The sequence below is a fragment of the Gobius niger genome (assembly GCF_951799975.1).
Source record: "Gobius niger genome assembly, chromosome: 6".
NCBI classification, from domain to species: domain Eukaryota; kingdom Metazoa; phylum Chordata; class Actinopteri; order Gobiiformes; family Gobiidae; genus Gobius; species Gobius niger.
Window position 1 is genome coordinate 33,374,439 of NC_136857.1, and position 71,031 is coordinate 33,445,469.

Here is a 71,031-nt window from a genome sequence, read left to right on the forward strand (position 1 = left end):
AATAGTCCGTATACAGGGTGAGAAGGGTCAGCAGTGATCCGACCCACAGGCCTCCGGGTCCTGGAGGTGAACAGGTCTTGGAGAGATGGAGCTCACAGCCAATAACCTTCTCAGCAGTAATGAAACAATGGTGAAACAAACAGAAACTAAGCTATTTGTGAGCAATGAAATAAATGCTGGTAACTTAGCTATAACTTCTGCCTCTGCCTCAATCAACGAACCTGTGTGCTTTTGGTCCTAAGTTGGCGTTGTCTGGCTTTCATTTGAAGATATAATTTATCAGAACCTCAATACCCCACTTGGTTATAAAGTTGAGTTTTCACATTTTCTCCCTAATCTCATGTTAGTGGCAGTTTATTCCCCATTGACTCCCAATATAAACTCACTTTTTCATCCCCCAACGCCCCATATAAGCTCCTCCCCCATGAGCCTCATAACTCCACAGAAACAGCCTCACTGTGATATTAAGTTTTTCCCATAGAAAAGCATTGAAAATGCATTTTCAGGGTAAATGCTCGAAATTCAGTTTGAACTGTAAAAATCACAAATGTTTTCTCCTCTGATCAGAAGAAACCACAAATAACCAAAAATAATGTTTTAAAGTGTGACGGCAAAGCCATGAAAAAGTGAGTTAATAATGAGAGTCAATGGGGCAGAAAATGTGAAAACTCAACTTTACATCAAAATCAGTTTATCAAAACTGTTACCACTGACTTTTTAACTTTTCTTTTTTATTATTTTTTTTTCTTGGCTATGAAATAGTAAAATATTTTATATATATAAATATATTATATTTTTCAAACTTTGTTAGTTTTGTGCAGAATAAAAAAATGTTCATCTACAATATTTTCACAGCCGTCAAAAAAGTGGCACAAAAGCCACTGACATGAGGTCAAGTAAGTTTGTACAACTGCATCAATGGCCAGAATAACATTTTAAAGTTACATTTTGAAAATGTTGGTCAAAATACGTTGTACGTTGTAACAAAAAATTATTAAAATATCTCAAATATAGAAAAAAGCTATGGCCAAATTAAGAGCAAAAAATTGCAAAACAAAATTGTCACGAAATGCCCAACAGGACACACGGGTTATTTTAACAACATGCTGTTCTCGGACCAATTGGCTTGTTGTTGCACGGTTTGGCTATGCTCGTTCCTCTGACCTGAAGTTGTGAGCGCCAGTACTTCCTGTCTGTATTCTTTTCCTGGAAAAATAATCATATTGTCTAAAGATTATGTTCCTGGTAGATTGACTGTGTGTTCAAATCTGGATGTAACAACTTCAGAGGAGACACGTGTGATCATGAAGGATTGATCGTTTGTCTTGAAGCTACAGGCTTCTATACTATACGATCATGCTATACGAAAAAATGAATAAAAGGCACTATTTCAAATAATATAATGCATGAAATGAATGTTAGCCTTTAGCTTCAAGACAAACTGATCCTTGTAAACATAGACGTCTCCTCTGCGGAAATATTTACACTGTACAGCAACTCGTTCATCTGCAGGAAGTGATCATCTACCAGGAACTCACTGTCCACCACAGAACCTTTAGGAAATACCATGGCTCAATCCGAAACCATCAAATTGTAGCCTCTAAGCACTAACACTAGCAACTAACTCCTTAACCTTTCATGGGGTCAACTGTTAGACCTCTATGCAGTTAGTGAACTAGACCTTCAGCAACATTTGAACAATCCGTCCATCCTTAAACAGGGGGAAGGGAAGTGACATCACCAACAGCTGCTTTTCTTCTTCTTTAAAGTTATTGGTGGAGTGCAGGCCAAACAAAAGTGCATGTCGCCCCCTACAGTGTCCAACAACAACATAGTGTCCAAACAAAGACATTTAATAGTAGAGCGGTTAAGCTTCATAAAAACGCACAATTGTGCGTTTTTATGAAGAAAGCATGAAAGTTTTATCACAGTTAGCCCATACCATAAGGCTTATTTTTAGGTGCGGAGGTAAGCTGTATTTGACCTCTGATGACCCAGAGAGGTCATTGACCTCAAAATGCCAAAATGCAGACTTTTTCAGCCTGTATGTAACACAATCATATTCACAGTGTGTAAAATAGTGTACTTCTATGCATTTAACATATCTAACACATGTGGCTATATTATTTTGCATTGTCCAGTGTCAAAAATATGCTGTGTCCCCTGGTGAGTGTTAGAATTTGCCCATGTTGCTATGGAAACGTGTACATGAGTAAACCACATGGCTGTAAATGGGATGGTCCAAAACACACGTTTAGCAGTTGTTCAGGTAATTACAAGAGCAATTATTCATTACATAATTAAATATCTCTCTCTCTCTCTCTCTCTCTCTCTCTCTCTCTCTCTCTCTCTCTCTCTCTCTCTCTCTCTCTCTCTCTCTCTCTCTCTCTCTCTCTCTCTCTATATATATATATATATATATATATATATATATATATATATATATATATATATATATATATTTAAATATGTATAGATATATACTGTATATATTACATAATAACAAAAAAAAGTTATTGCTTTTTTCTCCAAAACTGACATTAACTCACTGGAGAAATATAATCCCACTGATCAAATTTGCATTATTGCTTACTATAAATCCTCAGTTCAATAAAGAGAGGCAAAAACATTTAAATGAACAATACAATAGAGCCCGCCCCCATATGCTAGCGAGCTTCAAGGAGGACAAGCTAATAGTATGTGTTATTAAATTAGTGATGCACTGATTTTTTGCTTAAACGCATTATAAATATGTTATATCAGTGATTCTGTAACAGTATTTCTCAAACTAAAATGCAAACGCTAGTTGCCAATAATAGCCTATTTCACTAGGTGTGACTCAGTCAGAGTTTCTGTCGCAGCCTTGACTGATTGAAGCCAGCATTAGCATGCTGCTGCTAACTGCAGTATTTTTACTTTAAAAAACACATCTGTTTGAGTTGGCTTTCAATCAGAGTTGAGCTGGACTTTGCACTTAAACGTTTATCTGTTTATATCTGTTTATCTTGATGCCACAGAAATGAATAATTTTCGGTCTATACCTAATCTGTCATTCTTGGGAATGTTTTTGCCGTGTTTCAGTCGAGCTTTAGACCCTGTCACAGTACTGAGACAGCCTCTAATGACTAATTACATCAGGCTAAATACAGATGCAGACACGTTCACAGTTTTAGTTCTGCTGGACCGTTAGTGCTGCATTTGACACAGTGGACCATATGATCTTACTAGAGAGGTTAAAAACCTGTGTGGGAATCTCTGGAAAGGCTCGAGTGGTTTGCGTCCTACTTTAAAGACAGGACTTACTGTGTCGAGATTAATAGCTGTGTCTCGGACAGTATGGCACTGACCTGTGGGGTTCCCAAGGGTCGATTCTGGGGCCCCTCTTGTTCAATCTGTACATGCTTCCATTGGGTCAATTAATATCCAGTAACAATATGTTCTATCACAATTATGCAGATGATAGTCAGATCTATTTTTTAACTGACAGCGGGTGAAAATGGGCCTGTAGATTCACTGTGTCATTGTATTAAACAGATTAGTGTGTGGATGCAAAATAACTTTCTCCAGCTGAATACAGATAAAACTGAGATAATCGTCTTTGGCCACAAAAACACAGAGAGGTTGTCATTGGTCGTCTTGAAGCTCTTTCACTAGAACCTAAAAATCAAGTTAGAAATCTCGGGGTAATCATGGACTCAAACCTGAATTTGAACAGTCATATTAAGTCCATTACATCAGCGGCCTGTTACCACCTCAAAACATTGCTAAAATAAGAAACTAGTGTCTAAACCTGATTTGGAGAGAGTAATTCATGCTTTTGTCTCCAGTCGGTCAGACTATTGTAACGGCTGCTCACAGGCCTTTCCAAACGAGCTGTTAGACAACTGCAGTTCATCCAAAACGCTGCTGCTCGAGTCCTGACAAGAACCAGGAAATACGACCACATTAGTCCAGTGCTCCGGTCTCTGCACTGACTTCCTGTCACTCAGAGAATAGACTTTAAAACAGCTCTGCTTGTTACAAGTCTTTTCATGGTTTAGCTCTGAAATCCATCTCTGACATGTTACAGCCGTATGAACCATCTCAGGCTCTGAGATCCTCATGGAGGGGTCTCCTGGTGGTTCCAGAGTCAGGACTAAACACGCTGAGGCTGCGTTTCAAGTTCATGCAGCAAAGGTCTGGAACAGCCTCTGTGATGTGAGACAGGCCTCAACTCTGACTGTGTTTAAGTTCAGGCTGAAAACACACTTATTCACTGCTGCCTATGGCAATTGACTGTGTTTTAACTCATTTTAATATATAATTTCAAAAAATACACATTAGTATTTTTATATATATTTTTATTCGTTGTATTGATTTAGTTTTATTGTGTTTTTATTGTGTTTATGGTGTTGCTGTGAGGCACATTGAGTTGCCTTGTGCACGAAATGGGACGGCACGGTTAGCGCCTCCACTTCACAGCTGGAAGGTCCCGGGTTCAATTCCCACCAGGACGGAGTCTTTCTGTGGAGTTTGCATGTTCTCCCTGTGTCTGCGTAGGTTTCCTCCGGGTACTCCGGTTTCCCCTACTACTAAAAACATGTGCAATAGGTGAATCCTCCAGCCAGGTGATTCTGACCATCAGCCTGGCTCCACATCATGGAGATGGGTCCCCGGGCGTGGCACTGCCTGTCGACCACTGCTCCTTACAGGTCGCCCCAGTGGCATCGAAGGATGGGTTAAATGCAGAGGACAAATTTCCCTACGGGGACAATAAAGTAAACAAACAAATAAACAAACAAATGTGTTGTACAAATAAGTTTGCCTTGCCTTGCCTATAATTGTATTTTATGGCATTAATGTGTGCCATGATGCTTAGTTGAACATCAGTAAAGTTGTTATTAAAGAGTAAAACAGCATTGTGGTCAGGTCTAGCTTATTGAATTTGATTCCATTGGATTCATTGCCCCTCAAAATGTAGGTTTTGACACAAAGATCAAAACTATAGGTCAATTAGAAGTGAAAAAATTGAGAAAATAAGTTTTACGGCGGCCATTTTGAATAATCCAAGATGGCTGCCCTCAGAGGTCAAATCCAGCTTACCTCCACATCTGAAATTAATGCATATAATATGTAATAACACTGGGAGAAGTTTTATGCTTTCTTCACAAAGTGCACAATTTTTATGCTTAACCGCTCTACTATAAGGAGAAAAATAAATCCAAATGATCCAAACATTTCCCTTTAGTGTTATTTTATTTCAACAGCTGTTTCATAAAGCTACATTATGCAAATGATCCATGTGGCTTAAGTTTCTACTAAATGAAAACAAAAGCATTTAATCAGTTTCCTGAGTTTACTCTTTAACACTGACATGTGACTGAGCTGTGGGGACGACAACATGGATTTATCACTTTTATAAAGTTTGGCTTGTGCAGAATCTTAATTTTTAATTATTATTATTTTTATTATTAAATGTGCTCCTGTCAATGAACAGTTGTTGCGCATGAATCACTCGAGGGTGGGGCGAGGGGGGTGGGGGGATTTGGCGCAGTGGCTTGTGGGATGGCACATAGCTCCTAATCACTGGTTAGTTAGCATCAGAGGTCCCTATGCTAAAGTGGCCATGATAGTTAGCATCGAGGCTCCTTTTCCTAACTACTTCCTAACTGACAGACCAATTCGGAGGCAACTTGCCATGGTGGACGCTGACGCACATCCGGTTTGGCGTAAGAGCTCTTAGCAATCTGACCGTTTCGGAAGCAGCCCGAGATTCCAACGGGTCGAAGCTAATCTTAATGGAAATTAGTACGAACAGGAAATACTTGCGCCCACAACGTCAGCTCAGAGGAACTAGCGTAGCCACATTGTTCCTAAATGCATAAGTTGAAACATTTACCAAAACGTTTTAAATGCATTTCTGCCTCATATGTTTGTTATTAAAACAGTTGCAACAATGACACAAAACTTTCAAATAAAATGTGGTCATGCTTGAACAGGTCATTTTTATGTAAAATATTGCACTTGGGCCTGAATAGGAGGCACCAGCTGGTATTCCACCTGATTGTCTTTAGCTGGGGCCAGATAGCGCCCCCCAGAGGACATTAAGGAAAACTCCAGCCTTCGGATGAGATCAGAAGATCCTAAAATGCTCCGAGCTTTGCCAGAAACACTTGCTACACAAGGACTCTGGACACCAATTATTTGGGAGCATATCTTCACTGTTGTTGTTCAAGCTGTTTTGTTTCTTTTATCTTTGACTGATGAATTATCAAACCAACAAACAAAACATTAAGGCTCTCTAAGAAGGAACGATAAAAATGCCAAAGTTCCAAAAAGACTTGACTTGATTTTGGACTTGCTGTTTGTGACTTTAGACTTTTTGACATAGGGCCTCATTTCCTAGTTATCCAGAGTGTTGCTGATTTCTGGAGATATTTTTTTTTTGTAATTTTTGTTTTTATATTTGAAGAGTTTCGCGGTGCCAGGCTAGTGCAAGGCTAGTGCAAGGCTAGCACATTTCTATGGTATCAGCTAGCCTGCATTAAAAACAGTCTGACCCGCTCCACAGTGCACCTGAGGCAAATCACTTATAACGCCAGGCCCTATGTCAAAAATCCTGAAATAATGCCTTTAATTTGGACTTGAGGCCAATGACTCTCAATGACTTGCTGTGACTTTATTATTTTAGTGTAACTGTTGAAAGACATTATGTAAAAGCGTTTACAGATGTTTTTTCTGCTTCCTGACAATGATCAATACAGCACAGAAGGAAATATGTGTTTCATTGGATGTATTCAACGTTTTCTACAGTGAGCGAAGGAATGACGATGCGTAAGAGCTGATTAATGACAGAAATGTTGGGGTCTTTTTGGTGTTTTAAAGCGTTCACACAAAAGTTACTGCATTTAGAGGCTGTTTTCCGCAGCCATACAGAGCCCAGGGACAGCGGGACTGAAGGGACTTTGAGCAGGGGCGAGTCCCAGTATACAGGGGCTGGGGCATTACAGGGGAACCATTGACAGAAAAACTGCCAGAAACCTACAAAAATAAACATGTTATTTTATATTTATCTCTTAGACTGGGGGGGAAAGCAATGCTTGTTTCAAAGACTGTGGTTTAATTTTTTTCTGAAGTAGGCCCCCAGGCCACCTTCCTTAAAATGCTGTACCAGTAATTGTGTACAAAGACTGGAGCATTCAAAATATATATTATATATTTATAGTTTTGTGGCAATTAAATATTAATTACGTGCGTTCGCCGGTCTCTCGAGGGCGTTGCTTAGAGAAAAAAGGGGTCGGTTGAGGCGGGGTTCGCTACCAGCAACGTATCTTGCATCTCAGCCTGAAGATTCACATAGCGCCCCCTGACTGCCAAATGTCTACTCTACAGTTTGTGTTGAGAAATCGGGCCCTCAATGTTTTCAAATAGCTCTACAAAAATAAAGACAAGGCGGGTTGTCTTGACCAATATCATTTCCACCTGGTTTCAGCCATAGGACCTGGCAGCATCTGACTGAACAAAAAACAAAACATGTTTGTAATTATGGATAAACCAACATTAAAATTGTGACTAAATACAAAAGAAGGAACAATGTGAACTTGTTTCCTTCAGGCAGGTCGTGTTAATGAAATATGTATTCCAAATCCTCCACGCCATGCCTTTAACGGCGGAGCATAAAAGATGTGGGCCACAGCGGGCCGGTGCACAGTGCTCCCCAGTGCTCCCCAGTGCCCATGACTGATGGAGGGTCTCACACAGATGGATGGAGGTGTTTACCATCAGACACTGCTATAAAAGTGTGGGATGGTCTGTTTGAGCAGGGGCTGAGGCTAAAGCAGCCGTCTGTGGACCAGTGCATTAGCTGTGCAGTCGTCCATCAGGGAGTACATATATACTTTGAAAGGGTACATTTTACAAATTCTTACATATGTTAAACTTATAATACAGGAAAGACATTCACAAAAAGGGGACAATTACCTGTTCAACAACTAATGTCTACAGAAATGCCCCGGTGGACTTGGCTACACGAGCACGAAAAACTGGAAGAGCATAGCAAAGGTGTAGCATCCTGTCTCCTACGGGGACTGAGCAGGTGCACTTTCCAGAAGAGGAGAGAACATCAACTTCCATCTATACTTTTCAAACTGTAATAAAGATTATACAAAAATCTTTATGTATGAATTACAATCAATGGAACTTATTTGATTGTATTTTAATAAGCCCGAGTAGCCATCAGGGCGGGTGAAGGGGCTCTGACACTAACACTCCTCTTGTCATGTACGTTTCATGCACACACACATCTTCTTGTCGTGCACATACATATATAAAGAAAAAAAAAAAAAAATTGTACAGAGACCCAAAAGTCAATGGGCGACCATGAGGTAGGGGTCGCACCAAAAACTATATATGAGAATATATAATTTAAAACTACATATGAAATATAACTTATGGTGCCTGCAAAAGGAAACAACAAAAACCCACAGATTTTGGCCCACAATTCAAATCTGATCCCACACAACTTTTGGCTATTTCTATTTTTTGAATAGTGGAATATTTGACCAGAGCATGTTCCATCTGTGAGCTGTGGCAGCAGAGCAGAGTGAAAAAGTATTGTCATCAGTTTGTGTAGTTTCATATCACAGTGGTTCATGTTTGAAACTTTCAGAGTCAGTAATATTTGATCAGTGCCGTCTATTTAACACATCTTTCTGACATTTGTGAAGTTGCTTGGATTATATTTGTCCAGTTGGTAATTGTCATTAAATTTGTAGCAGAAGGATATTATTGCATATATTGCCAATGTCACTTCCTGGTTGTTCCGCTGCTGTGTTAGGAAGGTTCAGATTGTCCTGAAGGAGCAGTGGAAGGAGAAGGAGTCTTTAAGTATGAGGAACAGGAGGAAGGAGAAGGAGTCTTTAAGCATAAGGAACAGGAGGAAGGAGAGGGAGTCTTTAAGCATGAGGAACAGGAGGAAGGAGAAGGAGTCTTTAAGCATGAGGAACAGGAGGAAGGAGAAGGAGTCTTTAAGCATGAGGAACAGGAGGAAGGAGAAGGAGTCTTTAAGCATGAGGAACAGGAGGAAGGAGAAGGAGTCTTTAAGCATAAGGAACAGGAGGAAGGAGAAGGAGTCTTTAAGCATGAGGAACAGGAGGAAGGAGAAGGAGTTTTTAAGCATGAGGAACAGGAGGAAGGAGTCTTTAAGCATAAGGAACAGGAGGAAGGAGAAGGAGACTTTAAGCATAAGGAACAGGAGGAAGGAGAAGGAGTCTTTAAGCATGAGGAACAGGAGGAAGGAGAAGGAGTCTTTAAGCATAAGGAACAGGAGGAAGGAGAAGGAGTCTTTAAGCATGAGGAACAGGAGGAAGGAGTCTTTAAGCATAAGGAACAGGAGGAAGGAGAAGGAGACTTTAAGCATAAGGAACAGGAGGAAGGAGAAGGAGACTTTAAGCATGAGGAACAGGAGGAAGGAGTCTTTAAGCATAAGGAACAGGAGGAAGGAGAAGGAGTCTTTAAGCATGAGGAACAGGAGGAAGGAGTCTTTAAGCATAAGGAACAGGAGGAAGGAGAAGGAGTCTTTAAGCATGAGGAACAGGAGGAAGGAGAAGGAGTCTTTAAGCATAAGGAACAGGAGGAAGGAGAAGGAGTCTTTAAGCATGAGGAACAGGAGGAAGGAGAAGGTGACTTTAAGTATGAAGAACAGGAGGAAGGAGAAGGAGTCTTTAGGCAAAAAGAACAGGAGGAAGGAGAAGGAGACTTTAAGCATTAGGAACAGGAGGAAGGAGAAGGAGTCTTTAAGCATGAGGAACAGGAGGAAGGAGAAGGAGTCTTTAAGCATAAGGAACAGGGGGAAGGAGAAGGAGTCTTTAAGCATGAGGAACAGGAGGAAGGAGAAGGAGTCTTTAAGTATGAGGAACAGGAGGAAGGAGAAGGAGTCTTTAAGCATAAGGAACAGGAGGAAGGAGAAGGAGTCTTTAAGCATGAGGAACAGGAGGAAGGAGTCTTTAAGCATAAGGAACAGGAGGAAGGAGAAGGAGTCTTTAAGCATGAGGAACAGGAGGAAGGAGTCTTTAAGCATGAGGAACAGGAGGAAGGAGAAGGAGTCTTTAAGCATGAGGAACAGGAGGAAGGAGAAGGAGTCTTTAAGTATGAGGAACAGGAGGAAGGAGAAGGAGTCTTTAAGCATAAGGAACAGGAGGAAGGAGAAGGAGTCTTTAAGCATGAGGAACAGGAGGAAGGAGTCTTTAAGCATGAGGAACAGGAGGAAGGAGAAGGAGTCTTTAAGCATGAGGAACAGGAGGAAGGAGAAGGAGTCTTTAAGCATAAGGAACAGGGGGAAGGAGAAGGAGTCTTTAAGCATGAGGAACAGGAGGAAGGAGAAGGAGTCTTTAAGCATGAGGAACAGGGGGAAGGAGAAGGAGACTTTAAGCATGAGGAACAGGAGGAAGGAGAAGGAGTCTTTAAGCATGAGGAACAGGAGGAAGGAGAAGGAGTCTTTAAGCAAAAAGAACAGGAGGAAGGAGAAGGAGACTTTAAGCATAAGGAACAGGAGGAAGGAGAAGGAGACTTTAAGTATGAGGAACAGGAGGAAGGAGAAGGAGTCTTTAAGCAAAAGGAACAGGAGGAAGGAGAAGGAGTCTTTAAGCATAAGGAACAGGAGGAAGGAGAAGGAGACTTTAAGCATAAGGAACAGGAGGAAGGAGTCTTTAAGCATGAGGAACAGGAGGAAGGAGAAGGAGTCTTTAAGCATAAGGAACAGGAGGAAGGAGAAGGAGTCTTTAAGCATGAGGAACAGGAGGAAGGAGAAGGAGTCTTTAAGCATAAGGAACAGGAGGAAGGAGAAGGAGTCTTTAAGCATAAGGAACAGGAGGAAGGAGAAGGAGACTTTAAGCATAAGGAACAGGAGGAAGGAGAAGGAGTCTTTAAGCATGAGGAACAGGAGGAAGGAGAAGGAGACTTTAAGCATAAGGAACAGGAGGAAGGAGAAGGAGTCTTTAAGCATAAGGAACAGGAAGAAGGAGAAGGAGTCTTTAAGCATGAGGAACAGGAGGAAGGAGAAGGAGTCTTTAAGTATGAGGAACAGGAGGAAGGAGAAGGAGTCTTTAAGCATAAGGAACAGGAGGAAGGAGAAGGAGTCTTTAAGCATGAGGAACAGGAGGAAGGAGTCTTTAAGCATAAGGAACAGGAGGAAGGAGAAGGAGACTTTAAGCATAAGGAACAGGAGGAAGGAGAAGGAGACTTTAAGCATAAGGAACAGGAGGAAGGAGAAGGAGTCTTTAAGCATGAGGAACAGGAGGAAGGAGAAGGAGTCTTTAAGCATAAGGAACAGGAGGAAGGAGAAGGAGTCTTTAAGCATGAGGAACAGGAGGAAGGAGAAGGTGACTTTAAGTATGAAGAACAGGAGGAAGGAGAAGGAGTCTTTAGGCAAAAAGAACAGGAGGAAGGAGAAGGAGACTTTAAGCATGAGGAACAGGAGGAAGGAGAAGGAGTCTTTAAGCATGAGGAACAGGAGGAAGGAGAAGGAGTCTTTAAGCATGAGGAACAGGAGGAAGGAGAAGGAGTCTTTAAGCATAAGGAACAGGGGGAAGGAGAAGGAGTCTTTAAGCATGAGGAACAGGAGGAAGGAGAAGGAGTCTTTAAGCATGAGGAACAGGGGGAAGGAGAAGGAGACTTTAAGCATGAGGAACAGGAGGAAGGAGAAGGAGTCTTTAAGCATGAGGAACAGGAGGAAGGAGAAGGAGCCTTTAAGCAAAAAGAACAGGAGGAAGGAGAAGGAGACTTTAAGCATAAGGAACAGGAGGAAGGAGAATGAGACTTTAAGTATGAGGAACAGGAGGAAGGAGAAGGAGTCTTTAAGCAAAAGGAACAGGAGGAAGGAGAAGGAGACTTTAAGCATAAGGAACAGGAGGAAGGAGAAGGAGTCTTTAAGCATAAGGAACAGGAGGAAGGAGAAGGAGTCTTTAAGCATAAGGAACAGGAGGAAGGAGAAGGAGTCTTTAAGCATGAGGAACAGGAGGAAGGAGAAGGAGTCTTTAAGCATGAGGAACAGGAGGAAGGAGAAGGAGTCTTTAAGCATAAGGAACAGGAGGAAGGAGAAGGAGACTTTAAGCATAAGGAACAGGAGGAAGGAGAAGGAGTCTTTAAGCATGAGGAACAGGAGGAAGGAGAAGGAGACTTTAAGCATAAGGAACAGGAGGAAGGAGAAGGAGTCTTTAAGCATAAGGAACAGGAGGAAGGAGAAGGAGTCTTTAAGCATGAGGAACAGGAGGAAGGAGAAGGAGTCTTTAAGTATGAGGAACAGGAGGAAGGAGAAGGAGTCTTTAAGCATAAGGAACAGGAGGAAGGAGAAGGAGACTTTAAGCATAAGGAACAGGAGGAAGGAGAAGGAGTCTTTAAGCATAAGGAACAGGAGGAAGGAGAAGGAGTCTTTAAGCATGAGGAACAGGAGGAAGGAGAAGGAGTCTTTAAGTATGAGGAACAGGAGGAAGGAGAAGGAGTCTTTAAGCATAAGGAACAGGAGGAAGGAGAAGGAGTCTTTAAGCGTGAGGAACAGGAGGAAGGAGAAGGAGACTTTAAGCATAAGGAACAGGAGGAAAGAGAAGGAGACTTTAAGCATAAGGAACAGGAGGAAGGAGAAGGAGTCTTTAAGCATGCGGAACAGGAGGAAGGAGAAGGAGTCTTTAAGCATGAGGAACAGGAGGAAGGAGAAGGAGTCTTTAAGCATGAGGAACAGGAGGAAGGAGAAGGTGACTTTAAGCATAAGGAACAGGAGGAAGGAGAAGGAGTCTTTAAGCATAAGGAACAGGAGGAAGGAGAAGGAGTCTTTAAGCATGAGGAACAGGAGGAAGGAGAAGGTGTCTTTAAGCATAAGGAACAGGAGGAAGGAGAAGGGGTCTTTAAGCATGAGGAACAGGAGGAAAGAGAAGGAGTCTTTAAGCATGAGGAACAGGAGGAAAGAGAAGGAGTCTTTAAGTATAAGGAACAGGAGGAAGGAGAAGGAGTCTTTAAGCATGAGGAACAGGAGGAAGGAGAAGGAGTCTTTAAGCATAAGGAACAGGAGGAAGGAGAAGGAGTCTTTAAGCATAAGGAACAGGAGGAAAGAGAAGGAGACTTTAAGCATAAGGAACAGGAGGAAGGAGAAGGAGTCTTTAAGCATGCGGAACAGGAGGAAGGAGAAGGAGTCTTTAAGCATGAGGAACAGGAGGAAGGAGAAGGAGTCTTTAAGCATGAGGAACAGGAGGAAGGAGAAGGTGACTTTAAGCATAAGGAACAGGAGGAAGGAGAAGGAGTCTTTAAGCATAAGGAACAGGAGGAAGGAGAAGGAGTCTTTAAGCATGAGGAACAGGAGGAAGGAGAAGGAGTCTTTAAGCATGAGGAACAGGAGGAAGGAGAAGGTGACTTTAAGCATAAGGAACAGGAGGAAGGAGAAGGAGTCTTTAAGCATAAGGAACAGGAGGAAGGAGAAGGAGTCTTTAAGCATGAGGAACAGGAGGAAGGAGAAGGTGTCTTTAAGCATAAGGAACAGGAGGAAGGAGAAGGGGTCTTTAAGCATGAGGAACAGGAGGAAAGAGAAGGAGTCTTTAAGTATAAGGAACAGGAGGAAGGAGAAGGGGTCTTTAAGCATGAGGAACAGGAGGAAAGAGAAGGAGTCTTTAAGCATGAGGAACAGGAGGAAAGAGAAGGAGTCTTTAAGTATAAGGAACAGGAGGAAGGAGAAGGAGTCTTTAAGCATGAGGAACAGGAGGAAGGAGAAGGAGTCTTTAAGCATGAGGAACAGGAGGAAAGAGAAGGAGTCTTTAAGTATAAGGAACAGGAGGAAGGAGAAGGAGTCTTTAAGCGTGAGGAACAGGAGGAAGGAGAAGGAGACTTTAAGCATGAGGAACAGGAGGAAGGAGAAGGAGACTTTAAAAATAAGGAACAGGAGGAAGGAGAAGGAGTCTTTAAGTATGAAGAACAGGAGGAAGGAGAAGGAGTCTTTAAGTATGAAGAACAGGAGGAAGGAGAAGGAGTCTTTAAGCATGAGGAACAGGAGGAAGGAGAAGGAGACTTTAAGCATGAGGAACAGGAGGAAGGAGAAGGAGTCTTTAAGTATGAGGAACAGGAGGAAGGAGAAGGAGTCTTTACTCTCGTGAGTATGAGGTCACTGGGAGGTGGAGCTGCAGGATAATTGGAGGTCCTGCAGTAATGAGCTGCTGTCGCCTCCGTCACAACTCGCACCTCCTCAGCCACTTAGGTCTTTCACAAGACAAACCAATGCACACCGTGCTATTCATAGCTTTCAGTCGCACCACTGGATGAGACATGATGTTGGTGACTCACAGTATAGCCAGAGATATAAGTCAAGACATATACTGCACTTCATTTACATGACTTATTTATTTTGTTTTAGTCCAGATTCAGCAGTTTTACTCCACCAAAACATGCATTTACATTTCGGCGACCTCACATTTATATGATTGCGCTGCATGTTCTTCCCCCACATGGACAAAATAAAATGTTATATCTCATTGTTATTCATCAGAAAATAAAATCTGGAGATCTGAGTCAGTGTCAGCCTTGTTATTGTTTGTCAAAAAATACTGTGCATCTAATTATAAAACATTTGTGTCAATTTCATGAAGTCTCGGGCGAGTTTTCAAGCATTTCTGTGACCCTGGTTTTTTGGTCACTTTTTTGTCGTTTTTTTTTGTACGTCATTGTTGCTTTTCGGGCACGTTTTTGTCCCTCTTTTGTTGCTCTTTAGTGGCTTTTAGTAGTCATCCCAAAAGTAACGGAGAATTTGCCATAAAAATAGGCCAATGGAGGTTTGTACACATGTACAATACTGAACGTATCTCAGTCACATGGAAGCATGTGTTGATTGTAAATACCAGAAGTGACCCCAAAACAGTAGAATCGGGGGAAATCAGAAAAAAAAAAATAGGGAAGATTTTTTTATTATCTTTTTGAGTGACAAAGTGATGTAAATGTCAATGTTTGCAGCACATTTCTGCATATTTCTGATTGTTTGCTACAATATGGCTTCATCATTGTTATTGAGAAATATTAAAGCAGTACTCAGTAAGTTGTTTACCTTAAAGGGGGGGTATTATGCAAAATTGACTTTTTCAAGCTTTACATCATGTTATTAAGTCATTCCCTCATTAAAACCATGCCTGAAGTGTTGCCTTAGCACATTCACGTATTTTCGAGTAATCTGTAGAAACTCTGATGGCGGCCATTTTAGGGATAAAACGCCTGATTCCTTCAGGAAACGCCCTTGACCTCCAGGATACGCCTCCGACCTTTCGTCACCAGCCGAGTAACCAACCACTGCTCTTCAGCAGAACCCCCTCCCCGCAGTGTCTAGCCCTAAGATGTAAACAGAGTCATCATGGAGGATTAGCTTCATGTGTTGTGAACCGGAGTTACAGCAGTTCTGAAATTTTTACAAAGACACACATCAGTGTTTCTGTTACCGAAACACCCAGGATTAAAACCGGTGACAAGAACGCTTATTTCAGTGTCTGGTTCTGCGCTGGGCCTTGATGATGCACAGAGCCTCCGGAGAAAGCTAATGCTAAGCTAAACCTGGAGTCATCACGTGAAAACGAGAAATATGCACACATAAAGTCAATAAAACCACCACACACATAAAGAACCGTTTAACAATGATCACACACGGAGCCTGGCTTGTTGATTTGGAAGTTTATTGCTCACATTTCATCTACAATGGGTCATAGCCGAGTGGCTTTCTCCCGGAGCTAACAAGCTAGCCGCGACAAGCTAACGGGAAAATTCACTGAATACAAGCAGCATATTATGCATTGAAAACGTCACTAAACAGGCAACTGCTTGAAGCAGCCTTTATGATGATCACACACGGAGCCTGGCTTGTTGATTGTGTAGTTTATTGCTCACATTTCATCTACAGTGAGTCGTAGCCGAGTGGTTTTCTCCCGGAGCTAACAAGCTAGCCACGATAAGCTAACGGGAAAATTCACTGAATACAAGCAGCATAATGCATTGAAAACGTCACTAAAACAGGCAACTGCTTGAAGCAGCCTTTATGATGATCACACACGGAGCCTGGCTTGTTGATTTCGTAGTTTATTGCTCACATTTCATCTACAGTGAGTCGTAGCCGAGTGGTTTCTCCCGGAGCTAAGGCACTATTAGCCGCGACAAGCTAACAACCTTCACCTTCACAACATTCATTGAAAACAGGCAGCATATTATGCACAAATAACGTCAATAAAGCAGCAACTACTCGAAGCAGCCTTTACGATGATCACACAATGAGCCTGGCTTTACACATTTGTGGTTTATTGCAGACTTTTCATCAACAATGAGCTGTAGTCGATTATAACAAGCTAACGGGTAACCTCGAAAAACCATTGTCCACCTGCACCGATAATGTCCGTCTTTTGAATCGTATGGGCTCCTGCAGATCCTGGTGTCATCCATGGGGGTATAGTTAGAGATCCATAGGGCATGGCAGATGCAAAGAGAGAGCCTCCAAACAGCAGTTATTTTTCAGGCAAGAGCCCCTTCCAAGCGTCCGGTGTGGAAGGTTCGTCTCCAAATAATATCCTGTGTGGCCATTGTTCACAAAGTGATAAACAGTAGCTCCTTTCCAACAATAAAAATTAAAATGCACCGATCTTAGTTTCAATACTGTTGAGACAAGCGGAGTGTTGTTGTGATGCCACAGACAGCGTGTGGAGGGGGCGTGTCGGAAAGGGTCAGAGGTTCTTAAAGAGACAGGGGCCTATTTCAAGTCATTTGCTACCGCCATTTTGAAAGAGCAATTTTATACAAGGCAGTTATTCTAATTTACTGCATTTACAGACCAACAGAAGGTTTGGTCATCATTGTAGTGTGATATAGACTGGTGCTATGTGGCTGAAAAAAGCATAATACCCCCTCTTTAATAAATCCTTCCAGTAGTCCCTGTGGGGGTAATACAAGTGTTAATGGGATGATTAATGGTTAATGGTTAATGGTGTCTCTGGCCAGAAAACCACAACTTTCCTGCCACCAGGTCGGAGGCACAATACACACTAATGGAATCACAAAGATGAAGCTAACAGGCTAACGGGCAAAGCTAACTGCGGGCTAGTGCCACTTAAACAGTATTTACAGCCAAGTTTGAGTGAAAAAAATGATCTCCATTGTGTAATTGGATGTACAATATCCCTCTGTCCCTTTGTCTTTTCTGTCAGCGTAGTATTTACTCTCATGGACGATTAATGAGTAAGAAAACACAACATGCTACGACACCTGCAGTGGCGCTTATGGCCTCTAGGGGCACGAGTTACTTAGAGCTGCTTTAAAGGAATAGGCCACCGTTTTTACATACTGTGATATGCTCTTACCTCACTTTAGACGTGTTAATATATCCCCGTCTGGTCTTGGTCCGTGCGCTCTGTCAGGCAAACGGAGCACATACGCAGCCTCTCCCACATGTCACATAGCTCCAAAAAAGCTCACGATAGAAGCTACCAAGCTCTTCCACGTGTTCCCTATTTAAATAAAGTTACGTGAACTGTTTTCATGCGAAGTATATTTACACAGAAATGTAGCATGTCGATGTTATAAGCAAATAAAAAGGGGGACTATATTGTGAGGCGTAATGATACGAGGAGCAAAACGTCCGCGCAGTAACTCCTAAAGACTTCCCCCGCTCACTTCCGTCAATAACCTTTAGGAGTTACTGCGCGGACGTTTTACTCCTCGTATCATTACGCCTCACAATATAGTGCCCCTTTTTATTTGCTTATAAAATTGACACGTTACATTTCTGTGTAAATATACTTCGCATGAAAACACTTCACGTAACTTTATTTAAATAGGGAACACGTGGAAGAGCTTGGTAGCTTCTATTGTGAGCTTTTTTGGAGCTATGTGACATGTGGGAGAGGCTGCGTATGTGCTCCGTTTGCCTGGCAGAGCGCACGGACAAAGACCAGACGGGGATATATTAACTCGGCTAAAGTGAGGTAAGAGCATATCACAGTATGTAAAAACGGTGGCCTATTCCTTTAAAGCCACACCGCGTAGAATATTACCCAATAAATAAAATTGAAATACAAGCATTTATTTTTTGACATGAAATACTCATTTTGAAAAATATAACAAACATTTCTGAGGCTCACCTCTGCTAAGACTGTAAACTTTATCGGGCGTCTCCAGCTCGTCTCCATGGAGATGTGACAAAAGAGATTCAAACAGGTTAGGTTCTCATCCACTCTTTGATTACCCACTGCAGTAATAACATTTTCTGTGTTGAGCTGCACACTAACAACAGTATAGTGCAAAATGTTACACAGTGTGCCTTTAAAGCTATCACCAAGTGGTAATTGTTTTGTTTTTTTCCCACTTGAACATTTCCAACATTGATCAGAGCGTTCCAGCTAAATAAACCTGTATGTAAACAATAACACGGCTAATAACAAACATGGTAAATGCTGTTGTGTTGAAAGTTATGGTGCAGTTTTCTGGCTTCTTTAAAAAGTATAAAACTGAGCCCTGAGTCCTGGGACCTGCCTCTGTTCAATAAAGCCACTCAACGAGCAAACTGACTAAAGTGAGACTAAAATTTAAGTAAAAGTTGTTTGTGAGACTAAAACTGTGACTAAAATGTCCAGATATTTCGTTAAATAAACTAAAATATGACTAAATAAAATGAAAAGAAGAACGTCACTCAATGACAGAAAGAGGCTCATGTCATTTAAATCCACTGCCTAAGGCATAGCTCTGCACTGGGTTCATGTGGAGAAACACACATGAAGTGTCCTGATTAAATATGACTAGAATAAATATTATAAATGCAGTCGTTTAAATTCATCTTAGATTTACATGCCATTTTAGTCGACTTAGACTAGAACTGAAGAGGATGATTTGACTAAATCTCGTAAATAAAACTAAATGATACTGTGCCTGCTTGGTCCTGTGGGGGGCGCTGCAGGCCGCTCTGTTCTCGAGTCAGGCCGCTGCTGAAGTATTTATGGAAAGGCTTCTGGAGACGTGAGGTAGGATGTGTTCTATGCAAGGCTGCAAGAGATGAGTTTGGCCCCAGTCAATTCCAAAACTGTAACAGCGTTGAAGAGGGACCGTCCTGGTCCGTCCTTCAGTACAAGCTCAGCTCTTTCATCTGCTCTTTAACTGGACTGTTTTGGTCAGTAGGTGATTGAGGAAAGGTAGATCCTCAAAGACATCGTGCACCTGCAATAATCCTACTCTGAACCTGCACTTATCCTATTTTATTCAAGATCCCAGAACCTTAAAGGGATTATACCTGATTTATATTACTAGTAGGCCTTTTGTCCTTCTTTAGGTGATTGTAAACTCCGACATTTGTTGGAAAAACACTGTGCCTAAAGCATTTGTATCAACTTCATGAACTTACAGGCGAGTTCTGTGACAGCAGCTCTGAAAAGTGGCCCTGAAAGTTGATGTGCCGATAAACTCATCCCTGTGAAGAATTGGGAGACATCAAATATGTGAGGAAAATGAGTTAGCTGCAGAAGACTGACATGAATATGACATATTAGAAAATCAGGAATTAGATATTTTAAAAAAGGAAACGTTGCTGAGTCCAAGTGTGTAACGTGTGGAGTCTGTAGGAGCTGTACTAAAGTGGAGATGTTGTTGCAAGAGTGGAATGAAACCTCATTTGGAGAAAATAGACCTAAAGTTTACATGTAACATCTGCACATGTGCATCAATGTGCGTATTACAGAGTGTTCTTGGGGGACAAACATGCAGACAAAATCCAAAGTCCACAACATGTCTTAACATTTTTTACTTTTAAGTTAAAAATGAAATGTTCTGAGAGAAAACTACATGCAGCTACGTCTTTTTGAAGTTGAGTTCTCTCACAATGAAACTCTGAGTGTTAGCTGCTAACTGTTGGGCTTCTGTTGCTTCAAACATTTGGGATCTCTGCACGTGTTTGCATGGTGAAGGTGAGGCGTGTGGTGTGGGGTGAGTTGTGAGGTGAGGGAGGTGCGGCGCTGGTCTCCTTCTGCGGTCCGGCAAAACGGGATTGCTTAGAGTAGCTTTAAACTTTGCATACTTTCAAATGGCCCACAGAGCACTGGAGTGCCACAGATAATGCCCTGAGCTGTAGAGGACACTGTGATCTTCTCTGGGAGTCTGGAGCTTTATTCCTGTCCTTCACTCTCACTCATCTCCACATCTGCATATGCTCAGACATCAGAGGAGCTCATCAATCCACACTGACTCCACCCACCAGCCTCTGGACCCCCATCACCCCTGCACCACCGTCAGAGCGTCCACACCAAGAACACAGAGGCCTCATTATCCACACACTCCCCGCAGACAGCGAGATGTGCCCAAGTCATTAGAGTCAACACCGATGTCACTGTATGTCTTCAGTTGGGTCATATTTATTTATAACGACACACACATGCACACGCACACGCACACACACACACACACACACACACACACACACATGCGCGCACACGCACATGCACACACACACATACACGCATGCACGCACACGCACATACACGCATGCACACGCGCACACACACACACACATGCTAACCACGCACACTAACACGCTAACCATGCACACTAACCACGCACACGAACACGCTAACCATGCACTCTATCCATGCACACGAACACGCTAACCATGCACACTAACCACGCACACTATCACGCTAACCATGCACACTAACCACGCACTCTATCCATGCACACGAACACGCTAACCATGCACACTAACCACACACACAAACACGCCAACCACACACACTATCCATGCACACGAACACGCTAACCATGCACACTAACCACGCACACTAACACGCTAACCACACACACTATCCATGCACATTAGCCCCGCACACTAACACACTAGCCATGCACAATAGCCACGCACACTGGCCACGCGCACCAACACACTAGCCACGCACACTAACACGCTAACCATGCACACTAGCACGCTAACAATGCACACTAGCCATGCACACTAACACGCTAGCCACCCACACTATCCACGCACACTAACACACTAACCATGCACACTAGCACGCTAACAATGCACACTAGCCACACACACTAACACGCTAGCCTCGCACACTATCCACGCACACTAATACGCTAACCATGCACACTAGCACGCTAACAATGCACACTAGCCACGCACACTAACACACTAACCACGCACACTAGCATGCTAACAATGCACACTAACTATGCACACTAACCACGCAGACTAACACGCTTACCATGCACACTAACCACGCACACTAACAAGCTAACCATGCACACTAGCCACGCACACTAACCACGCACACTAACCACGCACACTAACATGCTAACCATGCACACTTACCACGCACACTAACAAGCTAACCATGCACACTAACCACGCACACTAACACACTAACCATGCACACTAACCACGCACACTAACCATGCAGACTAACACGCTAACCATGCACACTTACCACGCACACTAACAAGCTAACCATGCACACTAACCACGCACACTAACACACTAACCATGCACACTAACCATGCACACTAACCACGCACACTAACAAGGCAAGGCACATTTATTTATACAGCTCATTTCATGCACAAGGCAACTCAATGTGCCAGCAATATTGATAACATAATTTAAAAAAACGCAATAAAACAAATAAATTGATACAATATACATACACTATGTATGTATTAAAATGATATATTAATATTAAAATGAGTTCAAATACTGTCAATTTCCATTGGCAGCAGTAAATAGGCATGTTTTCAGTCTGGACTTAAACATAGTCAGGGTTGAGGCCTGTCTCACGTGAAACTGAAACGCAGCCTAACCCCTGACACACTGGCAGAATTGCTATTGCAACAACACATCATCAGTAGGTAAAATGATCCTGTCTCTTGATAGTCTTCTTCTCTGGCCCCTCCCCCTCTCTCTAAACTCTCCTCTCTTACTCCAGTCTCTCTCTCTCCTCCCCCGGCCCTCCCAATTGCTGAACTCTCATTCCCTTACAACTCTCTCTATCCCTCCTCCCCCTCTGCCCATGGGGGATCGCTACCCCCTCCCCCCTGTAAGCCTGGAGCAGGATTAAAACCCACGACAAGCTCTTCACTCATTTATACAAAGTCATAAACAACATGCCCACTGCACCTGCGGATGGCGCTCCTGAGACCTGCCCCATAAACTGCACAATCCGCTGAAAACCCCGGAGAGAGACATTATGTGATTTTCGATATGGGACGGAAGGGCGCCGGGATTGTGAAGAGAATACTTGTCATACTAGTGATTTATAATTTCAAATGAAGAATGAGTTCATAGCGGTCATTTGAAACACACCCAGGAGTGGTATGAACTGCTAACATAATTCAGGAGGAATCCTGTGACTTGGCTATGATGGTTATGAGCACCTTTGGGAGCACAGGGAAGAGTCTTCGGGATGACCACTTGTGCCACTTTTGGTTGTTCTGCAAAGCCATTTAGTTCTTCACTCCCGGTCCCTCCAGTTTAAAGATGGCCCACTTTTCTTTTCTTTCGGTCTCCTGATGGCTTTGAGCTCAACTGTCCCGCTCACGTGACCCAAACTGACAGACAGGCCCCAGGACGAAGACATTAAAGTTCAGAATGCTGCAGCTCAGCCAACAGGAACACGGAAACATGAACAATTTTAGCTCCACTTTCATTGGCTGCCAGTGTGTTTTACAGTTGATTTTAAAATAACTGTATTTACAATTTTAAATGTTCAAATGGCCTGAACCCCTCCTACCTCTGATATGCCCCTCAGGTCAGCAAATCAGCTGCATCTTGTGATCCCACTAACTAAAAGGAAGCTTCATGGGGACCGAGCCCCAAAGCCGTGGAACGCATTGCCTCCAGAGATTAGACAGGGTCAGTCTTTGCCTGTGTTTAAATCCCTCTTGAAATCGCACCTTTTCTTGCAGGCTCTCAATCACTGAGTGAGACATGTTTCAGATTTCCTTATGGTGTTTGCATTACTGGATTTGTCTTTGTCTTTTGTTCTGTATTTTGCTGTATTTACTGGACTTTGCATCTTGTATTAAGGCCGTTTACTCATTGCTTCATGATGTGATGGGTATTGGTTACCATGGCAGCGCGTAAACAGGCTGTGGCTTCTCTCTCTCTTGACAATGCGACGTTTCTACCCTTTACTGCAAACTGCATTTGCAGTTTTTGTGATCCACTTACGTTAGAATGCTGTTTTTAGACTTTAGCTCACCATTCAACACTATAATCCCACAGCAGCTAATACACAAACTGCTCCACCTGGGGATCAACACATCACTGTGCAACTGGCTGCTGGACTTTCTGACGGGGAGACCACAGGCTGTACGTGTCCTCCAGAACCATCACACTGAACATGGGGGCTCCCCAAGGCTGTGTGCTGAGCCCCCTCCTGTTCACTCTGCTGACCCATGACTGCACTCCAAAGTACGACTCAAACCTCTTCATCAAGTTTGCAGACGACACAACAGTGGTGGGCTTCAGTCAAACTACAGGAGTGAGGTGAGCAGTCTGGCCATGTGGTGCACACAGAAAAATCTCTCTCTAAATGTGGAGAAGACAAAAGAGATTGTGGTGGATTTTCAAAGAGCGTGGGTCCAGCATGCTCCTCTAACAATCAACGGTGCTGCAGTGGAGAGGGTGACCAGCACTAAGTTCCTGGGTGTGCACATCACAGAGAAGCTCTCCTGGACCATGCACACTACATCACTGGTCAAGAAAAGTAATCAGCGTCTCTACTTTCGCCTCAAGTTAAAAAGAGCCAGAGTCCCAGCCTCCGTTAGAGGGACTGCATGCTGATCAGCTCCATAACCGTGTGGTCCTTCTACAGAGGGTCTATAGAGAGCATCCTGACCAGCTCCATCACTGTGTGGTTCTTCTACAGAGGGACTATAGAGAGCATCCTGACCAGCTCCATCACTGTGTGGCACCGCACGAGCACGTCCTCAAGCGCATCGTGAGAGCAGCGGAGAAAATCTGCAGATCTCTCCACCCGTCCCACCGGCAAAGCCTTCAGAATCACCCTATGCACGCATCACACAGTCTCTTCAAGGTAATGCCTTCAGGGAGGAGACTGCGGCCAGTTCCAGTTGACTGAAGAACAGTTTCATATACCAGGCCATCGGGAAGCTGAACTCCCTGCCCTCCCTCCCACCCCTCTTCCCTCATCCCCGCTCCACAATCAAGGATGAGAGAAATATAATTTCAAATCATTCACATGGTTTGACAGATACTTTTTTTTTTATTTGAATGTGTGTACAGCACTTTGGCCAACTGTGACGTTTTAAAAGTGCTTTATAAATAAAGTTGGTATGGTATGGAGCTCGAAATCTGAGGTCTTCAGGTCAAAACCTGCTCATGGGTCCTTGAACCCGTTACAAAACCCGAGGAGACCTTTAAAGCCGTCGCGCCCTGTCTCTGGAATAAACTTCCTCTGTCCTTGCGCTCCCTTGATTATGTGGAGACTTTTAAAAAGCAACTTAAGACTTTAAACACGCTTCCCAGAGCCAATAGAGCTGCCTTCATGATCGCCTTTTTTCATTGTTTGTATTTCGTTGTCAATGTTGGGTGTAACAAGCTACAACAAAACGTGTTTTTCGGGAAAACTAGAGTAATGTGTTAGCTACCAACAATTTAGTAACGTAATGCTGTTTATTTTTCGATCCGCTGCATCGTTACTTTTTATTTCCCATGGGCAGATGTGACCATGACAGTCGATCCTCTCCCTCGGCTGCAGAGCTGCTCACACACGCGCTGGAGGCGGAGCTAAAGAGGAAAACCACCATGATGCCCTCGCCTCCCAAACAATAATCGGCCCTTCAATGTAAACAACAAACTCAGCCGGTTATGTTTGACTGTACAATCTTAACAAGCTGAGTGAGTGTGTTGAGTGTTTATTACCAACTCAATGCACTTTGTAAAGTGTAAGCGCTCCTTTACAGACGTTCTAATAAGCAGACATGCTCATTATTGTTGCCTTTAGCTTCATTTGCCACACATAAAATAAAGCTCAGAAGTGACTGTATTGTTTGATTGAAGTGCTGGTGTCGGGCTGTTTACGTGAGCTGCTCTTTGGCGACTCAGTTTGTGAAACGGAGCGTTCCTCATCGGAAAACAATGATGGATAAATGAAGGCTATATAAAGATGTTTATTATTGGCAACATGAGTCTCTAACGCGTTACCTTTAAAATAAAGTAGCGCAGTAATGTAACAAGCTACTTTTCCAGAGGACTAACGAGTTAACTAGCGAGTTACTTTTAAAAATAACATTACCCAACACTGCTCCTTGTTGCCACTGTAAAGCACTTTGTGACCTCTGTCTGTGAAAAGCGCGAGATAAATCAAGTTTACTTACTTACTTATGGTAAAGACAATACTCTTCAGCAACATTTGACCAAGGGGCAAGAAATATACCTGAGTGAGCAAAACCAATGTGATTATTGTATTCAGCATCAAAATGGTCTTAAATCGGCTCACAAAACTGTGTTGTAGCATTGTTATGATCAGTGTTGTATATATATTTATATTCTACTATTTATAGTGAGATTAGTCTAATGTAGTTTGAGTATCGGACCACTAGAGGGCATTTCATTACTGCTATTGATGGAGTCTGATTCATTTCAATGCGCTGCTGTTCACCTAGTGCTAAACAGACCAGTGCATTTAGGTTTGCTGCAACTCCAAATATTTCTTAATTTGATGTAGTGTCTTTGAAGCTCAATAACACTTTGCTAACGCTCTGTGACTTTGAAAAGTAATTTCTATCGGATTACTGGTTAAGTTAAGTTATCCTGTATTAATCTCTGTAGAGAAATTAGTTCTCTGCATTTGACCCATCCTTAATGTCGCTGGGTGACCTGTAGGAGCAGTGAGCTGCCAGTATGGGCTGGCGCTCGGGGACCCATCTCCAGATGTGGAGCCAGGCAGGTGGACATCACTGGTCATGAGAGTTCAGTCATGAGAGGTCAGTCAGAGTTTTATGTCCCCCCAAAAGGGATTAAATGCACAGACAATGACCGTTCTAAAAAATACTCGCCTTGTAACTGTTTTGTGTCCTATCCTAAGGAGACATTATCCCTTTGCCAACGTAGCACATACAGCATTTGGATTACCAGTCACCACTGAAGACCTGCTTGCCCGACAGAGTCATAAATGTGTGAGAGAAAAAGCTTCTTTTAAAAACATAACATTTCTCAAAGTCCCAAGCAGCTTCTCTGATCCCTCTCTTTCTCCTGTTTGAGGAAGTTACGTTCATTTATGTCATTAAAAAAAGCATTATATCGGATTCAAACTGGCACTTAATCTCAATGTCATAGAAAATATCATGTTTCCTTAGAGACAGAACCCACTCAATGACATCACTCAACTATTTTTACTGCATACATTCGTCAAAAATACAAAGCCATGGTCGTTGTGACCAATACTGGTTTCCAATAGCAACGTTTTCCTTAATCCCTTTGTGTGAGTGAATGTTTACAAATCATGCAAAATGAAATATGCTGAGATTTTTTTGCATTTGTGGCATTAAAAATCTAGTATTTAGGCATTAAAATGGAATGAAATGAGACTTGCTGCCGCCTGTAGAAACCCTGTTGGTCACACTGTACTTGCTGTTGTGCCATTGCCTCATATAACACTGTGTGGTTTTAAAGTGACCCTTTGGCGCAGCATATTCAGTCCTGTGTGTCGGAAACCCCACAATGATTCAACTTGAGTGTGACTATCGGGGGCCGGCGAGGCTCCCTGTGCTTCGGGGCGGGACGCAGTGCACATGTGCTCCGACCCAAGGTGGGACACGGCGTCTCTCTGCTGGTCACTTACAAACATTTAAGGGCTCGTTCAGTCATCATCATCATCATTGACATTATGATGATTACGGCCCACTTCTGATTCAGCTGCGGACCGTAGATATTCACACTTGTATCATCAGAATAATCACTTGGACACAGTTTTGTATTGATTACGTCCATGGTCTAACGTGTTCATCATGAGTCTTGTTCGTTTCTGAAAGGCCCTGATCCTTTGTCTAACTGTGGAGCAGATATTTGTGGAAAAACACCTTTCTGCTGTGCATCCAACTCTAATGTGTTTCATGGTCCATTCACTCCGGACACTCCTACATAAGATGGCTCCTCACGCTCTAGCCACTTGCCTGAAGAAGACTGAGTTGCTGAAATGTTGCAGCACTGCACTTGTCAGTAAATCTCTCTGAAGATTGACAGTGTGCAAAAGATGTAAAAAGTATTTGTATTTGTAAAACAGAAACAATCTGGTACCGGGGTTCATTGTTTCAGTACACGTTTGTGTAAAGAACAGGAAAATCCTCTCACATAGAAGGCATCACTGAAGCATCAAGGACATGAATGAAGTGTAAATGTTCAGATGACCTCGCGCCGCCTCACCACAGCTTGAGAACCTCTGCAGTAGAGGACGCCGTGCAGGAGGAGTCAGAGCTGCAATGCAGACGCTCCGCAGCAGAGGGCGCTCCACCACCAGCCACACCACAGTGAACCACAGTGTCCTGGATCATAGAGCGACTCCTTCAGCCTGCTGTCCATAAGAGACTCGATGTATAGTAAAGACATGATATGTTCCTTTATTGTTATGAAGCTGATTCAGTCTATAAATACACAGTGGCACTGATGACTCAGACCGTGGGTGTGAATATTCCTCATGCATTAACGTAATTACATGTTGATGAACAGGCACATGGTCTGGATCATGATCAGATCTATCTACCTGAACTGTGACTCTCAGCATGATGCTTGGGAACTTTCAATGCTGCCTCTGCTCCATTCCTGTCAGATTCCCGGCCCACCTCAAAGCGAAAATAGTTTTTTTTATAACCGTTTGCAGTCAGATCTTGATGAGTGTGGTGTCACAGAAACACTCCATTCAGAATTTCAGTCTAAACACGACCCCGAAACAGACCCTTGCGATATATTTATCACATGTGCCAAGTGCAAGGCTCTGAAAGCAATGAAAAGAGTTTTGCCCTGGCACTTTCTCCACTGAAGAAGAAAACTAATCTACTAAACATCAATACAACACAAAAAAAGCATTCCAACATTAAACACAAAAACCTCAGCTCTCCTTTAGGGTAGTGTTCATGAGCCTCATGAGGATAAATAGATAGATCTACAAACATCTTCTTCTGAGACACTGAACAGTGAAGAGGCACCAAGAGCCCCCACACCTGCAGCACGGAGGAGGCGTCACAAGAGGAGCTACAGGAAACAACAAAAGGGACCAACGAGGAGATGGTGATAGACTGTGGAGGGAGCTGTGCAGGAGGAAGAGGAAGGACGAGGTGGAGCTGACCAGTGCAGGACACTACGCTCTGAGACGGGGACAAGCCCAGGAGGCGGTGCACCGTTTCAGATGATCAGAGGAGACAGAGGGCAGCTACAGTTTCTCCATCCTCCAAGGTCATGCGGGTGGAGTGGCTGAAGGACAACGAGATCATCGACCCGGCCGAGGACAGGAACTTCTACATCACCGTGGACACAACCTGATCATCAAGCAGGCGCGTCTGTCCCACACGGCCAACTACACCTGTGTGGCCAAGAACATCGTGGCCAAGCGCAAGAGCTCCACCGCCGTGGTCATCGTCTACGGATTTCCCATCAACCAGTGCTCCTCCTGTGACCAAAACAGTGAAGATGGCGGCCGCGACACAACGATCTTTCACCAAAGAAAAAAAAAGAGTGGTGCCACTGAATGGGTGCTGCTGCCGGATGCTCTCTCATCGAATGCAATTTCTCCATCTGTGAGATCAATAAAGTACCATCTTATCTTATCTTAAAAACTGTCTTTGAGTGAGTGAAGTGAGTGGAGAAGAGGGAATGTGTGGGAGGACTCGGGTCCTGCATATGCTGAGAGCCTCCTCATCAGAAGGGTGTGGTCATGTGATGTAGCATTTCCAAACCACACCAGCAAACTTCCCGTCAGAACACTTTCGATCGTACATCTGTGAAAATGTGAGTGTTTGACCGCACTGGGCGCAAATGATTTGTTTACATTAACATTGCACAGATACACCAGCCCTTTAGGCACCATTATCTCAACCTACGCCCCAGGCCCGCTTAAAGTTCTTTTTACCATCGAACTGACAGAGACATGGATTAGGAAAATAGCTTTTTATATTCAAAAGTAAAGTTACAAATATTTGGTCAAAAACCATCCATGTTTCAGGTAAGGGTTATGAATGTCAGCCCATAATAATCATTGTTACACTTAACCCTGAAGCCACTCCAAATGCCCACTCGAAGACTTTGATTCACATCAGGGGCTTTCGCTACCTAGGATCTTTATCTCTTGTCGAAACATGCTCTGGACTTTTTAAACCAAAAACTCAACTAGACCTGAAATGAACTTTTAAGAAACCAAACTTAAGTTATTTTCCCACGACTCTGCTACACAAACATTACAATCACACACTGAGATGGACAGGTTTGGCATTACTCCTGAGTGGCCGCCTGCCTCAAAACGCCCAACCACACGAGGAACAGTCCCACGCCATGCCATATGCTAAAGACGATTACGCAAAATACACTGTGTTCCAAATTATTATCAAACTGTATTTCAGTGTCAAGAAGGTAAATAAAAACGTTTTTTTATGAAACTCATGGATGGTATCGTGTCTCGGGGCTCTTTGAATCACTGACATTAATCTCAGAGACCTGGGATGATTAGTTTTCAGGTTAAGCCCCGTTAAGGGAAAAACTACTGAAAAGGCATGTTCCACTTTCTTAAGCAGATCATCATTTTCAAGCAATATGGGAAAGAAAAAGGATCTCTCTGCTGATGAAAAGCGTGAAATAGTTGAATGTCTTGGTCTAGGTATGAAAACCTTTGATATTTCACAAAAGATTAAGCATAATCATCATACTGATTAGAGATTTGTGGATGATTCAGAGCACACTCGGTCGGGTTTGTGCAGATAAAGGCACAATGAGGACGGTTTCTGCCGGACAAAAACATCAGATTAAGAGAACAGCTGCTACAAAGCAGCATACAGGTATTTGAAGCTGCTGGTGCCTCTGGAGTCTCCCGAACATCAAGGTGTAGGACCCTCCAGAGGCTGCAGTTGTGCATAAACCTTCTATCCTGCTTCCCCTAAACGGTTCATTGAAGCTGATGAACAGAAACAGCTGCAGTGGCTCAGAAATACATGAAGACTCATTTTCAAACAGTCTTGTTCACTGATGAGGCCGTGTAACCCTGGATGGTCAGATGGATGGAGTAGTGGATGGTCGGTGAATGGCCACCATGTCCCAACAAGGCTGTGACATCAGTAAGGAGGGGGCGGAGTCATGTTTTGGGCCAGAATCATGGGGAGCGAGCTGGTTGGCCCCTTTAGGATCCCTGATTAAAAATATGTGGAGTTTCTGACTGACCACTTTCTTCTATGGTACAAAAAGAAGAGCCGTGTTTTCCCGAACAAGATCATCTTCATGCATGACAACGCACCATGTCCTGCTGTAAAGAATACCTCTGCATCACTGGCTGCTATGGGCATAAAAGGAGAGAAACTCATGATGTGGACCCCCTCCTCCCCTGACTTGAGTAATTCAAGCTGACAGTTTAGAAAATCAGAGAAAAAAAAGTCATTTGCATAATAATTTGGAACAGTGTAGTCGATGTTACCACCAGCTTAACCCCAACAAACGGCCCGCAACACTCTCGGTAACCGCCAGGTTTTGGCCCATCAAACAGCCACAGTGCCTGATCACCTGAGCTCAGCTGGAGCGGTCCTCAGTCTAGTGCCTGTGACTCAGCTCCTTGGCACATGACGTCAGAGGTGAAGACAGGGGAGGAGACAGCACGGTGACAAACTGCCGTTTAGGCCGTCATTGGTAACGCACATCTATGACCCCACACTATTACAAGTGACAAACCATCCTTTTTGAGACAAATAATAAAGTCTCTGCTGAGATTTTTAATTGCACAGCTGATGTGATGAGACCAAGAGAGTTTCACAAATATATATTTCAGGAGTGCTATTAACTTGGACAGGCTTGTAAGGTGATTTCTGCTTCCTGAAGTCTATACTGAGCTCTATAGTTTTACTTTTGATTTGTGACAGTTAGACATGGCAGTTAGCCCGACTCTTTGTTTCAGTTTTACCTGATGAACAGGTCCTTTCTGTACAGCCTGGGGGAATTCACTCCTGCTGAGTCAGACTTAAATGTCTCAAGGAAGAATGTTATGTTTTCTTTATTTTCATTTGTGTGATTCTCATTGAAGACGTTCATCTAAGAATGAACACATGGGATTATGTAGAGAACAACTCCAAAAATGTTTTATATTATTTTTTAAATTCCCTTTATTCTTGGCATTTTCTCAATGAGGTTCATAATGTCTTTATCCCTGAAATGGTTTAACAGTCTGTGAAGTCCAAACCATTTCTGTTACGACATTGTGAAGCTCACTGAGCTCACATTTTAATCACAGATCAATCTGCCTGGAACACAGGGACAAAACCCCACCTTCTACTGAACGGAGCATCTTTTTCTGATCATTTGTCAGCGAACACACTGAGACAAGCAATAATAAGAATCCCTGAGGCAGTAAACACTGAAAGAATGGTTCATATTAAAAAGACACATGTCAAATCAAGTCAGGTTGTTTATACAGTCTGTTTAGTTCAATTTATTAGCCATTTGCAGGATAAAAAAACACATTGGAATAAAGTGTACAATGAGCTCAAAGTTCACAGTCAGCGTACAAACCCACATACTTAAAGATAAAAGAAATGGCCACATTTATGTAGCGCCTTTCTACCTGCTTTAGGCACTCAAAGCACTTTACATCAAAGATCCAGTCACCCATTCACCCTCTCATTCATACACAGTGTACGCAGACACTGGAGGCAAGGTGGGTGAAGTATCTTGCCCAAGGACACAACCACAATGTGCACCTGCGGGGTTTGAACAGCCGGCCCTCTACAACCCGCTAAATACTGTGCGATAAAAAGTCCATACAAAAATGAAAGTGTCTTGTTCACAGCTTGTGGGAAGAAAGTGTAAAAATGGTGATCAGTAGATCTGACTAAGCGATGGCTTTTCCCTGAAGGAGGCTTTTTAAAAATGGCCCTCAGGTGTCATTAAGAATTTGTAAAGCCTGACTTAAGAGTCTTTAGAGCTTTATGAGTGACAAAGTGATGGTCCTGCTGCTGAGAGAGACACTTCGCTTTAGTCTTCTACTCTTTCAAAGTGTGACCAAACCACACAGTAGTACAACAGGTTGACCAGAGCCTCATTTATCAAACTGTGTATGAGACTCTGACTTGGAAAGTAACGAATAATTCAGGTTTTTTTTCTGATATAAAACCCTGCGTCTGCGCCGGTAGCTCACCTGACCACTCTTTCCTTCGCTGATTCCACCTGGAGCATAACGCCGGGCTCAGACCAAGAGCGGCGGAAGAGAGGAGAGCGGCGAGCTTCCATTCATTCCCTATGCTGCCTGGCGACCGGAAAGAAGCCTCCGGAAATCCACAGGAGAGCGGCGAGATACGGGCGGCCGGAGCGGAGACTAGCGTTAAAAAAATTTCACCGCTATGCAAATACAGAGCCATTTCCGCCGGCGGCCACCAACCACAGAACAAGCGCTGACAGACACCTGTGCGTAATTGGCTCATGCGCAAAAGCTGCGTCTCAAACCCACCTCCACGCGCTCCTGCACAAGGGGGGTTGGCGAAGGAAGTAGAGCAAGCTGAGCGACGGAAAGCGTTTTTTTGCCGCTTGGTGTGAGCCCGGCGTAAAGCTGTGGACATGATGACACGCCCTCTGCCCGCCTCCATTGACCAAAAAAGGCAATGCAATGTGACTTATGAATGAGATTTCCCTAAACATGGGGCGGAAATGAGTGGGTTTTACCGAAGGAGAGAGACAGAAAGGGAGGGGCTGACGCTGCAGCTCGTGCAGAGGCTTCTCTGATCACAACGAGGCACTTGGCATTTTTCTGTACATTCCATCATGACATAAAGAAGAGCTTTAAGTGTCGGCTGTATTTGCCAATAGTAAGGTTTGGGTTTGCCTCATTGGGTGAGGATTTCGCTTCTGTATGGTCCTTATGGTGGGAGCTGACATTGCTGTAATACCACCCCCTGGTGGCCAGGAGCAACTCCAACAATACCACCCCCTGGTGGCCAGGAGCGACTCCAACAATACCACACCCTGGTGTCCAGGAGCGACTCCAACAATACCACACCCTGGTGGCCAGGAGCGACTCCAACAATACCACACCCTGGTGTCCAGGAGCGACTCAAAGAGACACTTGGGAGCATTGATTCTAATGAGAGCTTTCCTTTAGTTAGAGCTATAAACAAAAGACACTGATCTGAAAGACACTTAGCTGTTAGCTTTGATTTGAGCCGTTTTAGAGCTAACAAGCTAAAGCTGTTTGCTAGCTAGCTTACATTCGTAAAGTGGACTCTCTGGGTTATTTGTCACTAAAATAACGGCACAGTAGTACAACGGTTAGCGCTCGTGTTTCACAGCTAGATGGTCCGGGTTCAATTCCCACTCCCCATGTCTGTGTGAGTTTCTTCCTGTTTCCCCTACCACTGAAAACATGTACAATAGGCCATGATGAGTGAGAGTGTCTGTCCCTGCCAAATCCCCTCCCGGAACCGCCACCTTAACGTGGTGGAGGGGTTTGAGCACCTGAATGATCCTGGGAGCTCTGTTGTCGGGGGCTTCGTGCCCCTCATAGGGTCTCCCAGGGCAAACAGGTCCTAGGTGACGGGTCAGACAAAGAGCGGTTCAGAAGCTCCTTATGAGAGACCAACAGGCCTGAGAACCATGAGGCCGTCCTTCTGTGGACCCACCACCTGCAGGAGGAGCCATAAGGGGCTGGTGCAATGTGATTTCCACGATCTGGAAACGGAAAATTGGAAGAAAACCAATAAACCAATAAAGTAAACTAAAAAAATAAATAAATAAATAAACCAATAAAATAATCAAAATAAAAATGATTTTGATTCTGATTCTTAACTAAAACTGAGGGGTCAGTGGTCAGTGAGGTTTTTTTTTTATTCAGGCCAAAATGTTCAAACATTAAGACATCCAACCAAAACCCGTTTACAAACAGCTTTTACTCATAAAACAGTTGTTTTTGTTAGCATAGATTGACATATTTATTATATGATCTGACACGTGCCCTGACGCAGCCGCTCGCTCCGGAGGCCGTTCCATTTGAGCTCAATGAGAGGACAATGGAGGAGCCCACCACCGAGGACATCAGCCAAGTGGACAAACGGAGGAAGGATCCTGGACATTGAGAAACATAGTCTATGTTTCAAGAGTCTGATGCTTGGAGGGGATACTAGCTGCAGAAGAAATATCAAAAAGCTCTAAATGAGGCTTTGAACTGAGCAGTGTTTCAGACTAAAGCCATTGCAGAACTGAGCTTAAACTTGTCACATGGGACGGTCATGGCGGAGAAGACCGATCAGTTTTGTGAGCTGATTTAGGACATGTTTCACCCCTCGGCCAAATGTTGCTGAAGGTTCTGGTCTTTAATGGCTTCCGTCCTGGAGCCGTCTGTCCACTGAGACTGAGGCTGGACATCATTCACATTTGAGCAGATATTTATCACTTATAGGGGAGGGGAGGGTTGTAACACTTTTTGCTTCAGCACCTGTAACTCACTGAATTTTTGACCTAGAATTCTCAAACTTTTATACAAAGAACCACATTTGTTAACTACAAATGGCACCAATTCAAACCTCTGCAGAACATCACAGACCTCATGAGTTGATGTCAAATACATGGTGGTGCTTTGTTACAACCTACCCCACCACCGGGGTTGTAACAGTCTTGGTCAAAAAAATTACTTTCTCTATAGAATCTGCATGAACGTGTTTACAGCCTTGACAAACACCATGTGGGATCAGCAAGTGGGTAAACACTGATATGATCATGTGACTCCAGTCTTATAACTCTCCCCATGGTACAAACATACCTGGTCTCTCCTACACTAGATGTAGATGTTACTGAAATAAAGCAACTCAAAATGTATAAAATGTATCTGATTTAGTGAAAAATCCATGTTTGACCTGATACAGAAAAATTGATTTTTCAGATTCTGAGTTGCTAAAATTCCATTTTCTTTTTTTGTAACCCACTGGGTCAGTTCTGGAGCTGATTAGTTTGATTGATTAATCATCGATGAATTGCTTGGCTGTGCAAGGTGTAAGTAGGTTGTATTTTTTGATCAACTTAAAGCTACAGTGTCAAAGGAGTAAACTTAAAGTGAATGTTTGGTAGAGTCTGTTAGAGCAAATTCTGCTTTCTGATTGGATGAGACAGACAGATATTTATGTCATTTACAATGTACAAACACTACAAACCCTTATTTAATTTCTTTAAAAAACAAAACAATTATTTCATCACAAATACGACATTTTCATGTCATTTTTGCTCTTCTTGAGTCTGTGTTTTTCACAAAATGAAAGTTTTTCATCTGTCTAGTAAAAAATAAAAACATGAGTTCAAATCTGTGGAGGAACATCAGGCATTGGTTAGTGTGTTTTAAAATTTATTTCATCTTTTTATCTCAAGAAACAATCATTTCTGTTAAAAAAAACAGAGCCCACACATGGGCACCGGCACAGTCCACTCCCATGGGTATGATATTTGGAAAACATCACATTCATTGTCTCTATAGTTTTTGCTTTGTTTATTGGCTGTGGGTTTAGTAGAGCCTGTCAGTATGTTTGCTCCTTTCACTCATGTTGCTCATACATGCAGTTCTCGCGCTGGTCTAAGGGGGCGCTGGTCTGCGCACTCGTACACGTGTTTGCGCCCCGCTCGTGTCAGCCCATGCTGCCCGATGATGCTGCCAGGAGTGGACACCCACCCGGTCCTTTGCAGCACGTTTAACCGGCCAAAGCGCGTCAGACCTGGACACGGAGCCACAGTTCGACCGTAGCTACAACTGCCTGCGTGGTTACAACTGATTTGACTTCTTATCCTTCATATTTGTTAATTTTAAGGGATTTCACTCTCCACCAATCAGCGCGCAGAGCGGAGAGCGGGCCCGCCCTCTGTTCCCAGCGCGTTGGAACATTTTGTTTATGAAGCCAAAGTACGTCCCGAGGCTGCAGCTGACTACTGTCTTCTCTGTTCCCAAACAAAAGCACGAAGGAGCGCGGAAAAGACGCGAGGACGGCGGGGTTTGCAGTTTCGAGCTGAGTAATGAAAGAACAACCGCTGCCTTCATGCTCACTTTCAATAAAAAAGGAGTTATGGATCTATGCGACGGCAAGAAGAGGCGAAAGGTAAGCGGCGCGCTGCGGGGCTGCAGGAGAGACAGGATGAAGCGCGACACGGACAAGGTCCTGCGCTCCCTGGCCGTGGACAACAACAACCTGCCCAAGCCCATGGAGGAGGAGTATGACGATGACTGCTTTTCCATCGGCTTCCTCCAGAGCGAGCGGCTGGAGCCGCCGCTGGCCAGCCCGCGGTACAGCCTGCTGCGGGAGGTGGGCCGGGGCAGCTACGGGGTGGTGTACGAGGCCATAGCCCGTAGGACAGGCTCCAGGGTGGCCGTGAAGAGGCTACAGTGTGACGCCCCGGAGAACGTGGAGTTGGCTCTGGCTGAGTTCTGGGCTCTGACCAGTCTGGAGAACCGCCACCAGAACGTGGTGCAGCTGGAGGAGTGCGTCCTGCAGAGGAACGGCCTGGCGCAGAAGATGAGCCACGGAAACAAGCGCTCCCGACAGTACCTGCGCCTGGTGGAGACCTCACTTAAAGGTAAGGCTCTCAGTGCGGGGACAGACTGTGTTTAGGGTATGTTAGTGCAGGACAAAGTGGAGCACACATTCATCCCAAACACGGCTACAAACATGTGTCTATTGACGGCCCTCTTTGGCCCGGGCTGTGGGGGTTCAGACTTAGTGAAAGTGCTCTGTAAATGCAGCTGGCTGTATGAATGGAGCTGAGCTGCGCAGTGACGCCATAGGGCTATACGTCGCCTATAGGGCGCACGTACACCGCGTGCGCTCACTGAGGGAACATCGTGTACTTTCTGTCATTGCCGACATTCCACTCTGTTGTTCTCGTGCTTCTGTCACTTAAACACGCACATCGACCACATATTTACCCAATGATGCTCAAAACCTCCGAGCCTGTGATATCTCCGACTTTAAAGGGCCGAGCGGAGTTTGTTGTGGTCTGTCATGTTTGACCTACTTTCCTGCTTTGTTGTTCCTCCGCAGGTTTAGAATAAAAGGTCTGTCTTAGTGAACTCTTACTTTTCTTACTTTTCGACTCAGGTGAAATGACAAACACTCCGCAGGCTCGTCACACCTGGGCAGAGCAACTTTCAGAGCAGTATTTGAGTGTTTCCTTTGAAAAGCCTGCTGCCTGTTACATAAGTGTCACCATTCTCTCATAACATGAGGGCATTATTAATGCAGGGCCTGTGGCCATTGTTTCATATCTGTTTCATATTTGTTTCATGCGAAACAATAAGAACAGCTTTATTACAAAGCTGTTGTGATCAGAGAATGTCCTCAGCTGTGATTGAGGCTGGCCCCGCTCCAGCTTCTGCAGGTGTGGAGTTATGTGACTGTATAAACCTGTTCACTTTCTGAATATCTAGTGATGAGCTGAAGCGTGTGACAGGCCGATCGGGCGGTGCTCATTTATGTGAAGCACTTTGGTCTGTCAAGTCATGTTGTAAAGTGCTATAGAAACAAACGCTGATTGATTTGGACGTGTGGGATCTTGGACATTTAGGCCTATTGTTTGGATTCTATTCAAGAGTTGTGTTCTCAAATCTAGACCAATTTAATGGTGACTCTTCTTATAATTCTATGCTCATGTGCTCTTTTCATAAACCGTGGAGCCCCTTCCCAACTTTGTCCTGTTTTATTTTATTTTTATTGATTTTATTGATTCAATAACAGTCAAAATCACAATTTTAATGATCACAATTAGTCAAAGCAAAGACCACAGCTAAATTACCTTACTGTGTTCTCAAAAAAAAAAAAAACACACACTCACAAATTTGCAACGTCTGCACTCTGAGGAGGTTTATCTTTGAAACATTAACTGGGACAAATCCGTCAGTCTTTCTTTTCGACTGTCTAGGCATTCTGTAAAAGTATTAAAAATCCAGTAGGTGTTATTAACTGTATATAGGGGATGATGGTGTTACAACCATCCCCACCACTGGCACTTGAGTAAAATAATTTCAAAGTAACGTTACTCTTACTCAAGTAAATATTCTTGCTACTCTACCCACCTCTGGTCAGGGGGTTCGGATTATGTTTAGGAACGGCAAATGTGATGTAAGTTGTGATTTTACACACTTTCAAATGAGGAATCACACTGGCATATAGGCTGTAAGCTCTTCAGGGTTAGTGAGATTTGGATATGCATACTCACTAACCCTAACTCTAACCCTAAGATGGCAGATAACGAGCCTGGTAAACCACACTTCTTTTCTGCATGAAAGAAGGTGGACGGACGGTAAACAAGAGACACAAGGAATTGACAAGGTTAAGTTCTATCAACTGTGACACGTGCAGAAGTTATTAGCCAAAACTAATCATGGATGAAGTAGTCGAGGATTTTGCCTCCGCGCACTCGTCAGTTTATATTCAGTTCATATTTTCTGAATTGGACTACAGCTGTCGTCACGTCCGCTAATTGCTGATAAGTTTATATTCACTGACGAATGCGCTTCGATACCAGACTAACTTCCCTGTGTAGAATGGACAGGGAATAGTATGGCAGACCCAGGCAAGCAGATAACAGGTGAATGCTCTTGGACGTGTTTCAAATGTGCAGTAAGAACTAAGTTGTTGTTTTTTTAAGAGGAGACACTGCAGACACAACTCTTTTTTTCCCTAATTTTCAGATTTTGTAACTGCAGTCTCAATATTAAGCTCGTGCATGACGGCACTTCAGACCCGAGAAGTTGTTTCAGCTGTGGTGAACGGGTCTGAGCTCATTCTGCACATTAGGACATGGCTGGAACATGTAGGGGGAGGAAATACCTAGTTTTAACATTTTTAAACTCTGTATAGTCTCTTTAACATAAACTTTCGACTGGAAACAAACTCGATTTTTATCTAATTTAATCTATCCCATGAAATTAAAAAAGCGTAAAATTGCTAATGTAAACAGTGTGTTTTGGTGTGTGTGATCTGACTGCGATGTGATCTGACTTGATCTGACTGCGACGTGATCTGACTGCGACGTGATCTGACTGCGACGTGATCTGACTGCGACGTGATTTGACTGCGACGTGATTTGACTGCGACGTGATCTGACTGCGACGTGATCTGACTGCGACGTGATCTGACTGTGACGTGATCTGACTGTGACGTGATCTGACTGCGACGTGATCTGACTGCGACGTGATTTGACTGCGACGTGATTTGACTGCGATGTGATTTGACTGCGATGTGATCTGACTGCGACGTGATCTGACTGCGACGTGATCTGACTGCGACGTGATCTGACTGCGACGTGATCTGACTGCGACGTGATCTGACTGCGACGTGATCTGACTGCGACGTGATCTGACTGCGACGTGATCTGACTGCGACGTGATCTGACTGCGACGTGATCTGACTGTGACGTGATCTGACTGTGACGTGATCTGACTGCGACGTGATCTGACTGCGACGTGATCTGACTGCGACGTGATCTGACTGCGACTTGATCTGACTGCGACGTGACCTGACTGCGACGTGACCTGACTGCGACGTGACCTGACTGCGACGTGATCTGACTGCGACGTGATCTGACTGCGACGTGATCTGACTGCGACGTGATCTGACTGCGATGTGATCTGACTGTGATGTGATCTGACTGTGACGTGATCTGACTGCGACGTGATCTGACTGCGACGTGATCTGACTGCGACGTGATCTGACTGCGATGTGATCTGACTGTGATGTGCCCACAGGCGAGCGTATCCTGGGCCACCCCGCCGAGCCCTGCTACCTGTGGTTCGTGATGGAGTTCTGTGAAGGAGGGGACCTGAACCAGTACATCTTGTCCCGCCGGCCCGACCCGCACACCAACCGCAGCTTCATGAGACAGCTGACTAGCGCCGTGGCGTTCCTGCACAAGAACAACATCGTGCATCGCGACCTCAAACCGGACAACATCCTCATCTCGCAGAAGACGGGCTCCCCGGTGCTGAAGGTGGCCGACTTCGGACTCAGTAAGGTCTGCGCCGGCCTCAGCTGCAAAAGCGAGGAGCTTCCTGAAGCAGTGGCGAACAGGGACGCCAACCAAAACCACATGAACATCAACAAGTTCTGGCTCTCCTCGGCGTGCGGCTCAGACTTCTACATGGCGCCTGAGGTGTGGGAGGGGCACTACACCGCCAAAGCCGACATTTTCGCACTGGGCATCATTATTTGGGCCATGCTCGAGCGGATCACCTTCATCGACGCCGAGTCCAAGCGCGAGCTCCTGGGCACGTACGTACGCCAGGGCTCGGAGATCGTTCCGGTGGGCGAGGCTCTGCTGGAGAATCCCAAGATGGTCCTGCACATTCCTCAGAAGGCTCGCAGCTCCATGTCGGAGGGGGTGAAGAGGCTCCTCCACGACATGCTGGCTGTCAACCCCCAGGACCGGCCCGATGCCTTCCAGCTGGAGGTGCGCATGGACCAGGTCACCTGCGCCGCCTGACCCCACCCCCAGGTGAGACTCAAACCTGCGCCTCTGCATTTCAGCTACACACAATCTGAAAGACACTGTCAAGCAACAAACAGTTAATTTCCTTTAACGGCATGCTAGAAAATCAATGGCACCATGATGAACCCACTTTTAATGTACCAGGAAAATACAGGGAGTCAAAATTTCCCTCCAGGTCTGCTTTGGTTTATTGGTTTATTTGGTCGGGACAGTGCATGTTAATGAACACGTCACACCGGATAGTAGCCTTCAGCTAATTTCCAACCGTTGTCCCCCATGCGCACTCTCAAACACACTCTCATTCATCCTGGCCTAATGTGTATTTAAGTAGCTATGATTTTCCAATGAAAATGAAATGAAAAAAAATCTGGAGCTATTGTATCTAAATGCATCTCCACTCCTTGGCGGCTGGAGCTGTGATGGTGATTATGCAGTTTCACACAGAGGTAACTGAATAAACAGCAGAAGAAGCACTTTTGCACCACAGCAGCTGGTTCCTTTCATTTAATGTACACACCTGTGTTGCAAAAGGTACAAATCCGACCTGTAAATTAAGCCTCTGGACAGTTGTTTGAAAGGCTCTTTCTCCAAGGCAGATCTCCTCAGTGCCTACACTGTTGGAGAGGCTTTCCTCTGGCCTGCTCTCCTTTCCCCAAATAGGCCTAAGCCTGACCACAGCCTCCAGAGCTCCCACGTCACAGTGAGGATTAACCCCAGGAAAGAGCCAAGACGTCAGGGCTAACGCCGCTCCGTACATCCACCTGAGTGCTGTTTTCCAGCGGTCGGAGCAAGGGGTGGGGCAGAGGCCTGTGTGAACAGGCTATGGGGCCCCAGGGCCTGGGTGAGGCTCCACAGCAGGGTGCAGCCGGGGCCCCGGGCACGGAACACTGCATGGCACTTACAAGACAATTGACACTCTAGTATACGCTCCGGATAGATTTGGAAATAAACCAGTGCTAATGTTAATCCAGTGTAAACATGTCAAAGCTGAGGAGTGTTTTTGAGCGTAGTCTTAATGTTATAATGTTTTATTCCCGTTGAGAACAGACCTGGAGCAAATTCTCACAGGGGTCTGGTCCTCGGTCTAAAAGTTAGCATTCTGCGGTGCGGGTGAAGGAAGTGGGTGCTTGCGATTCCGCCCAGTGCTGTCAGGTGTGGAGGATCCCAGGGCGGATGTGTCCCTGTCGCTTCCATTTCCCTCAAACCAGTGCCATTGTGCGGCCCCCTTCATCTGCCTCATTGTTTAATGTTGGTAACTGGAGCGTAAACTCTTGGGAAGACCCCGCTGGCCACTGTCTGTGTCACCGCCCCGCCTGGGCAGGAGGATGACCCAGCACTGCCGACTGGTTATGCAACGCGCCGTGCCCCCCCCCCTGCTGCTGCTGCTGCTTGGGGGGATTAGCACATGTACACACGCGGGGCTCTCTGTGTCATTAAGCGGTTAACTGATGACAGCGCAGGACTATGGCCTCAGCCAATCTGCTGTGAGAGCTGACAGGTGGGGCCAGGAGCAGAGCAGAGCTGCTGACGCCCAAAAAACACGATGTGCCACCTTAGATCAGATGGAGGAGATTTTAAAACACCCTGGCAGGTTTATTTGTAACACAAAAACATTGGCAAAATCCAAGAAAATCCCTGCTGCTGTGCACGGACATTACTCATTCTAGTCAGCGCTGTTTGTAGCACAGGAGCCCTGACCCCTTTTTCTTCCTAAAGAGCCTATCTCACATCTCACCGGAGGAGAGTTGCGGAGACTTCCGCGCCTTGCAGTCTCAGCAACATGTCTCTGCAACTCAGCTTGATTGCACATATACAATGGCCCTGTCTCACCGAGCTGGAGACTAGTTAGAGACTCAAGTCACTGCTGGTCACAGAGATGTCTCCGAGACGTCCCCTGGAGATAAGGTGAGTCTCCAGCTAGTCTCTGTGAAAACAAACATGTTTGATCTGTGCAGAGTCTCCGTGTGGTCTCCAGGAGCGCACACACAGAGACTGCATGGAGACTTTAATTAGTCTCCCTGAGACTCGCCAGGGGACGTCTCGCAGACATCTCCGTGACCATCAGCGACTTGAGTCTCCAGGACGATGACACAGGCTCTTAAGTGACGCCCTGGCGCACCGTTGTTCATACGCAAGATTCCAACTTCAGGCGGAATAACGGGCCCAGGGTGATCAATCCGATCATTGTGACCATTCAAATTACAATTAACATTTTGATTTTTTGAATTGGCCTTATATAGGGCCCTTAGTTTGTAAGGCCCTATATCTGATGGTTTTGTTTACGAACAATGAAAGACTCATTCCTAACCTCTGTAACACATTTGTAACATCACAATTGTTCACTTCTGTCATTGCTGTCGTCTCTCCCGCCCCCTCTGGAGTTGTCCATGTAGCGCTCACATCGCTCTCTTGTGTGAGAACATTGTGTCCCGCCCAGCCGTGTGCTGCCACTGTCCAAACCAGGACAGGCTTAAGCCCTGGCCCCAATCGCCTCGCTTTAGGAACTGCACTGCCTCTCTCTCTCACAGAAACACAAACAAACAGGATATTAAAACCTGTCCAGATGTTATGTTGATGACTGTTGCTTTTGAGAGATTTCAGTTGGCTTACGCGGTAGTGCAGCATTTTGAATGCTATTTTTGAAAGTGTTGAGATGTATGATTTAAGGTTTAAAGTCATCCCTGTGCAAATAAGACCCCATAGGGAGACAAGGACATTGAGTTCTCTGCAGAGGACATTGCACCTAATGATTTTCAGTGTTTTGTGATTTTAATTGTGAATATTGTAGTTTCAATTCTATTTTGGCCCGATCAGTACACTGTGTTCTGTGCAGTCTATACGTGCGGAGTGAGTGTGGGAGGGGCAGAAGTTTGTGTTATTGCAACTCTTATGCAACAAGTGTCAGAGGGCCCTTTCATGAGCCCCTGTAAAAGCAGGGGCCCCGAGGCATCAGCGGCAGAGACGTTTAAAGGACAGGTCCATTTTTATTCTTTATACGTGACAGAAAAACATTGTCAGGGAAAGTTATAGAAACTTACAGGGTGACAGCATTGTTTTTACACTTCTAAAAATATGTGGGTAAAGGTCAGTTGTCTTTCTTGCTTTGCTTCTACACTGTTTATTGTCTTGGTTCTTGGTGCAGTTTTCTAAAATTGAGTAACAGAAAGAGAAATACCTGTCTATAACAAATGAGGTCTGGTTTGAGCTGTTCTCATTGAAGAGCTGTTCAAAAGATGCGACAGCAGGATCCTGTGAGGCTGTCCTGCCTCTGAGTAAGTCCCTAGAGCTCACTAATGCCCTCAGTGGCAGCTGCTCCTTAGGCACATGCCCAAACACAGCCCTCATGTCAAACTGGTGCAGCAGTAAAGTTCAACTCGATCACAGTAGCATGTCACTGGAACAGTCCAGGGGTGATCGATGATCATTATCAGGAGGGCGCACAGACCTTGATTTTCACTCCATGAGCTACTTTTATGAATCAAAAAAAGCAGAGAGCCACTGAAGCTTTGACAGCACTGCTTAAAGGAATAGGCCACCGTTTTTACATACTAAAATATGTTCTTACCTCACTTTAGTCGAGTTAATATATCCCCGTCTGGTCTTTGTCCGTGCGCTCTGTCACGCAAAACGGAGCACATACGCAGCCTCTCCCACATGTCACATAGCTCCGAAAAAGCTCACGATAGAAGCTACCAAGCTCTTCCACGTGTTCCCTATTTAAATAAAGTTACGTGAAGTGTTTTCATGCGAAGTATATTTACACAGAAATGTAACATGTCGATTTTATAAGCAAATAAAGAGGGGGACTATATTGTGAGGCGTAATGATACGAGGAGTAAAACGTCCGCGCAGTAACTCCTAAAGGTTATTGACGGAAGTGAGCGGGGGAAGTCTTTAGGAGTTACTGCGCGGACGTTTTACTCCTCGTATCATTACGCCTCACAATATAGTCCCCCTTTTTATTTGCTTATAAAATCGACACGTTACATTTCTGTGTAAATATACTTCGCATGAAAACACTTCACGTAACTTTATTTAAATAGGGAACACGTGGAAGAGCTTGGTAGCTTCTATCGTTAGCTTTTTCGGAGCTATGTGACATGTGGGAGAGGCTGCGTATGTGCTCCGTTTGCCTGGCAGAGCGCACGGACAAAGACCAGACGGGGATATATTAACACGTCTAAAGTGAGGTAAGAACATATCTTAGTATGTAAAAACGGTGGCCTATTCCTTTAAGTGTCTTAAGTGGTGTTCACACTGGACACTTTGAGCCAAGGTGATATTTCAACACCATGAAAGAAAGTTATGGAAGTTTCCTCTTCATACTACATTCACCAAAATGTTTGCAGATTAAGGCATATTTTATGTGGACGTACCAGTGGAGTTTGCATGCACAGAGCAGTTCCTGACTCCGCAGGCTCTGTGACATAACACCCAAAAACACAAGCTGAGCTGCATACCTCCAGCCTCAAACCACAGCCCGTAAACCAGGGCTTCCTCCTCACACTTCCCTCAGACCAGTCTGCGCCGGTTACTCAGCAATGTTTCGCAACAGCCTGACAGGGATGGCCCTGCTCCTCCTGCTCCACGTCTGGGCTGCGGAGCCAGGGGTCTCTGCAGGGGGGGAGCCTCATAACACGGAAGGCTACAGGTCAGGTCGCGCTCTCAACTCCAAGGTGTAAGAAGCAGCATTAACAGAAGAGATTAGATAGATCTTTAAGTTTACTGTAGAGAAATTTGGTTGTTAAAAAGTTGCTAAATACACATTAAGGTATAGGAAAGTGTGTAGGTAAACAACAAATATAAAGAGAGATCTAGCAGTGAGAAAAGCAGCACAGAAGTTTGCATCTGATGATGGTAACCGGGGGATGATGTTTTATATTTATATATTCTACTTTATAGGAAGGGTAGAACTACAGAGGTACTCCTTTCTAAAGCTATTGAACCTAGATGGAGGTTTAACCTATTGTACTTTATGGTCTCGTTAATAACTTGAGGTCAATATCTCCCATTCATAGTTTCGTGCGGTGAAATATCCAGGACAAAATCGAGGATGAGTTACGGTTGTGCCAGTGTGTTGTTTGGTGGACAGTGTGCTGAGCTGCTGTTCTGTGCCGGGGGGCTGAGAGCAGACAGGTGTGGAATGTTTCTGTGCCACTGCATCACAAAGCCCCTGTCAGATCAGCCTCTGCCGCGGCTCTGATGGGAGGTGAACTGATGCACATGTTGATTCAGATCGTCATTGTGTTTATAGCTTAAAGAACATCTCTGGTACAGTTAAACTAGCCAAACTAACTGCGAGAAGAATGTTCCCACAGACGGCGCCCACTGTCCCACACCGCTGTTCATTACTGCTGAGTGTACAGAGTGGTCAGCTGCAGTCTAAACAGCCCCTGGACCTCTCTGATATTAAACACTGTCTGGTCAGAGCAGTACAGTCTGCTGGGTCCGCTTAGTCTAGGGTGTTGTTTTAGGCCGTTGCTAATTGTGATGTGTCCTGGGAAACTTGTCTCATTACTACAAAGCCTCTACAGAGCAGCATTTCCTGTTACAGAGCCTCTACAGAGTGGCCAGTCATGTTACAGAGCCTCTACAGAGTGGCCCGTCATGTTACAGAGCCTCTACAGAGCAGCTTGTCATGTTACAGAGCCTCTACAGAGCAGCTTGTCATGTTACAGAGCCTCTACAGAGCAGCTTGTCATGTTACAGAGCCTCTACAGAGTGGCCAGTCATGTTACAGAGCCTCTACAGAGTGGCCAGTCATGTTACAGAGCCTCTACAGAGCAGCTCGTCATGTTACAGGGCCTCTACAGAGCAGCTTGTCCTGTTACAGAGCCTCAACAGAGCGGCCCGTCATGTTACAGAGCCTCAACAAAACAACTTGTCATGTTACAGAGCCTCTACAGAGCAGCTCGTCATGTTACAGAGCCTCTACAGAGCAACTCGTCATGTTACAGAGCCTCTGCAGAGCAGCTCGTCATGTTACAGAGCCTCTACAGAGCAACTCGTCATGTTACAGAGCCTCTGCAGAGCGGCCCATCATGTTACAGAGCCTCTATAGAGCAGCTTGTCATGTTACAGAGCCTTTACAGAACAACTCTTCATGTTACAGAGCCTCTCGTCATGTTACAGAGCCTCTACAGAAAAACTTGTCATGTTACAGAGCCTCTACAGAGCAGCTTGTCATGTTACAGAGCCTCTACAGAGCAGTTTGTCATGTCACAGAGCCTCTACAGAGCAGCAGGTCATGTTAGGCCTTCAGAGCTGGTCCTCCAGGCCCCAGTGTTTGTAGCTGTCTGTGAGGGTGGTTCTGTGGACACCTGAGACAGGACTCTGTTTCATAAGGGAACTGTGTGTGTGCACGCAGATACATATGTGTCTCTCTGTAAATGTGTCTGCGGGAACGGGGGGGTGGGGGGATAGTTGTGGGTGTGGAGGAATGTGGAAGCTACGCTCTGAACAGCTGAGTCTGGGGTCAGAGGTCGCATGTCCTGATAACAGGAGAGCTGTGTGCACTGTGTGAACTATTGTAGTCGTCTCTGGGTTTAAGAAAGGTCAGTTTAGCTGACGTTTCTTAAAGACAAGTCCCATTAACATCACTACATTTGTGGCTACTTTCTTTCAAACTTCACACGATCTGATGCAGATATACACGGCCTCACTACTAAGAAGGTCACCCACTCAAATATTTGGTTGCAGTGCATTGTTTCAATAAGTTCTACTTTGTCCAAAGATCCGGCGTTGCATTTTATATTGATGATGGGAGAGTGTGACCACTGCACAGTGCACATCTCAAAGATTGTAAATGGGGTTAAGATCTGGACTCTGTGGCAGTCAAGCCATCTTTTGCTCCCTAAGCCACACTTTCACAATATGAGCCTCATGAATCCCGCATAGTCATCTTGGAAGATGCCCCTGCATCGGGAAGAAGAAATCCATTGATGGAATAACCTGGTCATGTAGGATGTTCAGATCGTCAGCTGATTTTATTCTTTGGGTTCATAGTGTCGGTCAACCTAGACCTGACCAACTGCAGCAGCCCCGGATCAGAACAGTTAGTTAAATCTAGGTGGATTTTGTTTTTGTTTGGTCAGGCAGAGTATAACTGTTCACTGAAATATGACCCAGGACTATGTATATTGAAAATGGACTCTACCCCCCTAGAGATTCAACACACTTTACATCAAAGAACAATACTGTCCCACTGAGCTTCTGCTGTCAATGTAGAAAGTTCAAAAACACAATGATTGAATGAAGTTCTGTTTATCTTGGATACATATTAATTCGGTTGTATGTCAAAGTCACAGACCTACACTGTCTGCACATATGAACTGCACAGACTGAAGTCAGCTGCCACGCCTCCTTCTCCACAGCGCATGCAAGCCTGACCTGCTTTTGTGTGATGGGAGGTTATGCAAGACTGCCTTAGCGTGCTAGCATGAGTGCTGCCATGACAGCAGCACAGTTATTAATAGCATGTGCAACAGCCCAGCTACGGCGCGCTGTGGTGCCCAGCGCCATGTTTATCTCCACCCATTCAAACTTATAAAAGGTGGTTTGTAAACAGTTGAACGGGTAGATTTGTCCCAGTGCTGGATCAAGTGCTGGATCAAGGTGCTGTCATGCATTGGTCATGGCTTCTGCTGTGTCCATGTGGTGGGCAGCTGTTATGTAAAAGAGCTTTGTCTCCTTACAGATGATGATATAACTGTACTGCAGGGAGCTCCTGCATTGGTGTTGGTCCTACACCGACCCTCCGGTGAGTGGAGGGAGGGGTCAGGGTTATTATCAAGGAAGTGTGTGTTACTAAATCATATCAATCATATTGCCTTATGAGACTCTGACCCGGACTTGGGATTTGTTTCATTCATGCAATTTAAATTGCATCAGTCAAAGTATCTCATGTGCTACTGATCCACTCTCACCTGTATTCCATAAGTTTATCTTCACTCATGCAGCTCCAGTGCAACCATGGAGAAAGTAACGTTGTTAAAAAGGGCCCTTAAAGTCATAGTCTATATGATTAAAAGTGAGGAATAGTGCAAGGATGGTGCAATTGGAAAGTAAACAAGTTCCTTCCTTTCTTCTTCATGTGTAGTTTGCAAAATAAGATGAGCGAGAACAAACTTTCAGAAGTAAATGCTCTCGCTCCTGCCCCTCCCTCTTATTGGGCCTGACAGGCCGGTCCATGGGAGAGCTCATCTATGTCTTTAAGGACAGCTGGGCTGTAAACAGTCAAATGGAAATTTAAATTTGAATGTGCAGCCCTTTTAGGCAACTCCTGTTGCCAATGGTTTGATTGGTTGCAATTAAAGCGTTAAAAATAAAATGAATCAAAAAAAAGTCCTGCCTCTGTGGGGCCTCTACAGAGTCATTTGCACATTTTTGTGTCACACAGCATTGTCTCATTTACATGTCAGTTTAAGGCCTTCTCACTGTAATGCAGGCCATTTGAAATGGTGAATTTGATGCTTATTGCCCACAGAATGCTGCATGCCATTTTCCAGCTTGCTCTCGCTATTTAGCGCTTCATAAGGCACGGCAAGTTAATTTGTAGAGCACAATAACAAGGCAATTCAAAGTTGCATAAAATTACAAGAAAGCAGATACAATCACTCCATAAAACATCAACATAAAAATGTGTTCATTATAGTCAAAAGCAAGAGTGCAGATAAAATACTTTGAGTTGTCAAATGCACGGGCAAAAATAACTGTTTTCAGCCTGGAGTCTATCTCACATCGTCATGAAGACTATTCCAGATTCTAGCATTATTCTCACTGTGTTTAGTCCTGACTCTGGGAACCACCAGGAGACCCCTTCCTGAAGTTCATAGGATGGTCCATACGGCTGTAGCATGTCAGAGATGGACTTTGGTGCTACACTATGAAAAGACTTGAGCTGTTTTAAAGTCTATTCTCTGAGCGACAGGAAACCAGTGCAGAGACCGGAGCACTGGACTAATATGGTTGTATATCCGGGTTCTTGTCAGTCGAGCAGCAGCGTTCTTAAAATGCAGTTTATTTTCATATCTGTCCAGAGGTTCATATTTCAGTCTTCTCTCCAATGCTCAAACATCTATGGACAAGTGTAAAAAGTGTGCTGTGAACTGAATCTTCTAGTTTTTCACGTGCCTTTTCCTATGTGTCTGCAGCGGCGTTCACCCGCGTGGATCCAGCTGACCATGGACCGGACAGTGGAGCGGTCGGTCCCACCTCGCCTCCCTCACCCCCACTCTCCAGCAGAGTCCTGAGTGCCTTCTTCTTCTTCATCGTCAAGTGCGACTGGACTCACACACAAGGATTCAGTGGTGACCAGTAAAAACAGACTGACCAGGGACTGACCAAGTGCACCCTGTATAAAAAAGAAAATGTCTCAAATTTTTTGTAGCAAAGCATTTATGTATTTGTGCAATAATGATGGTAAATTGGATTCTTCAAAGCACCTAAAGGCAGTCCAGGCTGCACCTATTAGAGGGTCCTCTAAACCCAAAGAAGCCAGGAGCTAAATCTGTCCCCCTCAGCCCTTTGCAAAGTATTCCCCAAAGGTTCATGGTGTCCAATTTGATTAATATCATGACGGGGCTGCACAATACGAGAAAGAAATGGCCATATTGGTTTAACTCAATCAGCATACAGCTTACAACAACACCAGGATGACCACATCCTTAGACATTAATTGTTCTAGGTTTTCAAAGCCAGTTTGAAAAGATGAGTCTTCAATCTGGACTTAAAAAGAACATGTAGACACGTAACTGTCCTGAATATTGCAATAACAAGGCCATACGTTTCATTAAACTTCAATGACACTTATGAGCTGTTTTTATATGTAAAAGTGTTAAACATGAAATCAGAAAAAATCATGTCTCAAACTGGCCATAGTTTGACGTTACGTTTTAGTTTTGTTTGCTTGCAAAAGGCTGTGCTAATCTCAGTGGTTTCTATGACTGATGGTGGCGTCTTACTCGATAATTGGATGATATATTGTGCAGCCTTTACTCATATCTATGGAGCTTCTTCTTTAAGCCCCATCCTCAAAGCTGAAGTCGCCCTCTTTAAAACTTCTTCAGTTGTAGTAGCTCACAAGGGTTGGAAGGTTTCACAATGATCGCTCTGTAAGTGACGAACAATCTGAAAATTAGCCTCATGTCTGTCAGAATAACGGGCACTTTTGTAAAGATCGTATTGAATGTTCTGTTCTGTGCCGTCGGCTTCTCACACTGTACAAAAGTGTCTATGTGGTTTCAATGACTTTCAGAATATTTATTTCATTCGAGTCATTTTGAGGAAGTGTCATTCGACATATCACGTTATAGAGGTTTTAATGTTTAAAGTGCTTTGGGCAGTTCAGAGTATCCTGATCACTTTGGTCGTTTCTTCCTTTACTGCTGAAGCGCTCCAATATGTATTTCCAGGATAGTTAAGGAATACTAAACTGTTAAAACTCACCATGGATTTGCCAACATGCTGTTGATGAAATTGAAAGCCAATTCAAAACCCTGACCAGCCAAATCTCAAACTCCTCACCCGTCTGACCTTCACATCGACATTATTTCATTATTCGTAAAACTTGAAATGTACGCGCTGAGGCCCCAAAAGCTTTGATCATGCAGGATACTGTATGTCCACTTTAAGGACATTTTCTAAAGTGATGAGGAACATCATGCAACAAATGAGATCTAGAATCCATGACTAAGCAATTTTTCATCATTACTCAAAGGTAAATATTCTGAGAACAAGTCATTGAACTCTGGAGGGAATGAAGTATTGCAGTACACTAACAAGTTGATACTTCCAAGAATACTGGACTCTTTTAGTCTTAATGTTTTGTATGCGCCAAGGAACACGTCTCCTCAGTATTCCGGACTTTTTAGAAAAGGAAATGAAAAAACTGTGGAACATCTGGAAGTCATGCCCCACAGCTGTGTCAGGAAACATCCCAGAGGGGGCCTCCTCGTCCGGGGCCTCATCGACTGGGACCTCCTGGTCTGGGGCCTCCTGGTCTGGGCAGGTCCTGGCAGCAGCTGTAGCGGGGGGTCGAGGGCCAGTGCTCGTGTGGACTCTTCCTCAGAAAACCTCAGGACCACTTCTTCCTCAGCACACAAAGCCACTTCTCTCCCAGAGCTGTGCGGGTCGGCACGCTGCAGTCGGGTCGGGATCGGCACGGTGCAGTCGGGTCAGTGTGGTGCAGTCGGGTCGGTGTGCTGCAGTCGGGTCGGGATCGGCACAGTGCAGTCGGGTCAATGTGGTGCAGTTGGGTTGGCGTGCTGCAGTCGGGTCGGGATCGGCGCGCTGCAGTCGGGTCGATGTGCTGCAGTCGGGTCGGGATCGGCGCGCTGCAGTCGGGTCAATGTGCTGCAGTCGAGTCGGGATCGGCGCGCTGCAGTCGGGTCGATGTGCTGCAGTCGGGTCGGGATCGGCGCGCTGCAGTCGGGTCGATGTGCTGCAGTTGGGTCAGGATCGGCGCGCTGCAGTCGGCTCGGCGTGCTGCAGTCGGGTCGGGATCGGCGCGCTGCAGTCGGGTCAGGATCGGCGTGCTGCAGTCGGCTCGGCGTGCTGCAGTCGGGCCGATGTGGTGCAGTCGGGTCGGCGCGCTGCAGTCGGGTTGGCACGCTGCAGTCGGGTCGGCGCGCTGCAGTCGGCTCGGCGAACAGACAGTTATCGCCTTTGAGCAACATGCAACACAGATTGTTCCGCAGTGTGGCTTTAGGTATTAAAAAACAGGCTCCCGCAGGGCATTTTGAAACATTAACATCATTAAGGCCTTTAATGTCATTAAAAAACATTCCATTTGTTTCCACTAAATAATGCATCGGTTTTATAAAGCGCTTTTCTGGACACTCAAAGATGCTTTTACGTTGGATTATTCATTCACTCCATACTGGTGGTGGTAAGCTACTATTGTAGCCACAGCTGCCCTGGGGTAGACTGACAGAAGCGAGGCAACCAGTCTGCGCCATTGCCCCTCCGACCACCACCAACCACTCACGCATTACATTCGCCAGACTTCCTGGTGTTACCAAACGGTCTCCCATCCAGGTACTGAGCAGGCCCTTCCTGCTGAGCTTGACGGGTTAGCAAAGACGGTGTGGCTAAACGATCCATGTGAATCTCTACAAAGACGACACGATAAATGACTTGATTTTAAATGCCATGAATTCATTGAAAATACTAAGATTATCGTCCACATTCAACTGACAGTTTTTCTGTTAATTTCAACTTTTTGTTCTAAAGTTTAGCAATGAATTGGATTAACTTCAAAATATCCACATTCTGCTCCACGTAATGAATGTTTCCAAAAGTTCAAAAATAGCAAATGCTCAGATTAGTTCAGTTTGTGGGGTTAAAAGGACCTTAAAAAGCCTGACATTTGGCCTGTTGTTTCCTGTCGAGCCCTCTTCCTGACCGCTGACCGCCGTGCCGACCCGCGCTCTGGCCACGTGTAGCAGGAGCGAGGGATGACCGGGCCTCGTGTGCCGCTACCTCATGCTCACCCCCCCCCCCCCCCAGCCCCCCCAGCCCCTCAGCCTCCAACGGCCCGGGAGGCACGACTTACCTCAGGTTTAACTCCAGCCACTCCTCTGTACGGTGCTTCTCTGCCCCCTGTGGACCTCAGCTGACCGGTCAATGCTTACATGGAGTCAGCGCGGGGACAGCTGGGTCCATGAGGTCACTTCCACTGTATGTTTGTCCCATGAGCCTGTGCACACTTTAACACAGGGACACAGGAGTGGGCCATGTTACAAAAGACCTCGGAATTCACTCTTTTCCGTTTGGAAGCTCCTCCCACACTGAACGCCCCGTCATTTAGTAGAAATCGCTCTGCAGGATTTCAAGCAATCATTTGCCACAAAATCATTAACTTTTGTTACATAAAACTTAAGGTATTGCATAATCCAAAAAATAAGTAAATAATCTTCCGTACACCAAGTTTTTCTTTTTATTAAGGATTAAACAATAAAATTCAGTCCTCTTCCCATTATTTTTTTTAATTTTTCTACGATCAAACCTTTTAATCAGTCCGCTTATATATTTATTAACTGTTATTATCGATCTTTTAACATTTTCTGTATTTTTATTTTCAAGTCGTAAAACTCTGAGCTAGCTGAACATAAACTGTTTAACTCGTTTCTAGCTGGGTCTGATTGATGATAAAGCGTGAGCAGAAATGATTTGAAAGACGATTAGGAACTTCTGGGTACCAAGTAAATGTGTGCGTCATTATTGGGACAGTTCTGTATGACTCTCGTCACTGTGTGGACCTGCTCAAGTCATCGAGGCATTTCAAAGTGACAATTCCAAAGAAGAGACGAAAACAAAAGATTCAAAAGAGCATTCTTAAAGTGATAGTCTGTAAGTTTGCGAAGTTTGGAGAGGAACAGAATTTTCAAAAGTAAACGTTCAAGCTCCTCCCCCTCCCTCCTGATTGGACCTGACAGGAAAAGCTCATCTCATTGGTCAACACGGGAGGATACTTGACTCTCATTACTTGAGATCTTTGTCAAACATTTTGACTTCCAGACTATCACTTTAAGAAAGTTACCGTGATTGAAAAATTGGCTTGAAGATTTACTTACAGACTGACTCACTTTGGAAACCACATGTTTTACTTCAACTGTTTCTAAACAATATTACAAGGAACTATGTAAAGAATGACTTCACGAAGTACTTCAAAAGTACGCGTACTCCCCGTTAACCCCTGACACGAGCAGGAAGTGATTGTTCCCCGTACACAGACCCACCGCCACAGCGCCCCCTGCCTCTCCCTCACACACCTGCAGGTCTTTTGTTTTTTAAGTTTTCTAGTGTTTTTGTACAGAATCTCCTCATTTGTACAGAATTGTTTCTCACTCGTGAATGGTTTTGTTATGACGCTGACAGGAGCCAATAGATGTTTGACACGTCGATGCTGTAAATATGTTTGACAACCTTTTCTTGAAATAAACGAATGAAACACAAACGCGTGTGCTCTGTCATTGTGTGCGGGTTAGGGCAAACACACGGCCTAGTTACGACAAAGTACAGACAAAAACAATCTAAATACTAATAAGAGGTGAAGAGGGACATTTTTAAATGTAGAGAAATCAATTTGAAACTTGTAGATTATACATTTACTAAAATAAATATGAAGAAAAAATGTATTGCAAGTTTTCTGTCATTTTACATTTTCATAATAATTATACAACAAAATCTGAATAATGGGTGGAGCCACGTTTAAATGGATGGTTTGTGACTTTCAGAGGGATTTTGGAGCTGTGGAAAAATCTGTAAAAATGTACATTTCATTTTGTTTTTTGAAATTCAAAAGTCAATAAATCAGGTTAGGAATTAGACATAAAAATCCCTGTGAAAAAAACCTTCAAAATATTGTGAAGTCTAAGGCTGGAACATGTGGCGTCTGTAGACAGTAAACCCCAGAGTTATTCCCACTTAAACAGTTAGATACCAGATCACTATTGAAAATCAGTTTTGTTGTAAAACTCAATCACATCATTACAGTTTTAAAAACTCATTGTTTTAAGTGTAGTGAACTTTATTTGTGAAAGTTCTATATGCAATGCACATGAACTTTTAAGTTTTACATAGCCCCTCCCATTTTGTCAATTTGAAAGCTTAGTCCACTTAAATGATTTGACTCCAAATCACATATATAAAATCTGTTTTAGTTTAAAACCCAATCCTGCCAGTGAACCAGACTTTAATTTTGAAAACTCGTTGTCAAAAGTGTAATGTACATTTTTTTTATTTTTTTTATTTACTTATAGAGAATCCAGGTTGTCTGCACATGTTTCTTGATTAAAAATAATAAGATAACAATGATAATGAATGTAATTTACATAATATGTTAAGTTATCTTCACTTAAACTAATGAGTTCACTAATGTTTAATACTCAAAGCTCTCCGTTGTATAGAACTTTTGACCCATTCACGTTTAAGTTAACTTCACTGAAGCAATTAAGTTGTGGTTTGAGTTGGAAATAACTCAACTGTTTAAGTGTGTGCTACTTATCCAGGTTTACAGTGAGGCTCTTATGTGGAGATACTGTCACACCAATGCAAGAAAAATGCACTTGAAAAAAAGGCCTTGAAATTACAATTTCCCAAATAAATCTTTGGAGAAATATTGATTTAGTTCATCACTAATAACAAAACAGGTTATTATGAAGAATAGTTATTTTTTTGTTTCCAGGTGAAGGTTTATAGGAGACCAGACAGGCCCAGAACATGGATCAGACTGACTTGTACCTGTGATGTCTCCTGTTAAGTGGACATTCTGACGGCAGTGTGTGAGAAAACAACCAAGTTTTCCCCAGATCTACAGAGGAAAGCTGCTTTACTGAAATAATAAAAGTGTACATTATGCTGTTTGTAACACCATGTTTTGCCTGCAGTGTATGTACTGCGTGTAATGTACTGTCAACATGCTCAAAGGCTTTTTCACTAATTTTACAATCTACTGAAGGACTCTTGACGCTTGCAGAAAGAAATGTCACAGATGATGTTTAAGTTGTGGCTGTTATTTGGATGGTGGAGCTGCAGGCACAGAGCTGGGAGCGCCCGGCAGTGTGAGCGGGACACCGTGTTCTCACAGAGGAGGGGGGGAGGGAGGGAGGGAGGGGTCCTAATGCATCAGGAGAAGATTCAAACAGCTGTGACACGCCTCACACTGTCCAATCAGAGGAGGGCTGTCGGCAGGAGGACATGTTTTATTTAGCGGGAGGTATTTTGGGGAAAGCTGCTCTGGACCGATGAGTGCAATAACAACAGACGTGTGCACGGGACGGAGAACCAGCCCCCACTCTGACCAGCCCGGCCCAGAATAGTGTAGATGCGACACTTCCACAAACACATATTTCAACCTTTTACCCGATTTGTGTTTTTGTTACATTTTCATCTATGCTTTTTTGATGCTTTTCTTTGAAGTGGGGGGTAAGAGGTTAAGGAGAACACTGAGAGGCCCTTGACAAAGAACAACAAAAGAGTGACAAAAACAGAAAAGCAATAGCAAGGCAAGGCATTTTTATTTATACCGCGCATTTCATACACAAGGCAACTCAATAAAAGAGACAAAACACGTCAAGAAAGCAACAAAAACAACAAAACACAATTTGACCCAATGTATATTGTGACAAGACGAGTGGCAGTGGTATATTAAATACATAAAGAGCCAGACAAGGCTCACCAGTATTACTGTAAATGTGCTCCAAGGGTCACTGGTGGTCCTAAAGCCAAAGCTCTAACACCATGTTATTATCAGTAACACAATATTTGATCAGAACATGTTCAGATGAGATCTGGGAAAATATTTATTATAGAAAATCTCAAACGCCGTTCAGTGAATATCTCCATTGTGACATCAATAAAGGCTTATCTTATTTTAGGCTTATCTTTTCTTAATTGAATCCTTTTTGATGAAAAAAGGCAAAACACATGAGATGACAATACTTTGACAGTAGAAGGAGGATTAGCTGGATTAGTCCGCAGAAGTGTGGACAGAGTTTGCTGCAGTGTTAATTTTGACAACATATTTTTATATAGTTTTAGTCTTTTGACAAAAATGTCATTTCATTTTAGTCAAGATTTAGTCAAAAATAAAATCTTACATTTTCAGTCGACTAAAATATCATGTCAATTTAGTCAACGAAATGTAAGACAAATGTAGTCGACTTTGCATTTATAATATGTATTATAATCAGGTCCTTTTCTTCATGGAGCTGCTCCCACATGAACAGAGCTGTTCCTTTGGCAGAGGATTTAAATGATCTGAGTCATTGGGAGATGATTTCAGTCTTTCTTTTCATTTTTGTTTAGTCTTATTTTAGTCCACGATAATATCTGGACATTTTAGTCATAGTTTTAGTATTTTTAATTTATACTTTTAGTCCAATTTTAGTCAGCCAATATATTCTGACTAAATAAAATGATATTTTGTTGGACAATATGAACAGTGGTTTGCTGAAGGGTGTGGGTGAATGAAGGCTCCCTGCTCACACTCAGAGAACAACATGTCCTGAACATACAGTGCAACAGGGCGAGGCCTATAGACGAACACACATGTGCACGCCTGCCCTCGCACACGCACACGCTAACGACACAGAGCAGGAAACTTACTGGTTACTCTCCAAACATTGCATAACAAGAGTAAAAAACGGCACGCTCTTTTTTCTTACATACATGACCCTGCGGGGCTGTCGGAGAACGCGGACAGCAGTTTGACATGACCATCACCAGCACACGGGTCCCATAACACCAAGACACTACACTTTATTAATAAGAGAGAGAGGGGGAGCAGGCCTGTCCCCATAACAAACCTGCAGTACCACAGCATTGAGACAGGACAAGATCGTGATACACAATAATACTGCAGCCCACCATGTCTCACTCACACTGGGACCCTTGTATTGTTTGTTTGTTTGTTTGTTTATTTGTCATTATACGTGAAGTGTACGAAATGTGTCCTCTGCATCCGACCCATCCCTCGACACCACAAGGAGCATGGGGACCAATGATGTAGAGCCAGGCTGGCTCCTGGCTGTAGGATTCACCTATTGTACATGTTTTTAATGGTAGGGGAAACTGGAGTACCCGGAGGAAACCTACAGACACATCTTAAACTTCTTAACTACCGTCCCCCCGATCAGGGGGGATTTCTGGTATTTACACTTACTCACGAGATGTGGTAGGAAAAATATGACTTAATATACAAGTGTTATATATCATTTTTATCAGCTTCATCTTCACAAAACTGCTATAGAGATCATTTTATGCCTATGTCTTATACAAAATGTGAATATTCTAAACTGTCAATAACAACAGGCTGATAAAAGGCTATATAAGGTGATTATTACCTTCAAGGCTGGTTGTGGAGGTCTAATGCTCATACAACCCAGAAGTGCTTGTACTCTTTCCATTTGTTACAATATTTGGTGGTCATACCGCCTTTGCGATGCCCAATCCCGTCAGACTTTGGAAGCTAAGCAGGGAAGGGCCTGGTCAGTACTTAGATGGGAGACCGTTTAGTAACACCAGGAAGCCTAGCGAATGTTGTGAGTGAGTGAGTGGTTGGTGGTCGGAGGGGCCGATGGTGCAGACTGGTTGCCTCGCTTCCGTCAGTCTACCCCAGGGCAGCTGTGGCTACAATATTAGCTTACCACCGCCGAGTATGGAGTGAACGAATAGTGCAATGTAAAGCGTCTTTGAGTGTCCAGAAAAGCGCTATAGAAAACCGATGCATTATTATTATTATATTTAGAATAGAAAAATAGGTTTTCCTTTTTTCCCCATATAAAAAATGTGTGTTGTAAAAATAATCCATATTCGTATTCAGGACTAAAAACATACATAAAATAAACATAAGCCATTGCACATCACTTCATCATCATCTCTTCCTCATCAGTTGTACATATGTGATGTGGGATGTCTTTGTCTTCCCATGCCCTCCCAGAGCCTCCAGTGCCATGGTTATAGAGCCACAGCCGTTCAAAGAAAACAGGTGCCATTTTGCACAGAAATGGATCACATTTGTCCTTTTTTGCACAAAAGGGCCCCAGAATCCAAACTATTATTCCCATAGCTATACAATTTTACACAGTTGGTGCTGTCAATACAATTAGTAACTAATGTAAGTTTCAAATGAAAACTATGAAGTATGTCCTGGGAATCTTTTTGTAAAGTAGAATCAACGTTTCCAGACAAAAAAAAACATAAACCCATTTTTTGGCAAATATAAACTACAGCGTTCAAAGGTATCACACTGTCACTGTAAGATCTCTTGTCAGTTAGCTTGGAGATTTGGATATGCATCATGGGAGAAAATCCAGCTGGTGGAGGTGGCAGTTAAAGCATGTTAAGTATATTCATTAACATTTGAGTTTAAATGAAGCTTCTGCGCAAATTCATCCAACCACAGACCCCGCCTCCCGGTCAATCACTCATCGTTTCCCAGCCGTGCTACGACCCTCCTCCACCCCTTCTCCACCCACCCTCTCCTCGACTCTGCTCGACGACGACTGGTCTCCCCGGGTCTCCTCTTCCACCACCTCCAGTGTCCAGGCTCTGGGGAAGATTCTGGCAATCGTTCATCAACGTCGTGCAACTCTTTCGTTCAGTAATAAAATCTCCCGCCGGGGTCTGAGCCCCAATTACGATTCGTGGTTGTTCAATAAAACGTTTTTAATGCCTTTCTGTCTCTGTGAGTCTTTTCAGGTTGAAATAAATAGGATGCACTTTTACTCTAGTTTGGCTTTATTCAAAATCTAAAAGCCTCTTGAAAAAAAGCATCAAAATAGCAACACAAACGAGGATGAAAACCCAACAAAAAAAAGGTGACAAAAAAAATACAAAAACACGGCAAAAACGCATTAAAAATGTGACATCAGATGTACGATCAGTTTTGGGCTTTCTTTGTGTAGAAGAACCAGCTTGGCTCTAAAAAGTCACAGTTAAACTTCGCCTAAAGCCCCTGAGTTACAGAAGAGAATGCTTCTTTTCTGCAATCCTTGGTGTAGTTCTATAATCAATGCTTACTACTGCTATTATTCCATTTAAATATAAGTACGAGAAAAACATCAAAACCTGTTCTACGCTGAAAATCAATAAAGCCCTTGCACATTGGAGAAAAACTACTGAAGCACACTCCACATCGAGCTCATCCGGAGCAAAGCCACTACACGCATCAAAAACAATGTGCTCTCAATGTTTGCAGTGAGTCAGGGTAAACTCAGCATCACATCTTCCATTAGTGACTGTGCGTCTCCTGAAGAGCCGGGTGGAACAGCAGGTCGATGCAGATCTGAGGAGAGCATTCAGAGGCTAATGGAGCGTCTTCATCGGTGCAATATCGAGCGTCTATTCATCTGTGTGTGTCATGTCCGAGCTCGGAGGGCGAGACGTCGCTGTGGCCAAATTTAAGATTTGTGTTGACAGTAGTTTTTTTCCCCCCTAACATCTTTTACTTTCAATGTCATTTTGTCTGAAATCACTTGAACACCCCTCCTGAAACCACCACCGTAACGTGGTGGAGGAGTTTGAGCACCCGAATGATCCTGGAGCTCTGCTGTGGGGCCTTCGTGCCCCTGGTAGGGTCTCCCAGGGCAAACCGGTCCTCGGTGACGGGTCAGACAAAGAGCGGTTCAGAAGCCCTTTATGAGAGACCAACAGGCCCGGTTGGAATCGTGGGGCCGTCCTCCCGTGGACCCACCACCTGAAGGAGGAGCCATAAGGGGCTGGTGCAATGTGATTTGGGCAACTGCCCCACGACCCGGAAACGGAAAAGTGGAAGAAAATGGATGGATGGATCACTTGAACATGGTATAGTATTTCAGTTGTAATTCCGGGTGCTTAGCCATTCACAAATACTGACATGTGTGGTATCCACCTAATGCACAGAATCCCATTGCTGAAAGACAATCCATTAAATCTGACAGTTTGTACAAGGACTCCTTAAATAAACGTACAGAGGAATATAATCAGAATAGAGATGATTCAATAGCTAATTTTGCCAAAAGAGCTGGTGTACAACAAAAACAAAACTGGCCCTAAGACCGATCCCTGAGGACCACCATGCAGCAAAGGAGTGACTTCAGACATAGGTCCAGTCACCTAAGATTGGTCGGTGGTTGCGTAATGATACAAGCAGCGCTGACTACAATGAGTGCTTACTGCTTCCTCTTTACTCATGAACATAACTCGCAGCCTCACGTGTCTTGAAGCCTTTACAGTGAGCGGCTCAGCTCTCCTAAAAATGACGCTAAATTTACCAGGGGTGGCGACGTCTCCAGCTTGTTTCCATGGAGATTTGTATTCTTTTTTGTCCCCGTAGGGAAATGTGTCCTCTGCATTTAACCCATCCTTTGATGCCGCTGGGGCGACCCGTAAGGAGCAGTGGTCGACAGCAGTGCCGCGCCCGGGGACCCATCTCCATGATGTGGAGCCAGAATCACCTGGCTGGAGGATTCACCTATTGCACATGTTTTTAGTGGTAGGGGAAACCTACGCCGACATGGGGAGAACATGCAAACTCCACACAGAAATTCCCCGTCCTGGTGGGAATCAAACCCGGGACCTTCTAGCTGTGAAGCGGAGGCGCTAACCGCTGTGCAACCGTGCCGCCGCGAAGATGTGACTAAAGTCAGCAGAATTTGAGATTAGAATAGCCTAGGGCCTCATCCAAATTCATTCTTCGGTTACCCACTGCAGTAAAAGCATTTTCTGTGTTGAGCTGCTCATTATCTGCATGTTTTATACTGATGGCAACAGTAGAGTCCAAAATGTTACACAGTGTGCCTTTAATAAGTTCTCACAGGACAAACTACAATCTATTTATCCCATGTGATTTAAACACTGTCTATGTGTCTAGTCTGGTACAGTCTGTAGGAGGTTAAGCTTGTGGAGGGACCACTGCTGTGCTTAACATCACCATGGGAGTCTGTCCAGCCACTTACTGTTCAGGTATGAGGCTGAAGATTTCACATAGCGCCCTCATCACACTCAAATGTGTCGTCGTTTAGAAACACAGGATTGGGCCCATGATGTTATTTAAACACAGAGACAATGTTCTAATAAGACAACAAACAATTTAGGACTTTCTCAGACACAGTAGATCATAAACTGTTCAATATTGACTGGCATTTCTATCTAGCACTGGAGGAGTGGAGCTCCACTGAACACGTGCCCCTGCATAAGGCTGCATCCAGAACCTGCTCGAGTCAGCAGCCATCCAGATGTCAACTAGACACTTTTAGCAGCGCAGTCTCAGACGAGTGCATCTTATGACAGCCGGGTTGAAATTCAATCAAAATCTCGTGTGTCTCTCAAATGCTGCAAGAAGTCACCTTATTCCACTGCACAACTGAAACTGACAATCCAACAAGAGCGAATCTGATTTTGCTACTCTTTCTTGCTTTTGTCAACAACTGTCCTATTAGTCTGCCTCATCTTCCTGCGGGGTGGGGTGAGTGTCCTGATTTGGAGCATCCCGGTGAAGGATTGTCCACGTGAGGCTGTCTGCGATTTTGGGCACCGGATCAGCACTGGCCATGTGAATTTGGAAGAGTCAGGCCACTCCCTGTGTCACAGCTCTTAGCTCTGTTTGACCCACTTCTCAGGACAGGCCGTCGAGCTTCAGCCGCACGTGGCCCAAAACAAACCCACAGGAGAGAGGGATGACAAGGAGAGAGAGGAGGGCGATGGGGGAGGGAGAGAGAGAGAAAGAGAGAGAGGAGGGAGAAAGAGAGAGGAGGGAGGGAGAGAATAGGGAGAGAAAGAGGGAGAGAGAGAGAGAGAGACAGACAGAGGAGTGAGGGAGGAGAGAGAGAGAGGGGAGAATGGATTTGCCAGTTGCACTCAGCTCCATGTCCCGACCCAATGTGTGCAGTCAGTCAGGTCATCCCAGGACTCCTCGCAAACCTGAGAGAGAGAGAGAGAGAGAGAGAGAGAGAGAGAGAGAGAGAGAGAGAGAGAGAGAGAGAGAGAGAGAGAGAGAGAGAGAGAGAGAGAGACTTCATTACATATGAAGAAGACATTATTTTATAGTGTTGGCTTGCGTTTCCTTTAAAAGGACTATACAGAGTTTAAAAATGTTAAAATTAAGTATCTTTTCCCCCTACATGTTCCAGCAATGTCTTAATGTGTAGAATGAGCTCCGACCTGTTCACCACAACTGCCTCTAAAATCTTGCACTCACTCAGAAAGTTTTACTTCGGGTCTGAAGTGCTGTCATGCACAAGCTTAATGTAGAAGCTGCAGTCACACCTATGACCTGAGGTGGCAGTAGTGAGTATAAAATGGCTAACTTGCATCTAGCCCCTTTAACAGTACCATGTTTTCCAGTTCACATAACAAGCCGCCAAACTAACTGAGCCACAAACAACAACTTATAAGTAAAAGCAAAAATAGCAACACATCAAAACTGCTTCTCTGAGCTTTGTGTTTATACTGACAAACTCAGGAAGAATCCACAACAAGAGGAGCCAGTCAACACGTAGACCCTAAGTTTGCTTTAGATAAACACATTGGTCTTTGCAGAGAGTCCATAGATGAAGACGAGCTGCCGTCAGGTGGAGACCCTGATGATGAGCTGCAGTCAGGTGGAGACCCTGATGATGAGGACTAGCTGCCGTCAGGTGGAGACCCTGATGATGAGGACAAGCTGCCGTCAGGTGGAGACCCTGATGATGAGGATGAGCTGCAGTCAGGTGGAGACCCTGATGATGAGGACTAGCTGCCGTCAGGTGGAGACCCTGATGATGAGGACGAGCTGCAGTCAGGTGGAGACCCTGATGATGAGGACAAGCTGCCGTCAGGTGGAGACCCTGATGATGAGGATGAGCTGCAGTCAGGTGGAGACCCTGATGATGAGGACGAGCTGCCGTCAGGTGGAGACCCTGATGATGAGGATGAGCTGCAGTCGGGTGGAGACCCTGATGATGAGGACGAGCTGCCGTCAGGTGGAGACCCTGATGATGAGGACGAGCTGCAGTCAGGTGGAGACCCTGATGATGAGGACGAGCTGCAGTCAGGTGGAGACCCTGATGATGAGGACGAGCTGCAGTCAGGTGGAGACCCTGATGATGAGGATGAGCTGCAGTCGCGTGGAGACAATTATGATGAGGATGAGCTGTCGTCAGATGGAGACAATGATGATGAGGATGAGCTGCAGTTGCGTGGAGACAATGATGATGATGATGAGCTGCAGTCAGGTGGAGACCCTGATGATGAGGACGAGCTGCCATCAGGTGGAGACCCTGATGATGATGATGAGCTGCAGTCAGGTGGAGACCTTGATGATGAGGACGAGCTGCAGTCAGGTGGAGACAATGATGATGAGGATGAGCTGCAGTCAGGTGGAGACAATGATGATGAGCTGCAGTCAGGTGGAGACCTTGATGATGAGGATGAGCTGCAGTCAGGTGGAGACAATGATGATGAGGACGAGCTGCCGTCAGGTGGAGACCTTGATGCTGCAGTCAGGTGGAGACCTGATGATGAGGACGAGCTGCAGTCAGGTGTAGACCGTGATGATGAGGATGAGCTGCAGTCAGGTGGAGACCCTGATGATGAGGATGAGCTGCAGTCAGGTGGAGACTGTGATGATGAGGATGAGCTGCAGTCAGGTGGAGACCCTGATGATGAGGACGAGCTGCAGTCAGGTGGAGGCAATGATTATGAGGACGAGCTGCAGTCAGGTGGAGACCTGATGATGAGGACGAGCTGCAGTCAGGTGGAGACAATTATGATGAGGATGAGCTGCAGTCAGGTGGAGCCAATGATGATGATGATGAGCTGCAGTCAGGTGGAGACCCTGATGATGAGGACGAGCTGCAGTCAGGTGGAGACCCTGATGATGAGGACGAGCTGCAGTCAGTTGGATACCCTGATGATGAGGACGAGCTGCAGTCAGGTGGAGCCCCTGATGATGAGGATGAGCTGCAGTCAGGTGGAGACAATGATGATGAGGATGAGCTGCAGTCGGGTGGAGACAATGATGATGATGATGATGAGCTGCAGTCGCATGGAGACAATGATGATGATGATGAGCTGCAGTCAGGTGGAGACCCTGATGATGAGGACGAGCTGCAGTCAGGTGGAGACCCTGATGATGAGGATGAGCTGCAGTCAGGTGGAGGCAATGATGATGAGGATGAGCTGCAGTCGGGTGGAGACAATGATGATGACGATGAGCTGCCGTCAGGTGGAGACCCTGATGATGAGGACGAGCTGCAGTCAGGTGGAGACCCTGATGATGAGGACGAGCTGCAGTCGGGTGGAGACCCTGATGATGAGCTGCAGTCAGGTGGAGACCCTGATGATGAGGACGAGCTGCAGTCGGGTGGAGACAATAATGATGATGATGAGCTGCAGTCAGGTGGAGACCCAGATGATGAGGACGAGCTGCAGTCGCGTGGAGACAATTCTGATGAGGACGAGCTTCAGTCAGGTGGAGACAATTATGATGAGGATGAGCTGCTGTCGGGTGGAGACAATGATGATGATGATGAGCTGCAGTCGGGTGGAGACAATGATGATGATGATGAGCTGCAGTCAGGTGGAGACCCTGATGATGATGACGAGCTGCAGTCAGGTGGAGACCCTGATGATGAGGATGAGCTGCAGTCAGGTGGAGACCCTGATGATGAGGATGAGCTGCAGTCAGGTGGAGACAATGATGATGAGGATGAGCTGCAGTCGGTGGAGACAATGATGATGATGATGAGCTGCAGTCGGGTGGAGCCAATGATGATGATGATGAGCTGCAGTCGGGTGGAGCCAATGATGATGAGGATGAGCTGCAGTCGGTGGAGACAATGATGATGATGATGAGCTGCAGTCGGGTGGAGCCAATGATGATGAGGATGAGCTGCAGTCAGGTGGAGACAATGATGATGATGATGAGCTGCAGTCAGTTGGAGACAATGATGATGAGGATGAGCTGCAGTCAGGTGGAGACCCAGATGATGAGGACGAGCTGCAGTCAGTTGGAGACCCTGATGATGATGATGAGCTGCAGTCAGGTGGAGACCCTGATGATGAGTATGAGCTGCAGTCAGGTGGAGACCCTGATGATGAGGATGAGCTGCAGTCAGGTGGAGACATTTAAGATGAGGATGAGCTGCAGTCAGGTGGAGACAATGATGATGAGGATGAGCTGCAGTCGGTGGAGACAATGATGATGATGATGAGCTGCAGTCGGGTGGAGACAATGATGATGATGATGAGCTGCAGTCAGGTGGAGACCCTGATGATAAGGACGAGCTGCAGTCAGGTGGAGACCCTGATGATGATGATGAGCTGCAGTCAGGTGGAGACCCTGATGATGAGGACGATCTGCAGTCAGGTGGAGACCCTGATGATGAGGATGAGCTGCAGTCAGGTGGAGACCCCGATGAGAATGAGTTGGTAGGTTCACTTGGAGGTGAACATGGTGGATGTGGAGGCCCTGGCCTGGTGTGGTTCCATGAGGTCAGCAGTGGTGAGCCTTTGGAGATGCTTTATGGTAGAGGTATGAATATTTAGTGAACATTCAACAGCTCGGGTGGACATTGCTGCAGTCAGCATGGCAACTGCACACTCAGTCAGATCTTGCAACATCTGTGGCATTGTGCTTTCAGAGCAGCCTTGTATTGTGGCCATGCTAACACACATGTGCAGTGTTCATGCTGTCTAATCAGCATGTATATGTGGTTTTTGGGGCTATATAGATAAAGTTGACAATGACTGGCCAAACTTTGGCATGGTCGAAAAATGTAGGACACAAGTGCAGGCTCAGGTAGTGCTGAGATCTACTGTCCTGTCTAGTCTCTGACCCAGCCCCAGACCCAGACCCTGACCCAGACGAATCACTGAGCAGGAACAGCACTGGTGAAACAGAGACGAGGCTAATCCTAATCCGCCCCACGTAATCTGCCTCGGAATACAGCGCCGCCCTGGGATCAGGGCGAGTGAACATGACACAGCACAACAGGAATCCCACCTGTGACCGAGCCAGAGAGCATGACACGCACAATCATGGGAATACAACCTGTGACCGAGCCAGAGAGCATAACACAGCATAATCACGGGAGTCCAACCTGTGACCGAGCCAGAGAGCATGACACAGCATAGTCACGGGAATCCAACCTGTGACCAAGCCAGAGAGCATGACACAGCATAATTACGGGAGTCCAACCTGTGACCGAGCCAGAGAGCATGACACCGCATAATCACAGGAGTCCAACCTGTGACCGAGCCAGAGAGCATGACACAGCACAATTTTGGGAGTCCAACCTGTGACCGAGCCAGAGAGCATGACACAGCACAATTACGGGAGTCCAACCTGTGACCGAGCCAGAGAGCATGACACAGCATAATCACGGGAATATAATATACAGCAGCCTGGGGACCATGACCGAAATTTTCGCATGGATTTGGGAACCAATCACAGAACGAGGCGGGACGGCAAGACAATGACGCACTATTCGATATACAGAAGCTTGTAGTTTATTTACGGATTTAAAAAAAAAGTTTATTTACGGATCAAACATGACAGCAGCAGACGCAATTTTCGATCAAGCTTTAGGCCGTGTTCTAAATAGTTTAGCTCGAAAGTTTACAGCGGGTACGTCATACGTCATCGGATACGATGATACGATTGGCTGTGGCCTCGTGTAGACGCATGATAGACATTGGTAAACCACACCTCTCCTACGAGAAACTGAATCAGTGGTCCCCAGACTAAATATCACTTGTGATTGTAGTCTGGTGTTAGCCAGGCTAGAGAACTGCGTGAATGAAGCCAAAAAACACTTTGGGGGTGTTTTTGATAAGGAGCATATGGCTAAAAGCTCTATATAAGTTATGAAGTGCTTTATTTGACATTGTACGAGTATACAATGAAGTTGTGAAGGTCAGATGTTGGGTTAATCCTGAGCTGCTGTGACTCTGTGCACCACCACCGAGGGCCAACCTGACCAGCATGATTTTTATATTTTCATAATTCATAAGACATTTTGTGCCTAAAAATGACCAAGATGGAAATCTAAATAATGGATCAAGGGCAAGTTTATATTTATGGGTTTATTTTGTGACAAATCAGTTACAAATAGTTTTTTTTTAAATTTAAAATAAGTTGGTAATTAATGGAAAAATCGTGTTTTTTTTTTTTTTTTAATTAATGAAAAAAAAAAGAAGTGATTTGGGGAAAATGCCCTTGAAATGACAATACCCCAAATAAATCTATGGTTAAACATGTTATTGTGAAGATGAGGTATTTGTTTCCAGCTGAAAGTTTGCATGTAAAGAGACCACATTAGCCCCAAACCTACACAGTGATGTAATGAAATACATCCCTCAGATTCAAACAGCAGTGAGTTTGTGTGGAGCAGGAGAGACACAGCTGACTGGGCCACACTGACATGAACCCGCGCCCCGAGGAAACCTGTGCCAGGACCAGGACAACACCCCAGGGTGGGATCTGCCTGTTTCTGAGGGTAGCCCATAAATATGAAGTTCATTCAGTCCGATACAAACTGAAATGATCCACACGATGTCTTTTTCACGGATGATCTTATGTATGCAAGAGTTATTACCCCCATGTAATATCTCATTCCCTGAGATGTATTTACCACGAGGGGCTGCAGAGGTTGGTGAAATGTGAGACCCTGTGGCAGAATGTTACACTCAGCGAAAGAGACGTGTGCGTAACTCTCCGTCAGAAGCATATGTTGAGGGGGCGGGGCTCTCCCGTGTGCTTTTATTGTGAGCTCGGGCACACACTGTTCTGTACATCATGTCCCGTCACTCTCCTCTGCGCCGGAGCACCGCCCTCTGTCGGCCAGAGTGGGTAGTACACACGCAAACACATACAGACAGTCACTGAGGCTTCCCCGGAGCGCGCACTCAGAGGAAGGGAAGAAACAAACGCATCCACAACGCAACAGAGCTATCACTGGGGAGAAAACAACAGGGATTGGTCACTGGAGCTGTCAATCACTCTCATAAACATTATATAATGTTATGGGAGGCTGTTAGGGGGAAGGAGGGAGATAATGAGAGGGGGAGATAGAGAAACAGGGACAGAGGGAGGAAGGAGAGAGAGAGTGAAAGAGAGGAGAGTGTAATGAGGTAGAGGAGAGAAAGGGGAGAGAGAGATGGAGAAAGAGAGGGGCTTGGGGGAGTTAGCCTCAGTCAGGACCACTTTGTACATAACTTTCTGTGTATTTTGGATGTTTGTGTATTTGTGTATTTTTTTGTTGATAAAGCAAGGTGTGAATGTACAAAATGGGGGGAGAGGATAAAAAATAAAAAAGAGGGAGAGAGAAAGGAGAGGGAGGGAGACAGATTGGGAGAAAGAGAGAGAAAGGGGAGAGACAGGTAGAGAGGGAGCGGTGGAGGGATGGGGCGAGGGAGAGAGAAGGAGAAGAAAGAGGGAGGGGAGAGAGGGAAAGGAAAGAGAGAATGAGAGGTGGAGAGAGAGGGAGAGGAAAGAGAGAGGGGGAGAAAAAAGTGGGAGGGGGAGAGAGGGAGAGAAAGAGAGGAGAAAGAAGGAGAGATGGAGAGAGAGGTACTGAAAGAGTGGGAACAGTGGAGGGAGGGGGAGAGGGAGAGGAAAGACGGAGGGGAGAGAGGAGAAGGAAAGAGAGAATGAGAGGTGGGGAGAGAGGGAGAGAAAAGAGAAGGAGAGGGGGAGAGAGGGAGGGGAGAGAGAGAATGAGAGGGCGAGAGAGGGAGAGGAAAGAGAGAATGAGAGGGCGAGAGAGGGAGGGGGAGAGAGGGAGAGGAAAGAGAGAATGAGGGGTGGAGAGAGGGAGAGGAATGAGAGGGAGATGGGGAGAGAGGGAGAGGAAAGAGAGAATGAGAGGGTGAGAGAGGGAGGGGAGAGAGGGAGAGGAAAGAGAGAATGAGGGGTGGAGAGAGGGAGACGAATGAGAGGGAGATGGGGAGAGAGGGAGAGGAAAGAGAGAATGAGAGGGCGAGAGAGGGAGAGGAAAGAGAGAATGAGAGGGCGAGAGAGGGAGGGGGAGAGAGGGAGAGGAAAGAGAGAATGAGAGGGTGAGAGAGGGAGGGGAGGGAGAGGAAAGAGAGAATGAGGGGTGGAGAGAGGGAGAGGAATGAGAGGGAGATGGGGAGAGAGGGAGAGGAAAGAGAGAATGAGGGGTGGAGAGAGGGAGAGGAATGAGAGGGAGATGGGGAGATAGGGAGAGGAAAGAGAGAATGAGAGGGCGAGAGAGGGAGAGGAAAGAGAGAATGAGAGGGTGAGAGAGGGAGGGGAGAGAGGGAGAGGAAAGAGAGAATGAGGGGTGGAGAGAGGGAGAGGAATGAGAGGGAGATGGGGAGAGAGGGAGAGGAAAGAGAGAATGAGAGGGCGAGAGAGGGAGAGGAAAGAGAGAATGAGAGGGTGGAGAGAGGGAGAGGAAAGAGAGAATGAGAGGGCGAGAGAGGGAGGGGGAGAGGAAAGACAGAATGAGAGGGTGAGAGAGGGAGGGGAGAGAGGGAGAGGAAAGAGAGAATGAGAGGGTGAGAGAGGGAGGGGAGAGAGGGAGAGGAATGAGAGAATGAGAGGGCGAGAGAGGGAGAGGAAAGAGAGAATGAGAGGGCGAGAGAGGGAGGGGGAGAGGAAAGACAGAATGAGAGGGTGAGAGAGGGAGGGGAGAGAGGGAGAGGAAAGAGAGAATGAGAGGGTGAGAGAGGGAGGGGAGAGAGGGAGAGGAATGAGAGAATGAGGGGTGGAGAGAGGGAGAGGAATGAGAGGGAGATGGGGAGAGAGGGAGAGGAAAGAGAGAATGAGAGGGTGAGAGACGGAGGGGAGAGAGGGAGAGGAATGAGAGAGTGAGGGTGGAGAGAGGGAGAGGATGAGAGGGAGATGGGGAGAGAGGGAGAGGAAAGAG

The 71,031-nt window shown here is 44.9% G+C and overlaps 1 protein-coding gene across 1 annotated transcript; it reads left to right on the plus strand.

Moving 5' to 3' along the window:
- The first annotated feature begins 35,918 nt into the window (after window positions 1–35,918).
- LOC306965071 (serine/threonine-protein kinase PDIK1L-like) lies at window positions 35,919–49,891 on the plus strand. The gene is made up of 3 exons (XM_079559315.1): window positions 35,919–36,763; window positions 39,933–40,678; window positions 49,825–49,891. The coding sequence occupies exons 1-2, from the start codon at window positions 36,085–36,087 to the stop codon at window positions 40,664–40,666; spliced, it is 1,413 nt and encodes a 470-aa protein (XP_079415441.1). The 5' UTR covers window positions 35,919–36,084; the 3' UTR covers window positions 40,667–40,678; window positions 49,825–49,891.
- Window positions 49,892–71,031: the final 21,140 nt, after the last annotated feature.

Excerpts from the sequence above, each read along its gene's own strand:
- LOC306965071 (XM_079559315.1), top strand. The coding sequence starts at position 36,085 with ATGAAGCCAAAGTACGTCCCGAGGCTGCAGCTGACTACTGTCTTCTCT. Across the intron at positions 36,764-39,932 it reads GGTGGAGACCTCACTTAAAG|GCGAGCGTATCCTGGGCCAC; the intron begins GTAAGGCTCTCA and ends ATGTGCCCACAG.